Source organism: Phoca vitulina, unplaced genomic scaffold (genome assembly GCF_004348235.1).
Source record: "Phoca vitulina isolate PV1807 unplaced genomic scaffold, GSC_HSeal_1.0 scaffold34, whole genome shotgun sequence".
Lineage (NCBI taxonomy): Eukaryota > Metazoa > Chordata > Mammalia > Carnivora > Phocidae > Phoca > Phoca vitulina.
In genome coordinates, this window is record NW_022589737.1 from 17,639,320 (window position 1) to 17,705,867 (window position 66,548).

General features: G+C 41.4%; 2 protein-coding genes and 2 pseudogenes across 2 annotated transcripts; 1 reads left to right on the forward strand and 3 right to left on the reverse strand.

Annotated features, from left to right (window-relative positions):
* Positions 1 to 804: 804 nt before the first annotated feature.
* Positions 805 to 14,038, reverse strand: LOC116645912 (annotated as a pseudogene).
* A 6,859-nt stretch (positions 14,039 to 20,897) lies between these two features.
* Positions 20,898 to 26,056, reverse strand: FUT4 (fucosyltransferase 4). Its single transcript, XM_032426216.1, is given in 4 exon segments — positions 20,898 to 21,020; positions 21,906 to 23,543; positions 23,546 to 23,676; positions 26,017 to 26,056. Coding segments are annotated over 3 exon segments (1,677 nt in total). The 3' UTR covers positions 20,898 to 21,020; positions 21,906 to 22,037.
* A 14,903-nt stretch (positions 26,057 to 40,959) lies between these two features.
* CUNH11orf97 (chromosome unknown C11orf97 homolog) lies at positions 40,960 to 55,300 on the reverse strand. Its single transcript, XM_032426217.1, has 3 exons — positions 55,106 to 55,300; positions 50,465 to 50,569; positions 40,960 to 41,117 (listed from the first exon to the last, which is right to left on the reverse strand). Exons 1-3 carry the CDS (start codon positions 55,251 to 55,253, stop codon positions 40,960 to 40,962), a joined length of 411 nt encoding a protein of 136 aa, XP_032282108.1. The 5' UTR covers positions 55,254 to 55,300.
* A 6,129-nt stretch (positions 55,301 to 61,429) lies between these two features.
* On the forward strand, positions 61,430 to 62,752 carry LOC116645810 (annotated as a pseudogene).
* The last annotated feature ends 3,796 nt before the right edge of the window (positions 62,753 to 66,548 follow it).

Genomic DNA, 66,548 nt, shown 5'->3' on the forward strand with positions numbered 1-66,548 from the left:
TATATATACACATACATACACACGCCTTGTTTTATTTCAGGGAATACCACAGAACAGGCTTGAAGCCGGCTTACCTCCATGCTCCACCCCCAGAACCTGTACCCTGTTCCCACATTAGAATCCCACACTCACAGAGTCTAGGTAGGAAGCGGAGCCCACTTGCCTCCATAAGAGAGGAAAACTCACCTTCGCAAACGTTCTTGCATTGAACAGAGCATGAAGTTCCAGTAGTCAGGTGACCACATGCCAGCTTCTGACTCAGGACGTGCGGACAGATAGGCTGGGACAGTGTTGAATGCATTTGGCCCAGGTGGTGTGAGTTGCAAAGTGTCATCCAGTGGCCAGGAGCAGCAGAGACAGCAATCCCTGCCACAAGGTCCAGTGGCCAGCATCCCTGGAGTCAGTGTTGTGGGCAGTGGCATTTGTGCTCAGCAGCAGGGGCTTATTATAAATTCTATATTTGCTGAGCATGGAGGTAAGCAATGGAAAAAAGAATGGTAAATTTTCCTTTTTGGAGCAATGATCTGAGATCTAGAACTTTATCTGGTACATTGCAGGCACTTGGGTTTGGTTGGATGAATGAGTGACTAATAAATGACATCTTTCAACTTACTCCCTTGATAGTCTGTTACGGGGCCCCCCTTTTGTCTACTCCGGTTTATACTCACAAATAAATGGAGTGGCAAATAAGCTGAATGATGAAATGATTACTCAAAATCATTCCCCAGAAAACTTGTCAGGCTTTGCTCATCCAAGAAGGGTTGGGAGGACAGATGCGGGAGGGACCATCACATGATACCAGGGGTGGAATGGGGGTGCGCTGGACCCCAAGCTGGCTCCTCAAAAACCAGGGGAGGAACAGATCCACTTCTTCTCTGGGAGTGGAGTTCCCGGTCACCAGGCTCATTTCTTACCCTTGATGAGGCTGTCACTGCCCCGGGTGAAACTTTCATCCTGTAGGTTCAGGACGAGTTTGTCAGCAGTGAGATAGATACGGTTCTGTGACGTGGAGATTGTCTTGGAGATGTTCTGGGCTGCCCAGATCTTGCACAGTTTGATATAGCCAGGGTTCTTGCTCAGGGTTTTTCCAAGCATTGCCTCAGCCTCACCCTCAGCCTGCATAATCTTCTGCCGCTGTTCCTGCTTTGCTTTTTCCACCAAAAATTGGGCTCACTGGGCCTCCTGCTGAGCCACTTGTTTGGCTTCCACAGCAGCTGTGTATTCTCGGCTAAAGCTGAGCTCTGTGATGGTCACATCATCCAGGATGAGGCTGAAGTCCTTGGGCCTCTCTGTCAGCTCCCGCCGGATCAACAAGGATACCTGGGCCCACTGGGTGATCAGCTGTGACGCATTGAACTTGGCCACCACACTCTTCAGCACCTTGTTGACAATGGACGGCAGCACTCGCTCCTCCTAGTCTAGCCCTAGGCGCTGATCCATGCTGGGAAGTTCCATGGCATTGGGTCGAGACCGCACTCGCAGGGAGCTGTTCACCATCTGAAGGTCTTTGGAGCCTGTGGGGGAGGAAATTTCTCAGGGTCTGGCCCGAATGTCATAGATGATGGGGTACTGGAACCAGGGGATCCTGAAGTGAAGGCCTTCGGCCAGTATGGTGTCCTGCTACACGCCACCTATCCGATTAAAGAAAATGGCTCTGTGCCCGCCTTCCACGGTGAACACGGATTCGCGGACGCCGTAGGCCACGGCGCCGGCCCCCAGCAGCAGCTTCAGCGCCGTGCCCATGCCCTGGGGCCCGGAGGGCAGCAGTCCCGCTAAGTCCTTCAAGTTCTGGGCCATGTCCGATCCTGAGGCCGGCGGCACCAGAGGTCAGAAGCGGGTGCCGGCCCACCTCAACCCCACTCCAGTTCAGAGATCGCACCCTTCACACGAGGGTCCGGGGCCCTTGCCTTTGTCTGTTGCTGGGATTAAAAGAACAAGATCTATAAGATTTCAGAGGATCTGTATATATATATACCCTGATATTTTATATTAACTTCTATATTTCTCTTTATGTGCACATATTTCTGGGGAGAGTATCCATAACATTTATCAGATTTTATGTGGTCCCAGCAAAAGTCTAAAAAACCATCCTAGTTTAGACATTGTGCTACTCAATCTCTGGTCCATGAAGAGCTATCAGTCTTCAGCAGATCCACTGACATGATACAAATGCTCATCTTTTTTTGGCAATTACAGTCTGGGACAAGATAAGGTAGAGGTTTAGTTGCTTATACTCACTTTCAATTCCCAACTGTATCTTGATAACAAATAGTTCACAAACCAGCACTGGCTTACAGAAGACACAAAGTAGCACTGGTTTAGGTAGACTTGTATTCCAAGACCTGTCCTGGTGCCAGATAAAGAACAGGAGTGAAAAAATAGTTAATGGGATTCCATGTCCAGTAACAGGGTAGACTAGATTTTAAGTTGCCTTTTTCACTAAAAATAATTGATAAAATATTAAAAAAAATCTAAAACAACTATCAAGAGACTAGTCATTTAGTCCAAAAATATAAATGTGGGCAATAATCCAGAGAGAAAAGTTAGGGCATTTGCCCTAACTTAGGGCATTTGCCAAATCTGGAAAAATCTTAGCTTTGGTTTTCTAAGGCTCATGAACTGTAATAGACAGGAAATGATGCCCAGAGCTTATCCATGTGGGGAGCATATGAGATATGCCCTCCCTGAAAATCTGAGAAAGCAAGGTTCATATTCTCAGAGTAAGAATGAAACAAAAAAATAAAGTCTGATCTACCCTCTAATAAGGAAATTTTTATTTCAGACAGCAAAAAAAGGAGCAAACAACTGTTTTGGGGTATTTGCAATCATGAGATAACCTGTCTCTGATTTATAGTATAAATTTGCTTTACCATTTGGGCTAAAATAACCTCAAGCCATGAATTCATTTTATAGGGGCCCTGGATTTGTGATGACCCAAAAATTGGAAGAAAGAAACAAAAATCTCTAGAGAAATCCATATTGAACCTAGGTGTCAAAGAATTTACACAAATAATTTCATGAGAAAAAAGAGCAACTTACAGCAAGAAATGAGTAAGTACAAATGGAAAAAAAAACTATGAGAATCAGCAGAAAGAATATATAGTAAAAAGAAGTTCATAAAAATTCAATATTGAAATTGTGAGACACAGAACATAACACAATTAAAATTTTATATAAATACATAATATAAATATATATATGACAAAAAGAAAAAACTTAAAAATGCCTGGAGCAAAAATGACAAAAGAGCTACTTAGAAAATAACTCAGAAACCTAGTGAAATATCATTAAATAATTTAAAAATTAGAGTAGAAAACACCCACTTACTAAAAAAGGAGTCAGTAAAAGAGGAAGGAAGTACACGAGAAACATAGAACACAGTAAAATGGCATCATAAATCCAACTGCATCAGTATTCACATTAAATGTAAATGGATTAAACAAGTGAATCAAAGTACAGATTGTTAGACTGAAAACCAAACAGGAACCAACTATGCTTTCTATAGCAGACACACTTGAGATTTAATTACAAATTGATTAAAATTAAGGGGATGGGAAAAGATATCCCAGACAAACAGCAACTGTAAGAAAGCTGGAGTGGACAAAAGTGGACATATTTAAAAAATATGCGTAGAGATAACAGGGACATTCTATACTGATAAGAGGGTTAATCCATCAGAAAAATAAAACAATTATAAACATATATGCACCTAATAACCAAGTACCAAATACATGAAAACAAAACTGATGGAAATTAAGAGAGAAGTAGACAATATATATAACAGTAGATTATATATATATATATATATCAATATATATATCAATATATATATTGATATATATATATAATCTACTGTTATATATATTGTTATATATATATATAATCTACTGTTATATATACTGTTATATATCAATAATCAAAATTGATATATATCAATATATATAACAGTAGATAATATATATGTAACAATAGATATAACAATAATAGCTGAAGACTTCAATATATCACTTTCAATAATGGATAAGACAACTAAGCAGAAGGTCAACAATAACAAAAAAGAAGACTTGAACAATACTATGAACCAACAGGATAAACTAACAGACATTTACAGAACACTTCACCCAACAGCAGCAGAATATACATTCTTCTCAAATGCATACGGGACATTCTTCAGGATAAACCATTGCTCTATAAATTTAAAAAGATAGAAATAATACAAAATATGTTCTCTTATCACAGTGGCATGGAATTAGAAATTTATCCGCAACTGAAAGAGATGAGAAACTCACAAATATGTGGAAACTAAACAATGCACTTCTATATAACCAGGATCAAAGAGGGTATCAAAAGGAAATTAGAAAATACTTTGAGATTAATGAAAATGAAAACACAACATACCAAAATTTATGGGATGCTACTAAAGCAGTGCTGAGAAGGAAATTTATAACTGTAAATGTATACATTAAAAAAAAAGAAACAACTCAAAACAATTACCTAAACTTCCACCTTACATCAAAGGAAAAAGAGAAGCAAACTAAACCAAAAATAAGCAGAAAGAAGGAAAAAGTAAAGATTAGAGGGGAAATTAATGAAATAAAGGGAATATACAAGCAATACATGAAATTAACTAAATCAAATTTGGTCCTTTCAAAGAGCAATAAAACTAACAAATCTTCACCTAGACTCCCAAAAAAATAAAGAGAGAAAGAGAGAAAGAGAAAGAAAGAAAGAAAGAAAGAAAAAGAGAGAATAAGAGAGAGAGAGAAGGAAAGAAAGGAAAAGAGAAGACAAATTACTAGGATCAGCAATAAAAGAGGGGACATTATGACTGACCATACAGAAATAAAGAGACTGAACAATTATATGCCAAGAAATTAGATCACTTAGATAAAATAGACAAATTCATAGAAAAACGAAGTAATAAAGCTGACTCAAGGAAAAATAGGCAGTATGAATATATCTGTAACAAGTTAAAAGATTGAATCAATCAGTAATCAAAAACTATCCTCTCCCCCCATCCCCTCCCCCAAAAAGCCTAGGACCAAATGGCTTCACTGGTGAATTCTACCAAATATGTAAAGAAGAATTAATAATGATTATTCACAAACACTTCCAAAAAGAAGAGGAGGGAACACTACCCCATTCATTCTGAGGCCAGTATTAATCAGACACCCAAACTGGCAAAGATATCACAAGGATAGAAAAGCCAATATCTCAGTATAGAAACAGAAATCCTCTACAAAATATAGCAAATTAAATCTAACAACATATAAAAATAAATATACACATGACCAAGTGGAATTTATTCCAGGAATGTAAAGCTGGTTTAACATCCAAAAAAATCAATTAATGTAATACACCATATTAATAAAAAAGAAAAACCCATGCTTACCTCAATAGATGGAGAAAATAGCATTTGATAAAATCTGAAACCCTTTTATGACAAAAACCACTCAACAAACTATTAATAGAAGGAAATCTCAATCTGATTAAGGGCATTTATGAAAATCTTACAGCAAACATCATACATAATGGCAAAACACTGGTTATTTTCCTCCTAAGAGCAGCAATAAGACACAGTTACTTCACATAAAGCCTGGTTCAACATTCTAGTTTTCATAATCTTATTGACCCTGACATGTTGACATGCTCTCAAAACTAATCGCAGCCTGAGTGAGGGCCTCACCAGTGGGTTTTAGTACAGTTTGTGGGACTCCTGAATCAAAAAGTCCTGGGAACTTCTCTTCTCCACCCCTGACCATTTTACTCACTCTTGTGCAAAAGGCTTTGGCTCCCTAGCTAGGAGCTGAACAAGGGACCCACGCCCTTTGGTGACTCTTTAACTTGATTAATTGGCCTGTTGCCTCGGGGTATTGCTGGTCAGGTTTCTCCTGACAATCCCTGCCTTCTAACTTTCTGAGTTTCTCCAAACAGGGGTAAATAGAGTAGACTTGTTTGGGGCCCTTTAATGTTGGTAGAGCAGTAGGGAGTCCCTTTGTCCCACCTAACATTAGGTAGTGCTGTATTAAATTGTTTTAACCCCATCAATATCCATTTTATTCATCCCCCCCCCCTTTTTTTTTAGTAATCCCCAATGTGGGGCTTGAACTCATGACCCCGAGATCAAGAGTCACATGCTCCTCCAACTGAGCCAGTCAGGTGCCCTTATTTATCCCATTTTTAAATAAACATCTAAAAGATTTCCACCCTACGGGAATGAGATACGTCTCCTGACCTACCCCTTTCTGTTTCCTCTTTGTTTCACTCCTATCAATACTTGCTTTATTCACTTACTATTTTTTTTTTAAGATTTTATTTATTTATGTGACAGAGAGAGATACAGCAAGAGGGAACACAAGCAGGGAGAGTGGGAGAAGAAGAAGCAGGCTTCCCGCGGAGCAGGGAGGCCGATGTAGGGCTTGATCCCAGGGCCCTGGGATCATGACCTGAGCCGAAGGCAGACGCTTAACGACTGAGCCACCCAGGCACCCCATTCACTTTATTTCTTGGTAACTGTTTTAAAATGTCCACCACTAGGCAAGGAGAACGTTTCTGGGTCACAATGGAGCTTAGTCATTGAGGGGAATTCATCAGGAAGGTGGCCGAGCCTCTTAACAATGCACCCCAAATCCAACAGTGCTGCTCTGTTCCAATCTGTTTCATATAGTAGTGTTCCACACGAAGTTTTATTTAAAAACTAGATTCTCCTCCTTAAAAAACAGGTGTGAAAGCCATTCAGATTGTCTTTTGCCTTACTTTTGAGCAAGAAACTACTTAAGGAATCCTGTACAGAAGCTTAAAGATTTAGAATGGCAATATTCCATCCCCCTGCACTCAAGACAGTGCACAGTGAAAACAAGTGGCCTTGGAGTCCAATAGAATCAACCCTAGCTCTGCAGTGATGAGATGTGTGGCCTTAAGCAAGTAATTGACCCCTTCATTATCTGTAAAATGGGGATCATAAAAGTCAACTCAGAGGGAGTGTTGTGATTGTAAAATGATTAGTATCCAGTATCCAGCTTAGATGGCCACATAGCAGGTTCAGTAAAGTTCACCTTCTCTTTGCTTCTTTTCCCCCTTAGGGCAACCCCTCTGTACTCTCCCTGCGAAAGGAATTTCTTTCCTACTCTATGGTGCAAAACCTATTTTCTCTTTGGGCCCCAGCAAAGAGAAAAGATGCTGGATATCATCTTGAACAATGAGCCCTCATGTGTTATAGAAAATTATTTTATTTATTTTGTTACTTGTATACTTTCCGTTCCCTCCATATGGTTCCACCAGGAGAACTTGAACTTTGTATGCTTGATACTTTATCCCCAGCAACTAATCTGGTCCCAGTACCTGGCAAAATTATTTGCTAGATGATTGAAGATGCTTGAAGACCAGGAGAAAACTCCCCATAACTTTTTCTTCTCTGGTTAATACTGTCCCATTGCTTCACCTTTTTTCGTTTTTTAAATAAAGAACTTGCATTCCAACTCTTTAATCATGTTTCCCAAATGACTCAGCAATTTTGGCAATTGTGAAAGCAGATTTACTAAAGTAAGACAAAAATCATTCACTCTCATGCATTATGACACATGGAAACTTGCATCTTGCTTACTTAGTTCAACTTGCTCACTGCTTAGAGTCTAGTCAGGGACTAGTATACTTAATAAATAAAGCAAAGTATTACATCGATAATTCCAAAAGAATGCAAATGGAATTTCAAGCTGAATGGCAGCATTTCCAAAGCTGTCTAAATAACTGTGGTTTGTGGTTTATGGTATATGCTACATGCTTATGGAATTACTAGGCCATACAGGACCTTGGTAAACCTTTAAAGAAGGAATAGAGTATGACTAATTTCCAAGAGTGCTCTATAGTATTTTCAATTATTTTATTTATCATGAAATAATGAAAAAAGTTTAGAACTTTATTAGTCATTCTAGAGGACTGCTGGCAAATAAAATGCTTTCAAGTAGAATAAGGCATATGTAATGAGTAGGGACATTTGTTTCTTTTTCCAAGGGGAGTTTATTTGTTAAGACTGGTGGAAAGAATAAATGTAATATGGAAAAGTATAAAAAGAAAGAAGCAAATGGATTTGTTATTAAAATTTTTTAAATGTATCTGCATTACTAAGGTTTCTTTGTTCAGATATGTATGGAGCATGATAAATAGAAGCTCATTTAAAAGTGTAACTCAGAAAGTAGTGCAGGCAAAGTGTTTATGCCCTGAAAACTCAAATAGATACACGGCTAGTGGAAATAAAGAACTCTGTAGTCAGTCTCACTGATTTGCTTTACAGAATAAGAATTAAAGAGCAAAGCTGCCTGTACTATATGAATTAATGATCTTAATATCATATCAGTCCTTCTCAATAAATGAATAACAGGACTTGCCTGGTTATGTGTATGGAGTTGTCTACTCCAGCCTTCCTAAGTGTCCTGCCCCAAACAGTAGTATTGACTTAAGCCAAGAATGGCCCCAGGCAAAGTTGGCACATAGGCCATGTTTATCTCCTGGGTAAGAGTATCTTGAACCATTTTCTTTCCAGTACATCAAGAAAAAGGATAGTATTGTCAGACCTTTAAATAACAACAACAAAGAAAAAGAATGTGGTGGTAGTAACTAAGACAACAATAAAATCATTTCTTGGGGCACCTGGGTGGCTCAAGTCGGTTAAGCATCTGACTCTTGAGTTCAACTCAGGTCATGATCTCAGGGTCATGAGATTGAGCCCCACGTCAGACTCTGTGCTGGGCATGGAGCCTGCTTAAAATTCCCTCTCCCTCTCTCTCTCTCTCTTCCCCTCCACCACCCCACTTGCATGCTCTCTCCCTCTCAAAATAATAATAATAATAATTTCTTATTTTCTAAGACATAAAAACCTGGGAGATTATGGTTAAGTGGCACGGTTCAAAGGATAAACTTAAATAACCCATCTCTTACCATATGATCCAGCTCTTTAGTATTTACCCAAAGGAGTTGAACACTTATATCCATGCAAAAGCTGCATATGGATGTTTATCAAAGCCTTACTCATATTCATAACTGCCAAAACTCAGAAGCAATCAAGATGTCCTTTGATAGGTGAATGGATAGAGAAACCATGGTATATCCAGACAATGGGATATTATTCAGTGCTAAAAAGAAATGGGCTCTCAAGCCATGAAAAGACATGGAACAATCTTAAATGCATATTACTAAGTGAAAGAAGCCAATCTGAAAAGGCTAATACTGTATGATTCTGACCATATGATATTGTAGAAAGCAAAACTATGGAGACAGTAAAAAGATCAGTGGTTGCCAGAGGTTTAAGGGGTGAGGGGATGAATAGGTGAAGCACAGAGGATTTTTAAGGCAGTGAAACTACTCTGTATGAAACTATAATGGTGGATACATGTCATTACACATTTGTCCAAACTCATAAAATGTACAACACCGAAAGTGAACCCTAATGTAAACTACAGACTTTGAGTGATGATGATGTATCAGTGTAGGTTCATCAGTTGTGACAAATGTATCACTCTGGTGGGGGACATTGACAATGAGGGAGGCCATGCATGTGGTGGGGAGGGGACATCTGGGGAATCTCTGTACTTTCCTCTCAGTATCATGCCGAAGGCAGATGCTTAATGACTGAGCCACCCAGGTGCCCCTCCTCTCAGTTTTGCTGTGAAACTAAAACTGCTCTAAAATATAAAGTCTATTAAACACATACACACGCACACATAAAGATAAAGAACTTGTATACAGAATATACAAAGATTTAATGGAATGCTATTCAGCAATAAAAAAGAACTACTTAAAATAAGACAAAATCAGAGAGGGAGACAAAGTGTAAGAGACTCTTAACTATAGGAAACAAACTGAGGGTTGCTGGAGGGGAAGGGGGTGGGGGGATGGGGTAACTGGGTGATGAGCATTAAGGAGGGCACGTGATGGAATGAGCACTGGGTATTATTATATACAACTGATGAAGCCCTAAACTCTACCTCTGCAACTATTAATACACTATATGTAAATTAATTGAATTTAAATAAAATAAAATGTTTTTTAAAAAGAAACTACTGATACACGCAATAATATTGAAGTGTGTCAAATGCATTATGTTAAGCCAAAGAAGCCAGATTGAAAGGCTACCTAGTGCTCAGTTTTATTTATGACGTTTTAGAACAAAGCAAAATATAGCAATAGAAAACGGATCAGTGGTTGCCAAAACCAGGTGGTGGTGGGAGAAACTGTGCCCAAAGAGGCAGGTGGAAAATTTGGGGAATGACGTAACTTGACCACAAGCCTTACTTCCTGGATCGTGGAGGGGCATCGGCAGTGCTGCACCATCAGAAACACTGGAGTGAGTTACTTGAACTAACTACATTTCATTAGGGCATGCAAATGAGCACAGGGAAGTGAACACCTGAGACGGCTATCTGCTCAGCAATCTGTAAAATGAGGAAGCAGCAGCTGCAAAGGAAGGCCATGGCTCCTCTTTGGCATTTATTCTGGACAAACCAACTAGAAGCCTTTGATGGTTCCCCTCCCTTTTCGGAAATGATCCAAAATTCTTAGCTTCATTTACAAGGCTTTTCATGATCAGATTTGCTCTCTAGAATGATCTCTTGCCCCCCTCCCATCCGTCCTGCCCCAGCACACTCTTGTCTCCTTGTCCAGAATGACACAGAGTTCCTGTAACTTACCATATCCTCTCATACTCACGGGCTTTGCCTATGCTAGTTCCTCCTAAAGACATACCTCTTCTCTTCACTTCCAAAGTGTACTGGTAACTCCTCTTCGCACTTGAGGACCCACTCAAACATCTCTAAATCAAAGGACACCTTCCCTGATCTCTGCTCACTCTCGATACCCAAGCTGAAGCGGACACTCCTCTTCTGTGCTCCCATCATGCTTCACACATTCCTGTGCCCTGATTCTAATCAGGCCACTGGAACATTGTTGCTTCATTTGTGTCTGCTTCTAGACTGTCATCTCCTTGAGAACAGGAACCACGTTTTTAACCTCTGTGTCTAGAGTCTAGCATGATACCTATTCTGTGAAAATATATATTGATTACATGAATGGCTGAATGGATTCTTGGATGGATGCGGATGGATGAATGATGGCTGGATACATAAATAAAAGCTATAAAATAAGTATATAAACATATGTTTCTCTATTTCTTGTTCATTAATAAATCTGATTGACTGATTTTGGATTTCTAGTTATCCAACCACCACTCACTGTTTTCAGGTATGAAATGCATACCGATTAAGTTAGATTACAACAACTGTAGAAAATAGTACGCACCAGATTGGAGGGGACTCACATATTTTAGCATTGCTTGGCTGTGGATCATCTATATGGCAGCACCATTCAGGAAATACTAGTCTCATGGCTTAGACAGTATCAAGATGACCGGCAAATCAGACAGTTATCACATACTGTTCCAACTTGATCATGGTTCTATAGGCCCACATTTAATCTCAAAAATAACATCAAGTAACTGAAATATAACTGTAATTCTTCCTCCTCTGCACTGAGGAAAAGGAGAAGCGGCGGGAATGGGCAGAAAAGGACATATGTTCTACTTAGATAATTACCGGGGACAGAGAGCTAGGATTAGATGAATGAAGCAAAATGAATAAATTAAATAATTATGCATGAGGGAAAAATGTAAAAATTAAAAAGTACTTTTAAAATGTACTTTTGGCATAACAATGCTTTCTCCCAGATATTCTTAAACTTAATAAGTTAGTACAATATACAATTCAAGTAATATAGGGGCACCTGGGTGGCTGAGTTGGTTAAGCGACTGCCTTCAGCTCAGGTCATGATCCTGGAGTCCCGGGATCGAGTCCCGCATCAGGCTCCCTGCTCAGTGGGGAGTCTGCTTCTCCCTCTGACCCTCCCCCCTCTCATGCTCTCTCTCTCTATCTCATTCTCTCTCTCAAATAAATAAATAAAATCTTTAAAAAACCCAATTCAAGTAATATAAGTGATAATGATAAATACGCATATAATATGGTATGAAAAGAAAAGCAACCAATTGTCAGGCTGTTATTATTAAAATACTATTGAAGGTCAGTGCAATAATTTTGAGTTCTGCTAATTGGAACTATTGCCCAAATTTGGTCATAGTTTCTAGTTATTTGTGTCTGCCTACAATTTAAATAATATAAACCTATTAATAATAGGAACATAATTCTAGAAAAAAGATGCCTTAGATATGAACACAATTCCAGAGTTATGACTCTATAACAAATAGCTGATATCTAAGAGATAGATAACATTCTACTAGTCCAGTTTTAGAGAAGCCATGTAAGAAATCCATAAATCCGTACCACATCAAAATCCATCCCGAGATCAAAATTCTGTAGATCATTACCAAATCCCTTTGCAAAGCTTTTTTTTTTTTTTTTAGTATTATTCAAATTTTTCAGATTCAATCCAAGAGAGCATCTCCTGAATACAGTAAACCCTCAATCCCTAAACTTCTGGTTCTCTAAAAGCAAAGAAATCATCAAAGCCCCCAGTGGGCAGCTCAGCAACATCTCTCTGGCCCCCCTCAACACACACACCCCCCTTTTTTCCATTCACTCACAGCCAAAAGGGTTTTATCCAACTTGAATTGGGGAATCCACCATGGATGGCATAAACTTTCAATCACCAATCCATGAGCAGGGAGGCTGTCTTCCAAAGTTACGGTACCATTTTAAAATCCAAAATTAGGAAATGGGGATAAATATGCATCCATGACAAAATATTGTAAATTGGAGGATCTGGGAAAGTCTAGAGCCATGGTTACAGGAAGTCAGCACCTGAAATCAATGCCATCTTTGGCTACACATTGCTCAAGAGCCAGCACTATTTCTTCACGTGGCCAGTATTTGCTGTCCTTCCATCCCTGAGAATGCAGAGAACCAGAAAGCTAGCGTCATGATGAGGAACCTGGCACCAGAGCGACCAGCCGAGAAGAGCAGTTGTGTTTTCCAGCCTCTCCCACCGTAGCCCTGCTCAGAAGACCTGGAATCTTCTCTAGCTCTTACCAGGTTCATCCCTCAAGGGACTGGACCCCATTTCCTGCCCTCCTAGCATGGGACCGTGATCCTGCTTTAAACCACATGGACCGACGATCTGAAGTAGCAAGATTGGGGCTACCCGTCTGGCCCCTTGTCCTGTCCACCTGGAGACTCTTGTACTTAGGCCAGAAGATCACAACTGCTGTTCGCTTGTACCAGCCCTCACCAGGAGGTCTCCAGGCTCTTGTAGATACCATCGTAAGGGTTGCCAGCAGCCAACTAAAGGCATTGCCTCTAGTGAGTGAATTGGCTGACCTTGTCTAACCAAATGTCTTTCCAAATGTCCAGACATGGAAGTCCCAGCAAGCTTTCTGGTAAGCCAGTGCTAAATATATGTCCCCATATTCCAAACTGAGAGTAGTTAAGAAGATTGCCCGTATCAGTAGCTGAGGACTAGTGAAACTCATGTAAACTAGGACAGAGGGGTATACATCACAGTCACTGCAAGACTTAGACTTAGTGAAAAGCAGGATACTATAATGAAAGAAAGATTTGGAACCAAATGGAACCAGAATCCTGGCTCAGGTATTTTCTGCATAATTGTACATGATTAACCAGTTTGATTCTCAGTTTTCTTATCTCTAAAATAGGGCTAATGACTGCATTTGCTAGCTATTGTTGAACGACGAATACCTCCAAACCCTAAAACAATAAACATTATGTCACAGATTTTGTGGGTCAGGAATGCAGGCTTGGCGCACCTGGGGACCTTTGGTTTATGGTCTCTCTGATGTTGCCGTGAAGACGTTAGCTGGGCCTGGGGACTCATCTGAAGGCTCAGCTTGGGGAGAATTGCTTCCAAGCTCACTCATCTGGTTGGCAGGACTCGGTTCCTCTTGAGCTGATGGACTGAGGGCAACTCAGGACTGAGGCCTTCCTCAGTCTCTTGCCACAAGGCAGCTCACATCATGTCAGTTGGCTTCTCTCAGAGCTGGCAAGCTAAAAAGCAAGAAAGGGCTCCCAAGACAGAAAACCAGACTTTTAATAACCTAATTTCAAAGTTTCAGCCTTGCTCTTCTGCCACATTCCATTCATTAGAAATGAGTCCCTAAAAGGGTGCCTGGGTGGCTTAGTCCATTGGGCATCTAACTCTTGATTTCAGCTCCAGATCATTATGTCAGGGTCGTGGGTTCGCCCCCCACCCCCACCATGGGGAGTCTGCTTGTCCCTCTCCCTCTGACCCTCCCTCTGCTCCTCCTCTCTCAAATAAATGGATAGATCAAACCTTTTTTTTTTAAGATTTTATTTATTTATTTGAGAGAATGAGATAGAGAGAGAGCATGAGAGGGGGGAGGGTCAGAGGGAGAAGCAGACTCCCCACTGAGCAGGGAGCCCGATGGCAGGACCCGATCCCGGGACTCCAGGATCATGACCTGAGCCGAAGGCAGTCGCCCAACCAACTGAGCCACCCAGGCGCCCGGATAGATCAAATCTCAAAAAAAAAAAATTTGAGTCTGTAAATCCAGACCACACTCAAAGGGAGATAATTACACAAGGGTGTGGATACCAGGGGGCAGGGACCAATGGGTGTCATCTTAGAGGCTGCCTACCACTAGGCCTTCAATGTAAAGGGGAAAAATATATGGAAAGCACCCTGTGTTTAGTAGGAGTCTAATAAATAATAAATATTAGTGAACTTCTGGCAAACAATTCTTGTTTAAAAGCCACAAATTTGTACCTCTCAAAGAAGGAGCCATGATAAATTATTAGATAAGAATCATTTTTATCTAAAGACTTGATCACTGAGATAATTGTGCTTAATTGTATCTCACACTAAGTTTCAGGTAGTGGAACAGAGATTTCTGAAATGTTTACCTAAGCTTAGGAGAACGAGAAAAATCATAGGGTAAGAGCAGGTGGTCCTAGTTGCTAGGAGAGCAAAATCCCTATAGAGATTAGTCATTTTGAAGGCAATACTTCATAATGACATTTATTTTTAACTGTAGTATTAGTGAAAATAATCAGGAGGTAAGTGTTGAGACCAGAGGCTGTAGCACTTGTATTTTGGTGGAAGAATATCAGAAAGACTTAGCTTGTGATCTCACAAGAAATGTTCGTTAATGGGTCGCCTAGGTGGCTCAGTCCAACTCTTGATTTTGGCTCAGGTCACGATCTCAGGGTTGTGAGATGGAGCCTTGAGTCAGGCTCTGCACCCAGCGTGGAGCATGCTTGAGATTCTCTCTCTCCCTCTCCCTCGGCCCCTCCACTTGCTTGAGGGCTCTCAAAATAAAGTTGTTTTTTTTTAAAGAAATGTTCATTAGCCCATTTCTCTCCCTTCTTAAAAATAACTCAGATTAAAATGTTCAGCACTCATGATCTAACAGGGCAATGTTTTTTAGTATATTTAGATAAAATTCAGTAATTTTTAAAAACATGAATTCGAGGGGCACCTGGGTGGCTCAGTCGGTTGGGCATTTGACTCTTGATTTTGGCTCAGGTCATGATCTCAGGGTCCTGGGATCAAGCCTCAAGTAGGGAAGGAGAGTCTGCTTAAGGATTCTCTCGCTCTCTCTTTCTGCCCCACCCCCTACTCCCACCACATACACTCTCTCTAAAATAAATAAATAAATCTTAAAAAAAATGAATTCAAAGATCTCAAAAATCCAATCCTTTACAACTTACTTGAAATAGTTTTATCATAGGGTTCCCCATGAGACTAGTAAGTCCATCCAATGTACTGAGTCTCTTATTTTCCTCTGACTCGTCTTCAAAGGAGTCATTTGGTGATTATGGTTACATAAAAAAATAATAAATTTCTCTACAAGTAGATACTGAGTACACTTGAATATGCCAACTGGGAATTAAAAACAAAAGCAAAAACAAAACAAAAAAACAAAACCAACCAAACAAAAACCTTCAACGAATGTGAGTTTTCCAAGATAAAAAAGAAGCATTCACAAGAGTTCAAGAATCTCTTGTAATGAATCAGGGGACAGTTTTCTGTATCTGCTGAAATGTTAGTGTACTCCTTGTTAAGGTCCTGACTTTCCCTGTCAGTGAGTTCAGACTTCTTGATTTCACTTCCCATGTGCCAACAGATGCTATATTTCAAGCTGGAACAAAGCTTTCCCTTCAGAGCAGTGCACCGAATGGAGGGTTTACTCTATTCCCTCATTCTCTGCGCATCTGTTCCTCCTTGGTCCTCTTTCCATGTCAGTTAGCCCTTATCTTCCCCCTCCTTCTTTTCTGTCTGCTCTTCTCACTTTCTCTTCAAACACTTCTTACTCGTTTACCTCAATGTCTTTGTTTTTTCCTTTTTTCTCTTCACTCCCCACATATGCTCACTAGCTGTCCTACTTTCTGGTGCACACTCTTTTCACTCATTTATTATTCACTATTGAGTACTCACTATTGAATCCTCTTTTCTTTTTTTTTTTTTTTTAAAGATTTTATTTATTTATTTGACAGAGAGACACAACAAGAGAGGGAACACAAGCAGGGGGAGTGGGAGAGGGAGAAGCAGGCTTCCCGTTGAGCAGGGCGCCGGATGCGGGGCTCGATCCCAGGACCCTGGGATCATGACCTGAGCCGAAGGCAGACGCTTAACGACTGAGCCACCCAGGCGCCCCTGAATCCTCTTTTCTTGTAACTGGTCCTACTCTCAGCTAGCCAACATCAGTGTTCACAGTCTGTACTGAAATGAGCATGTCAGTGTGTGTGTGTGTGTGTGTGTGTGTGTGTGTGTGTGTGTGTTGGAGAAAGGAAAGCGGAGAAAATATTCAGTGTTTTTCCCTCTTCAATAATTTGAGCATCAGCTGTTAAGAAGGATGCCTCTGCCCACCATCCTGTTCCCAGTCTTTATTCCACCCCTTTTAAAATGGCATTATTGGTGCGCCTGGGTGGCTCAGTCGTTGAGCATCTGCCTTCGGCTCAGGTCATGATCCCAGGGTCCTGGGATCGAGCCCCGCATCGGGTTCCCTGCTCGGCGGGAAGCCTGCTTCTTCCTGTCCCACTCCCCCTGCTTGTGTTCCCTCTCTCGCTGTATCTCTCTCTGTCAAATAAATAAAATCTTTAAAAAAAATTTTTTTTTAATGGCATTATTTAGTTTACTGAACAGGAGATAAAGACAGTACATAGAGTGTGTTGGGGCACTTAGTAAAATAAATTGGAATGAGAGAAAGGAAAACACTACTTATGCCCCTGGAGACAAGTCACCAGGTTAAAGTGAAGAAGCCAGGGAAGATAAAAGGACGAGCTGAATTAGACCAGGCACAACTCAGAACAGACAAAACTGTCACATTTTAGTCACTAATCCAGGAGGACTGATGAACTTACAGAAACCCAACCAACAAACACCCCACATGTCACGGTTGCACACGTTAGTGCCTGGAGGATGTACATTTTAAACAAGGAGTCGTTTTCCATCTCAACACTTTAATCATTTTATCAAAATAATCTGAACATGCATACATACTTGATTTGTTATAAGAATGTGTAGCATAAAAGTCCCTGAGACACATCCAAAAAGGACTTGAAATGTATTCAGTGCAATTATTCACCATACTGATTACCAAGAACTGGGCTCCCTTCCCTCATATCTAAGGCATGTGACACTTTAATATCTGTGTGTGTGTGTCCATAAATATATATATGCATGTTTTAATGCTAAATCAGTCTCCCTCTCTGCTGCCTAGTTTTCTGCCAGTTTCCTGCTGCTGGGTAGCAAGTCATTTCCAGACTGTAAGGAAGGCATACGGGGAGGTGACTCAGTTACTCAGCCCTGGGGTGCCAGTCGGCAGAACGATGGCAAGGGAAACGAGAAGGTCCCAAAAAAAACACTTCGTCCAACTCCCTCATTTTGCAGTTCAAGTGACAGAGGCTCAAAGGGGTTGTGACTTGTGACAAGCCCAACTGGTTCTGCCACGACGACCGTAACCTCAGGCAGGCCTGGACCCCTTCCTCTGTAAAACGGACGGGGATAATCACAGCTAACATCTTCCAGGTGCTTCCTCTGTGCCAGACACTGCACTGAGGACTGGAAGTGGGATCGAATTCTCCCAACACCTCCAGAAACTACAGGTGATTACCTTCAGTTAGAGACGGGAATATCAAAACACAGAAGGCTTAGATGACGTACCCAAGGTAAGACAACTAGGAAACGTTGCAAAGCTGATCTAGGAACCCAGGAATATCTGCCTCCAAAATTCTTCGATTCCAATTCTTAGACCCCTTCTAAGAAATACCCATCAGGTAGGTTCTCAGATTCCTTAAAAGTCTAAAAGTCTAGCACAGCGTTGACAAACGACGGCCAAATCCAGGCACCCCATCTGTTTATGTCTTGTCAAAGGCTGCTTTGCACTCCACCAGCAGAGGTTAGCGGCCGCAGAGACTGGATGGCCTGCCGAGCCTGAAATATTTACTCTGGCCCTTTACAGAGTGTGCTCGTCCTGTTCTAGAACTTTGAAAATTTGGAGTCTACTGTAACTGTGTAGCACTTCACCGTGTACAAAGCACTTTGGGCCACATAATCACATTTAATCCTCATTTTGCCGGGGCATTCATGCATTATAAAGGAGGAAGCTAAAACTCGGAGAGTTTCAGTAACTTGCCTAATCAGGATCACAGGGGCAGAAAGTGGCAGAACCACATACCCAGGTTCTGACCCCAAACTGCAAACTCTCTCCATGAGGCCACCCTGCCTCCTCTACCTTACTGCCAGGGAAGGGCTTAGAAGCTGGAAAGGAGTGTGAATAGTGAAAGCAAGTCAGCCTGTCTTCCCAATCCCAATGGCATTCCGGGTGTGCTCGGGTCATTAGTCATCAAGTGCCAAAAATATGAAATTTGTAATAAATTTGAAAGAAAAGTTTATGCCTTAAAAGGAGGGCATGACAATCATAGAAAAGACATTTTTAAGTATATATGATTCTTTTATGAATGGATATGAATTTTAACCTACTCAATTTAGAATATGAAAAACATAAAATGAGCAATTGCTATATTTCTCTTACTCTCTGACGAGATCAGCCGAAAAAAAATATTCTGCTGGTTCTATACCCAAAATTTGCACATGAATAAAAATGCAAATATACCTTCTTTATGCTAAATATTTAGTAAGTGTGGTTAGTTATAAAGACTTACCACTAAGAAGAGCACCAGTAAAATAGTTACTTCTGTAACTATATAACTCACTTTTTTTTTTCAAAGAAAGCCAGACACTTCCTCCTAGTGTGCAAATTCAAGTTCAATCTAAATAACAATGGTGATTCTCGAAATAATACAGTTTAGCTTTAGGGATATATTTGAAACACACAATATGAGGCCCCTTTTTGTTTCAGATATATCCTGAAATATATGTTGAGATTTAATTTTAGACATACAAATGGATATGGAGCAGCCTGAAATCCTCACAAAAAAAGGAAGAAAAAATTTCTCTTTTGCCAACTGACTGCTATATGTTAGGCACCTTTATTTCACTTCCCCTAATGCTCACAATGAACTGTGAAGTATTGTCCGCCTTCATTTTTCAGATAAGGAATCTGAGGCTCAAGGTTATTACTAATTTGCAGAGGTCACACTAGCTGGAATCAAATCTAAGCCAGATTACCTCCAAAATCCACTCTCCCACTGCCTCATGTAGATTCCCAACGACACCAAGATCATTGGCCAATACCTCATAAATACTCATTTTAAGAATAGAATTTTTCTGGGCACCTGGGTGGCTCAGTCAGTTAAGTGTCTGACTTCAGCTCAGGTCATGATCTGAGTCTGCTTCTCACTCTGCCCCTCCCCCCTGCTAGAGCACACTCTCTCTCTCTCTCAAATAGAAAAATAAAATCTTTTTTAAAAAAGAATAGAATTTTAATTTTTTCTTTATTGGCTGGCTGATACTTTGTAATTCCACCCACACTATAGTATTTAAATAAGGAAATTTTATCCATGGGCTTTAATTTCTCCTTTTAAGGAAAAGAAAGAATTGAAGAAAGAATTGGGTTTTAGTGAGCTTTTCAAGTGAGTCTGCAACAAATGCACAGAGAGAAAACTTACTTTATGATTCAGCTAATTGTCCTAATCAAGTGCATAGTTACTGTTTACAGCAGAATTTTATATAAAACTAATTAATCTCAGACAGACCGTACCCACGATAATCAGTCACTGAGGGTCCTTATTATAATAAATCGAGGATTTCTTTATATTGTATCTATATTAGATGATGGATATTAGCTGAACCTATTGCAATAATCATTTCACATTCTATGTAAACCAACCATCATGCTCTATGCCTTAAACGTAATACAGTGACATGTGCTAATTATTTCTCAATAAAACTGGAAAAAAATAATCAAATCGAGGAGAAAAAGAAACCATTGTTTGAGGCTGTAAATCAACTGGCTTTCTAATAACCGACCTATGGCCTGTATTACATTAAAGAAAGTCACTTTAAACAAATAGGTTCTGCCAACTGATTTATCAAAGTTAATTATTTACTTGGTGGCAGTGGCAGATTCGAGGAGCCTTAAAGGAAAGGACCTTCCTTGCCTTACATACTTGTGTGCTTTCCTGGCACCTGCAGCCCAGTGTTTGGCACAGAGTAGGCATGCGGTGACACCTACTAAGTAAGCTATTCATTCAACAACTTTTCAAGGCAATGCATATATTTTCAAAGTTGGCCCCATGACCCAGTCTCAAGGTCACTAGGCATGTAAGGATGTACTGTACTACCATGCAGACCAGGAGGGGAACCTGCTGGCTCCAAGGAAAGTTGCAGATTTAGATTTTAACAAAAGCCAAAGCTCACTGCAGGCACTAATTTAGTTTCATTTCCCAGCAACTAAACATTGTACTAAAAACTGAGCCGGGCAGGGGCGGGGGCGGGGGGGGGGGGCAAAAAAAAAAAAAAAACTGCCATTAACAGACACCACGAAACTTTTTTCCTCTTCCATGATTCCATAATGCGGTACAATCTCGTTCCTTGTTCTGCAGACAGGTAATGCCAGCACCCCTGGAGGACAGACATTCCTGCTGAAATTTCAGGGCCAGTAAAAAAAGACAACAAATTAATTTTGTGGAGAGCGACACCGTGGCTTCCTTCTCCTCTGTTTGTAAACACAGGCTGGTTTTCTGGAAAGAGGGAAGAGGTTGCTTCCACTTTATTTTCACATCTGTAATTTTAATGCGCTTTTTAAAAATTTTAGGTTATAGAAAAACATAGACACAGAGGAAATAAGTTAGGAGATGATTATTCACATTGCAAAGGGATTCTCCATAGGACTGCATTAAATGCTGAATTCTCCTAAAGCAGTGAATTTGGGACTTGATTTAAAAGCAGCTTTCCAAAACTACACTTGTAAAAGTGAGGTATACCTATAGAGTCCCCTGAACTCTCCTTCAAGGACAATCTACCAGCTTCTTTGCACTCATAGGGCCGGGGAACAAAAAGGACTTGTTAAGGAACAGTAAACGGATTCTTGGACCACCCTCCTCATCTTCCTTAGGAGATGAGGCTTTTCAGAATTCACCCCAGACAGAGAAAGACCCACTTGTGGCCCTAGTCCTGTCACTGTTCTGCAACAAGTCTCCTAAAACCAGGGGCTTGCTGCGCATCGGCCCAGTGAAACGGGCGCCAAAGAGCAGTGTGTGTGGATTCGGATTCAGCGCAGACCACAAATATGGCCTGTGGCCAATGAGGAAGGTCAGAGCGACTGACTCAAAGGCTTCTGGTAGGTAGGCTGTTTCTTCCCCTCTGCACAGGTTACAAGGTGAGGAAGGGCCCCCTTCTTCCCAGGTGAACACTGATGTCCATCTACAGCAGACAGAGCCCAACTGCTATTTGTACAAAAAACCCATGAGAACCGGGAATCCTTCCTACCCCGTCTTTGTGCTAAATAATATCGATTGGTAAATCACCATTTCCCCATAAAGTACAAATGAGTGTTTGGAAAATTCCGCCCCATGATTGAGGAGTCAAGGGGATGCACAACTGAGGCTCCAAAAGCTGACGATTTGACCTCCCTGGGTTACACCCAGGCGAGAGTGGCTTCACCGCTCAAACCAGCGAGCCAAGTTGCGTACGCTCTTGGGCCGGTCCCCGGCGGTCTGCACAGCCTGGCAGACCCGGCACCAGGGCTCGTCCCAGAAGGAGATGATGTGCACCGCGAAGCTCCTGCGCCAGTTGAAGTAGCGACGGTAGACTGCCGGGTTTCGGTCGAGGAAGAGCAGGTAGGCGGCCAGGGAGGAGGCACTAGGGAAGTCATCCACGTGGATGAAGGCACGGCGGGGCAAGAAGCGCTCATAATTGGCACGGTTGGGGCCCAGCACCACCGGCACGGTCCCGGCCAGCAACGCGTTGCGCCAAAGCTTCTCAGTGATGTAATCCAGGTGCTGCGAGTTCTCGAAGGCCAGGTAGAACTTGTAGCGGGCCACTGTGTGCAGGATGCCAATGTCGGGCACCGGCCGCCCCAGCCTGGTCCTGCCGAACACGTCCACCGCCACGTGCTGGCTCAGCTGGCGGTAATAGCGCACCCGGGCCTGGCGCTCGTCCCAGTTGCTCACCACCCAGGCCACCAGCCCCCGTTTCCGGGCGAGCGGCGGGGCCAGGCCCAGCGGCGGGTCGCTGGGATGGGTCCTGGGGTAGAGGTAGCCGTAAGGCACGAACACGTCCGAGTCTGCCCGGTAGGAGAGGGTCCAGTTGAAGAGGTTACCTGCCAGGCTTCGCAAGCCCGGCGAGTGGGAGGGCGACTCGAAGTTCATCCACACCCAGCGCTGGCCCGGGGGCCTGAGGCCCGAGGTGGCCACGGCTTCGGCCGCCGCCGCCGCCTTGTCGTCCAACACCTGCAACTCCAGCCCCTCGGCCCCGCGCACCTGGACGCCCCAGGGCGGGGGCCAGTCGGGGGGGCCCTTCACGAGGTCCCGGTGGTGGAAGAGCACCGCCTGGGCCTCCGCATAGGCCGCCCGGTCGGTGAGCAGGCGGCAGCCGCTGATGTTGAAGCGCAGCCAGCAGTCCGGCGGCCGCCTCGCGCCGCTCTCGCGCCTCGTGAAGGGTTCCCACCACAGCAGCACGCCCACCGGCCGCCGCGGGCCGAAGGACTGCCGCGGGCCGAAGGACTGCCACGGCAGCGGCGGCAGCTGCCTCCAGCAGGAGTAGGCGGCCAGAGCGGTGCACAGCAGGCCGGCAGCCGCCAGCGCCGGGCCGCTCCGCGGAAGCCCCGGGCATCCGCGCCGCCCGAAGTGCCGGCCGCCCGCCGGGTCCCACGGCGCCCCCATGGCACGCGCAGGCACTGCAGCCGCCTCTCGCCGCGCGTCCGCAGGCGTGGAGCAGCGGAGTCCGCTCTCATGCTGCCGCTGCGGCTCCAGCCGTCGTTGCCGCTCCCCGCTGGCCCTGGGGCGGGAGAGGGCGGTCCCGGAACCCCGAGGCTCGCGGGTCTGCCTCTTCTCCCCGCGAGTCCCCGCAGGGCGCGCCGCCCGGGCGAGGTGAGCCGGCCGGGCAGCCCAGCCCGGCGCCGCCCCGTCCCTACCCTCCACCGTGCCCCCAGCCCGACCGGCGCGGCCGCCCCGGGCGTTTCCTGCCGCGCCTCCGCCCACCCCCACCTGGTCCAGGGCTCCCGGACTCGGCGGCCGCGCGGCCCGGGCCCCCTCACCCGCTCCTCGGGATCCCGCCGCAGGGGGGTCCCGGGCCTTTCTGCGCGCGCTCATTGCCCTGGCCTTGAGCCCGGGCCTGCCCGCGGCTCCCTCCCAGCTGCGCCCCGGCGTTCAGTCGCGGTGGCCTGCACCCTCGCCTGGCCCAGGGAGGACCCGGTTCACCGCAGCGCGCGTGCACAGGGCGCTAGAGCAGGCGCGGGCTCCTAGGGAGGGCGGGCCGGGGGTGCCGAGTCCCCGGGAGGGGGACGGAAGATCGGGTGCTCTTCCTTCCTCACCCGCCCTGCTGTGGCCAGCGACGCCTGCCGGAGGGAGGGAGCCCGAGAGGCCGCGGGAACGTGTGGGCTGCGGCGCGGCCACCGCGTCGGTGATCGTGACCTCGTGACCCGCCGAGACTGGCCAGCGGCGCGACGCACAGAGAGGTTGTGCATTTTGTGAAGCCAAGTTTCCAGGGTGGTTATTAGTTAAACTGTACTGTCACAAGAACGTTTTCTCTGCCTACCTCCCCAGCAGAGGATCGGAGGCATAAAACATTTTCTGAGCAACTGAAACATTCCTTTCCATCCCTCCGCCTCTAAATACTTCTGACTGCGGCCGGTAGATTCTTTGTACGGAGCTAGGAGGACTCACAAACCAAAGATAAATATAGGGCCCTTGTGGCCTTTGTGCTCAAGGAACTTCCTGCCTATTCAGTGAGATGAATGAATGAACAGCACTATTCATTTGACTAAGCACGGAAGAAACAACTGATTTTCTGTACTCAAGATGATGCAAAACACTCTCGACTATACAATGATGGCTGAGATAAGTACTACAGCACCCAAGTTTAGGATGTAAAAATAAGTATCTCACTGCCGCTTCCCGTGTGAAGGCATCTACTTCTACAGTCGCTTGAGCAATTTTTTCCCCTACACCTTGAATTTGAATTTCTGGGTTTAGGCCTTCACTTACGTTATTAAACTCTTACTCAGTGAAATACAAATAGGCCATAGGTGGGCTACTGACCTAAGAAGAGGAGGCAGCTTTGAGAGAATTTTTAGTAGAACACAACTGTGCACCGTGGTCCCCCAGCCCAGTGCCATATTAAGTTACAGAATGTTAGAGGAGAAATAGATTTGCTGGGAATGGGGCCAACCTGTCAGGTGTTTTTGATGTTACGCATACAGAAAATAAACCTGGATTTCCCATTAGAATTTCCTGGGAAGAACTTTCTCATTAAAAATCAAGTACAGATTGTAGGGGCGCCTGGGTGACACCTGGTTTGAGCTCAGGTCCTTGATCTCAGGGTAGTGATCTCAGGGGCTTGAGATCCAGCCCAGAATAGGGCTCCGTGGGGAGTATGCTTAAGACTGTCTCTCCCTCTCCCTCTGCCTCTCTACCCCCCTCTCAAATAAATAATAAACCTTTTTAAAAAACCAAGTACAGATTGTAAAAGCTTCTATAAAGATGGTTTCATGTGGCATGCCTCCCGTTTTGGAGCTGGACAGCATTAGGCACCCTGACTGTGCCCATCAACCTAGTGGCACTTTCTCCTACACACTAAAACCTTTCATGTTTGTCTTTTCTTGTTTTTCTTTTCATTTCACACAATCATTTTCAAGCTACTTAAGCCAACTGTCATTGAAATTAGGAATTTCACTTCCGCCTTTTTATTTTTAATTTTAAAAGAACAAGGGCAAATGGGTGGCTCAGTCAGTTAAGCATCTGCCTTCAACTCAGGTCATGATCCCAGCATCCTGGGGAGAGCTTCTCCCCCTCCCACTCTCCCTGCTTGTGCTATCTCTCTTTTTCTGTCAAATGAATAAATAAAATCTTTTTTTAAAAAAAATTAAAAATGAATTAAAAAATTTTTAAAAAGCTATGAATGCACAAATAACTTTTTTCAACCAAATGAAGGAAAGGACATATTAGCTTTTTTTTTTTTTTTTAAGATTTTATTTATTTATTTGACAGAGAGAGACACAGCGAGAGAGGGAACACAAGCTGGGGGAGTGGGAGAGGGAGGAGCAGGCTTCCCGCAGAGCAGGGAGCCCAATGCAGGGCTCGATCCCAGAACCCTGGGATCATGACCTGAGCCGAAGGCAGATGCTTAACGACTGAGCCACCCAGGCGCCTGCTTTTCTTTTTATGCAATGCAAAAACCTGTACATTCATGCACATTCCTCCCCCACTTCAGTTAAATGAGACATCACAGGAGGAGCGTAACGTTGAGTCCAGCACCTGGTAGATAAGGCTTTGGTAAATGTTAACCTGTTTGCTTGCTTCCTTCCCCCACTCCCAGTTTTCCCGTAAATCCTTCCTTCAGATATTCCAATTACGCCAACTCTTTATTGGTGGAATGACTCTGATCTCACGAATATCAATTTCCATTGTCTCTACTTACCTTGGTAGGATGAAGGATACAACTCTCTATTTAGTCTCATCTTGATGTCGGGGGAAGGGATACCTAGAAGAGGGTATAGTTGGATCAATAGAAACCAATCATGACTTCTCTACAAACAAGTGATTGATTTATTCCCTGGGCCATGGTTTGTTCTTATTTTAAAGGAATGGAGTATTCTCATTTCTTTTTTGAACAAGTTGGGAAACTGGGATAAAAAACACTATTTCTACCTTCAAGAATCTGAAACAGAGGGAAGGAATCCTAGAAGGCTTTGATAAGGTGGATCCTGGAATAATTAGGGACCATTGAAATCAGGAAGAGGGCCAAGATGTTAGTCTAAGCAGAAGGGGCAGCACACCAATGGCCAGACAGTGAGGATGAGGACAGTAGGTTAGAAGTCACTAGGGTTTAGTTTGGCTAAGGAGATGGGGTTTTATCCTGAAGGCTGTAGAGAGTCTTCAAAAGGTTTGAACAAAACAAGGGAGCAATATAATAGGATTAGTATTTTTATTTTTATTTATTTATTTATTTTTAAGATTTTATTTATTTTTTTGAGAGAATGAGATAGAGAGAGAGAGCATGAGAGGGGGGAGGGTCAGAGGGAGAAGCAGACTCCCTGCTGAGCAGGGAGCCCGATGCGGGACTCGATTCCAGGACTCCAGGATCATGACCTGAGCCGAAGGCAGTCGCTTAACCAACTGAGCCACCCAGGCGCCCAGGATTAGTATTTTTAAAAGCTCGTTGTGAGGGGAGGTGAGTATACGGAAGTTGGCATAAGATAGGCTTTGGTGTGCTAGCCCTGTTTATTGACATAGGCACAGGTTAATGGGTGTGTTTTGTTGAGTAAATTCATTAAGCTGCAGACTTATATATGTACTTCTGTATCTGTATATTATACTTTACTAAAATGTTTCTAAGGGAAAAAATGATTCTTTCATCAGTAAAGGATGAATTGGGTATTAGGGACCAGGATAAGAGCAGAAGTATCTAATCCAGTTGGAAAGATATTGCTATAAATCACATATGAAACAAAATGCCTGAACTAAAATAGTAGATGTGAGAATGAGATTAAATTAAAATGAAAGGAGAATAGATTCAGAGATAGTTAGGAGGCCAGGCCCTTTCTCCAGGAAGCCTTCCCATGTGCACAAATCCAGGGTAGGTTACATATATGTGCTCCCATATATACATTTTTAGAATCCCATGGGGGCAGGGATCATGTTTCGTTCATAACTCCATCCCTAGCACAGAACCAGGCATGTAGTAGTATTCATCATCTCAATGAATACTTGTTGAATGAAGGAGGGCTCTTAATGTATTGCTGAAATAATCTGTTGGCATCTGTGTTCCCGACTAGAAAGTGTGTAAGTATCAGGAAAAATTGGCTACGTGAATGATTTGCTGTGACATTAAGAAGCCCCTTAAGCTTTCAGGGGTAAATGCGACACATGAATTAGAACCCTGATGACAAGCATCAGAAACTCCATCAAATTAGGCTGCCTCTCATTGGCCCAACCTGGACCAAGTGCTCATTCTTGAAACAATCAGTGTGGTCAGGAGATGTGGACTCTCTTGAGATCTTCTTCTGGAGCTACAGGATAGGTTTAGCTAAACCTCATGGGCTAACAATAGGGGGAGGGTAGTTCCCCAAAGTAAAAAATAAAGTGCTGTTATCTGAAGAGGGAATGGTTGGTGGGCAGTCCAAAACAACATGCCTATTAGCCACACAAAAGGAATTGTTATTCTAAATGAACTCTAAATCACCTTGGAATTTTAAGAATTCAAAAAAAATTTAAGAATTCTAGGATTCTTCTTAATTTGGTTAACAATAAACAAAGTATTTCTTGTATATTTAAAGTCCTCTCAGTTTCCACAGAATATTACACAGGAGGAAGTGGCTTTCAGTTGCAAGCATGAAGACAAGGTCAAGTATAAAGAAGGGCTTTTGGCCCCTGAGGATTGCTAAACCACGGTAGAAGAGAGGTCTGCAATTCAAGGCGCATTTTCCCAAGGTGAGTGAGTCATCACCTCCCAGTGTGTCCAAGGATGATCTATTCAGTTCCAAAATTTGATAGCAGATAGAATTCTCTGAGGCCAAGGACAAGGACAACTCTGGTTGCTAAAAGGCTAACTCATTCTTTGCTCTTCCTCAGGGAAATAGTTCATTGTAAGCTGTCCTGGTGCTCCTCACCAGAGACATTTTGATGAAGGATAGTTGAAAGAAAGGCAGGCAGGGACAATGGGTCCCTGCCCTAAGAGGAAACCACCCTTAAAAGGAATTTACACCACCCTGGAAGGAGGCCTCCACCCTTTCCCACTCCATAGATAGATGACAAAAACCTGATGGGGTGACAGACGCATGGAGGGTTGATCAGATTAAAACAGCCCACCAACAAGCCCATAAAAAACCACTAGACATAGAAACTCCAGTGGCGGGGCGCCTGGGTGGCTCAGTAGGTTAAACGTCTGCCTTCAGTTTGGGTCATGATCCCAGGGTCCTGGGATCGAGCCCCGCATCGGGCTCCCTGCTCAGTGGGGAGCCTGCTTCTCCCTCTCCCTCTGCTGCTCCCCCTGCTTGTGCACTCACTCACTCTCTCTCTCTCTCAATGTCAAACAAATAAAATAAAACCTTTTTAAAAAATCAATTAATTAAAAAAAAAACCAACGCCAGTGGCAACCCTATGGAATCCCCTCTCTCTTTGGGAGCTTTCTACTATCACTCAGTGAACCTTGCTGCCCACCACTCTGTCTGGTCTACCTCTTCATTCTTCGAAGTGATGTGACCAAGAACCACGGGCACCAAAGGAAAAGAAATCCTGTAACAATTTGCTATTTTCTGGGAAACCCCAGAACACATTTTGACTGCCTTAGGCCTTTCCACCAGCACTCAGCTGTCAGCTAGGCTCCATAAGGCTGCCTTCAAATGGGTTGCTATTTGTGGTTGGATCTGAGATTTCTGTTGCTGAACCTAAGTATACTTTCCATTTTTTTCCTTGAAGAGACAAAAGGGCAATTCAGAGCCCCTCCCTGGATTATGTACTTACTGGGGAATGGGGAGCGGTCCGCAAGCGGGTGTGGTTAGAAAGGCTAACCCGGATGCAAATAGGTGTACCTTTGTCAGGTACAATTTTTCAACTGTGAATAATTGGGCAGTTGAGTGTGGAAACAATTGTTAGTTAAAAATTGTAAGAATTGTGTAAATTCAGCAACAATCCACAATTTATGGTTCATTTGCCCTGTTCAATCATTGGTAGAAAAATAAACCTAACACCAACTTATAAGGTCTTTCCTCTTTATCCAAGTGCAAAACTTTACTGGCCCTGAAAGACATTGTTAGGAATAGTCAATCTGAGAACTTACTGTATTTACTTAAGGTTTTTACTCTTTATGCACTCAAGGTCTTCTTGAACAATTACCTGACTGAAAGGTAGTACAAGGATTTGGGATGTTTAGAAAAAATGTACATAGTGAAATTTTAATTAAAGTAAGAAATATTTATATGATTCTTTAAATATTTGGAGGATTTACCTCTGCATTTTTCTTGTTAAACTACTTTGTAGTCACATGTGAAAGTTACAGAGTGCAAAATTTACACAAAAGAAAATTATTTTGACATGGAAATAAATATGTTAATTTCACAAAGTGCAGTGCCAGGCACATATGAGGTGTTTAAAAAGTATTTATTTATTAAATAAATGAATAGGTGAATGAATGAATGAACACCACTCTTAATTTTACATTTCATGAGACACTTATGAAACAATTCCATTTCTACACTCATGAAGCTTATGCAAAAGACTTTGGACTCTAGGCACTCCTGACTGGCTCAGTGGGTGGATCGTGTGACTCTTGATCTCAGGGTTGTGAATTCGAGCCCCAGGTTGGGTGTAGAGAGAACTTAAGAATAAAAATCTTAAAAAAAAAAAAAAAGATAATTACTAAGACAAATAATACAGCACAAGTGTAGGGTAAACATTGTAAGTATCATACTGGCCTCCCCCAATCCTCCTCACATTCACCAGCACTGTCCTTCTACCCCCAACCCAAATCTACTTGGGTCCTTAGTCAAGTGACTTCTGAACCGGGCTTACTGTGGGACCTGCCCCACATTAGTACTAATGTGTGGCTACACTCAAGGCAACCAGACCCTAACTCGGGACCAGACCTTAACTCAGGGAGGCACCCCAACCCTCTGCAGATGGAGGAAGGGATCCTGACTACCTGCCCCCCTCCCCACCTTGTCCTGACCCTACTTCTCACACAGCCCCAGGGCACACTTCATGAAAGAAAATGGAGTGAAGATGCATTTTTTTCCTAGAAGTCAGGTAATTATGCCTTGACCGGTCAATTCCCCTCAAGCAGTCCATCAAAAAAAAACAGTGGTCAGACTGGGTTCCATCCCACTCATTCCTGTGATTCTACCTCTAAAAAAGGGTTTGAGGCTCTTATAATATTAAGAAATACTTATTGGGTGAAAGTGAACAAAATCAGTGACCTACAAATAATTTTGGAGAAGTGTGGAAAAGGGAAGGTAAAGTGGATGTTGCTTAGATGGCACGGGAAGAAAAATTCCTGAAGAAGACAGCCAAATTTTTGATTCCGGGTCAAGCTTACTGTGGCCAAATACACCACAGCCCAGAAGTCTCACATGATGCAGAAGGGTGAAATCTCATCAGTGATGCTGGTTATAATGGGAATGTTTTCAACTGCTCTGAAAGAACCTTTGGTCTGTCCTTAGCAACGTTTAGTGCAATTCCACGAACGTTTTGTCTTGGGAGAAAGAGAAAGACAGATGAAGAAACACTACCCCGACTATCTAACCTCACTGCATCACTGGGCTCTGCATAAAAAGGAAAATTCTTTCTTCAGTGAGCTCACTGTGCAAAGACTTTGTTTCCTGGATCACCCAAGACAGCAAGGAAATAGCAGCGACTCTTAAAGTCAGAGAAGAGAGATTAGATGTGAGTGAAAGTGGCAAATGCTGTCTGACCCCTGTTCACAGAGCCCACCACTCCTAACTTCCTTCCCTGAACAGCTGTTTTACCTCTCAGCTCCCTGGAAGCTCTGCTGGCCCATTTCCCCATCCACAGTTTGAAAAAGAGTGATGGGGATTGTTGTCAGAAGATTTTGATATGACGGCCCCAGGATTTGCTGTGTTCCTTTGAAAGAGGAGATGCTTCAGTTTTTCTTTGATATACTTTGGCATGATACCTTTTGTCATTATCAGCTTGTAGAGCTGTTGGTTTTTGTTTTTTTGTTTTTTTGTTTTTTTTCCCTGAAGGGTTTTCCAAACAATACAGGATTGAGAATTGTCCTATATTGACACTTGCAGGACTCCATTAGGGTCAGACTTTGTTCTGACCTACAAAAGGGGCAGCTGGGTGGCTCAGTCAGTTAAGCATCTGCCTTCGGCTCAGGTCATGATCCCAGGGTCCTGGGATTGAGTCCCGCATCGGGCTCCCTGCTCTGCGGGAAGTCTGCTTCTTCCTCTCCCTCTCCCCCTCCCCCCTGCTCATGCTCACTCTCTCTCTCTCTCAAATAAATAAAAATCTTTAAAAGAATTAAACCTACAAAAGCTATAACTTCATGCAATAACATTTATTGAATGCCAGTTAGGTGCCAGGCTCATGAGGCTTATGTGAAGAAACAAACATTTCTGTCCTTGGAGGACATGCTAGTTATCACACTCAATACACCCTGTTGAGTTACAGCTTTAGAGCAATTCCAGACCTAAAGAGTTCCAAGGCTGATATCAGAACCTGAGATGTGTTAGGTCTTCAGTAACCCTGCCCACTGGCCTCTAGATATTTCCTCAATTGCCTTGTCACTTACTCTGTCCTTTGCCACCTCTTCATCAATCAAGTGGCATTGTCAGGGTAGGAGGTTCTTTTAGGCCACCTGTCTTTGCAACTCTCTCCTCTACACTTATGATTAATTAGGCAAGGTTTGTCAGGTTGTCAAAGGAAGTTTCTCAAGTGAAAGGGAAGCAAGTTTCCCCTGGGGGAGGGGGTGGACATGAGTCTCTCCACATAGTAGTTCCCACTCTCTCTCTCTCTCTCTCTCAGTTACAGAGATGTGGAATTACAAACCGGAGGGAAGCTGTTTAGCCCACACACACGTGCTCCAAGCAAGCACTATAATGAGGCCAGGTAAAACTAAGAGCAGTTGTATTAGTAAGTGTTCTTTGCCTTGTAGTTACAGTGACTCACCGGAGGCAGCTTTAGACCAGAAAAAAGGCAGGGTGGGGGGCACAATTTATTATAATATGAGAACTGAGCCTCATAGAGACCCACTTTTTTGAAAATTTTATTTATTTATTTTTTATTTTTAAGTAGGCTCTACCCCACGCCCAGCATGGAGCCTGATGTGGGCCTTGAACTCACAACCCTGAGATCAAGACCTGAGCTGAAATCAAGAGTCGGTCGTCCAACCGATGGAGCCAGCCAGGTGCCCCGAGATGCACTTTGTTTTAAAAAGAGTTTTATTAAAGATAGGTTAAAAAAAAAAAAAACTAACATGATTAAGTTAAACAATTATTTGGCAGAAAGTTCCTGAAATGATAATGAAGGACTTAACCCTTCTCTGAGGCCAAAGGCCCCCTCCACCGAGGGCCAGTCTCCAGCAACATCCTCCACCACAAGCATTTTCCAGGCTCTCATCTGTCACTCAGTAGCAGCTAAGGCCTTGGCATCTCTACCGAAGGCCAGCCCACGAGAGAGTGCTCACTTGGACGTCATTTACTATCACATGAGAAGTGGGTCTCATAGAGCCCAAGAGGAGGATTGCAGTCAGCCCTCTGGGCAAGCAGCGCTGCTAGACTGCTGCATCTGCTTCAACTTCTTCTCACATCCCCACTCCCACCCGCCTAGATCAGCTGTCTGTATTTCTCTGGGGCTCTGGGCAGAACATAGTACTCCCTGGTTCCAGAGTTCTCCGACAGCGGAGTCTGATGGGCAGATTTTGAATCTCAATTTTAAATCTTTGACAGCAAGAATCCAACTGGGCCATCTTAGGCTTTGTCCACCCTGGTGAGATTAGCTATAGCCTAGAACAGAGTCCCGAGTGGTGGTGGTCAGTGGATTGGGGGTGGGGGGTGGGCAGGGAGTCAGGGATGGGGTGGTGGACAGTTCTTGGGGGAATGAACATCTTTATGAGCTGAACAGTGCTGGAGAGGTGTCCAACGCCTATGTTCGTTTTGTTTTTCAAAAAATAAAGATGACCAAGGAAGGAACTTCCTCAACCTTCTTATTATCTCCATAAATAAATCTTTCTTTCTATCTAAAGCAAATACTTGAAAACAACTTATTATGAAAAACTTTAAACATAAAAAAAGAAAAAATAGGGTGAACCCCAAATTCCTTTGAGGATTCAACAATTGTTAAGATTGCCCACATATGCTTCTTTTAACCCCCTTTTATTTCTGATATGTTTTAAAGTAAATCCTCTATGTTATGTCATTTCACTCCCATATAAATCAGTGTTCATCTTTTTTATTTTTTTAAGATTTTATTTATTATTTGACACAGAGACAGTGAGAGCAGGAACACAAGCAGGGGGAGTGGGAGAGGGAAAAGCAAGCTTTCCTGCTGAGCAGGGAGCCCAATGCAGGGAGCCTGATGCAGGGCTCAGATCCCAGGACCCTGGGATCATGACCTGAGCCGAAGGCAGATGCTTAATGACTGAGCCACCCCAGGTGCCCCAATTCAGCGTTCATCTTAAAAATACATGGTATGGGGCGCCTGGGTGGCTCAATCGTTAAGCGTCTGCCTTGGGCTCAGGTCATGATCCCAGGGTACTGGGATCAAGCCCCGCATCGGGCTCCCTGCTTGGCGGGAAGCCTGCTTCTCCCTCTCCCGCTCCCCCTGCTTGTGTTCCCTCTCTTGCTATGTCTCTGTCAAATAAATAAATAAAATCTTTAAAAAATATATATATATATATATAGGCATTTTCTTACATAACCACAATGCTATTATCAGACTGCAAATTTGACAAAATTGTCCCAAGACTTTCTAAAACACAGTCCAATTTTTTAACTAAATTTTTAAAATTAAACAACATTTAAACTTGCATAATTAATTGACTTGCACAAAAACTGGGTCAGCTGTTCTGCACTATGTTGCACATTCTGGACTTGTCTCATGCCTCCCTGTGGTATCATTTAACCCGTTCCCGATCTGTACTTCCTATGAAGAGAAGTTACCTATGTTTTGAGGACACTCAACTCTTTTGACAGGATACTCCTAGAAAGCTGTATGCTTCATGTTATGTCACATCAGGTGGCACACGAGGTCTCATTTGTACTTGTGTGGCGTTAACAAACAACAACAAGCCCAACGTGGAGTCCCTTGTGTCTGAGCCCCACATCAGCAAACCAAGACTTCACATCTAACCTCATTGCAGTGTCTGCCTCTCCCAGGAATGTGACCTGCAACCACTCAATCCGGAATTACCTGGTGGGCACTAGCAAGGTCATCTGCCTGATAGACCCTGACCCTCCCCACAACAGGTGGCTATAAAATACTTGTAATGTGATAGTATTGTTATTTTAAAAAAAACCCAAACCTCCTTACGGTATGATTTTTATCTCTATAAAGATTTTAGTTGGAAAACAAATAATGTGTTAATAAGAGAAAACAGGGGATAGATTTCTTTAAAAGTCAGACTAAAAAGTTGTCTTTCAAAAAACTGTTGTCCCATCTCATGCAACTGATAGTTTTTCCAGTCATTTTGGCTTTTTATTTTCTCCTTCTAATCTTATCATCTGTGTGGTTCACAGATACTTTTGCCATGACTATTTAACCAAATCAGGAAGGGGTGCGAGCCCTATGACATCAAGTTACCCTACAGCAACTTCTTCAGCCTGAACTTAGAAAATTCAAGGACTTTTTGGGCCAGAAGCATATAAAATGAAAACTAAATGGGAGCAAGGTGCAAACATCTCTAGGGAAAAAAAAAAAAATTTATTTCTGACCTTAGAAGGAATGCTTCTAGTATATTTCTTTTTTTAAAAAATATTTTATTCATTTATTTGTCAGAGAGAGAGCACAAGCAGGGGGAGTGGAAGGCAGAGGCAGAGGGAGAAGCAGGCTCCCTGCTGAGCAAGGAGCCTGATATGGGACTCGATCCCAGGACCCTGGGATCACGACCTGAGCTGAAGGCAGCAGCTTAACTGACTGAGCCACCCAGGCATCCCACTTCTAGTATATTTCATCAAGTATTAAAATGGGGATGCCTGGCTGGCTCAGTCGGTAGAGCATGCAACTCTTGATCTCGAGGTTGTGAGTTTGAGCCCCACATTGGGTGTAGAGGTTACTTAAAGATAAAATCTTTAAAAAAAAGTATTAAAATGGCTATTGATTTAAGATGGCTATAAATTTCTATTACTTTAAAAAAGTGTCCTTGTAATTCTGGTTTTCAAAGAGTTTTTATTTTAAAAAATGCTTATTGAATTAAAAAAACAGCTGTATCATATAATAATTTTTTATTATTTTTTATTTTTTTTAAGATTTTATTTGAGAGAGAGAGTGCAAGTTGGGGGAGGGGAAGAGGGTAAGGGAGAAGCAGACTCCCTGATGATCCCAGGACCCCGAGACCATGACCTGAGCCAAAGGCAGATGCTTAACAAACTGAGCCACCCAGGCACCCCTCATATAATAATTTTTAAAAAATCTTCCCCTATATTTGGCATTGAGATGTTTTCAATTATTCACCATACATAATGCTGGCATGAAAAACCCTGTACAGGAATCTACTTGGGAAGATGTACACTGGGGCAATGAAGAACAGAATTTAACCACAAAAGGAACCAGGCCCCAAAGTAGAATAAGGACAGAAATCCTAGCAAGGAAACAGAGCCATGTGATCAGTCCTTGGTGGTGTTAGCAGCTGATCAGGAAGTGGGAGGCTCAAGCAGAGCACCAGGCAGCAAGGTTGAGAATAAACAAGGGGGAGTTGTTTATTGGGCAGGAGTAGAGTGGAAATGAGGAAGGAAATACCTGTGTATGAGTTTGAAAGCCACACTGGTAGTTCAAGAGCAAACAGGACATCATTTCAACAGATGAATAAAAGTTGTACTCCCCACCCACTATACTTTTTGTGTGGCATCCTAATAAACATGCAAAAAAGATGATGGCAAGAATTTCTAAGAAGGTTGAGATTTTAGATGTGTAAGAATAGTGAAGGCTTTACCCAACTCCAGGTGGTTTGGGGTGTTATATTTCTTGACTAATTTAAAATGTAATCTATTCAATTTTAGCCACAGCACCATTTTTGAAGTAGCCAGTGATGAGAGAGTTCCACAAACATGGTGGTGGCTGGAATTGGCTTATGTGTAGGATCTCGTCTAGTGTGTATTTACTAACTGGAAATTTTTTTATTAAATCTGGAAAAGTTTGGATCTTGACTTAAGAGATTATTGACTGTTTCACAGTGTAAATATTTTTAAGTAGGGAAGGGACATACCCAGTCAACAAATCTTTGTTGACTTGACTTGATTTATTACATTAAAACTGAGAAATGAACTTGAGAAATGAGAACTGAAAGAAGTTTTAAGATGAACTTAGCCTAGAAAGGAAGGAAAATGAAAGGTATATAACCAGGATACTGGGAAAAAGAATTTTTTAAGGGGACAGGAATAACTATTATGAAAGTTATATATAAAATGAAAAACTGAAAAAACACAAATGTCCAAACAATAGAGTGATAAACACAAAAATTTAGTACATATGATTTTTAAGTGTAATTATGTAAAGTTATATTTTAGAAAACACTAATTTGAAAAGATCTATGCACCCCTTGTTTATTGCAGTATTATTTACAATAACCAAGAAGCAACCTAAGTGTCCATTGACAGATGAATGGATAAAGAAGTTGTGGTATATATATACAATGAAATATTACTCAGTCATAAAAAAGAATGAGATCTTGTCATTGTGACAATAGAGATGGACCTAGAGGATATTATGCTAAGTAAAATAAATTAGTGAAAGACAAATTCTGTATGGTTTCACTTATATGTGGAATCTAAAAAAAAAATAAAGCAAAAATAAACCTATAAATACAGAGAACAAACTAGTGGTTGCCAGAGGGAGGATGCGTAAAATGGGTGAAGGGGAATGGGAGGTACAGGCTTCTGGTTATGGAATAAATAAGTCACAGGGTGAAAGGTAGAGCACGGAAATATAGCCAATGGTCAGGCACCTGGGTGGCTCAGTTGGTTAAGCATCTGCCTTCAGCTCAGGTCATGATCCCAGAGTCCTGGGATCGAGTCCCACATCGGGCTCTCTGCTCAGCAGGGAGTCTGCTTCTCCCTCTCACTCAAATAAATAAATAAAATCTTTAAAAAAAAAGAAAGAAAATATAGCCAATGGTATTGTAACACTGTTGCATGGTGACAGATGGGAGCTACATTTGTGGTGAGCATAGCATAATGTATAGAGTTGTCCAATCACTATGTTGTATGCCTGAAACTAATGTACCATTGTGTATCAACCCTACTTCAACTAAAAAAAAGTTCTATTTTAATGAATGGGAAATTGTATGATGTTAATGTATGTTAAATAATCATACATTATCTTCAAATAAATAAATTAGTAAGTGAATTTGTAAATAAATTGTTGTTTTTTAATTAAGTAGGCCCTGTGCCCAACATGGGACTCAAACTCACAACCCTGAGATCAAGAGTTGCATGCTCTACCAACTGAACCAGCCAGGCACCTCTATTTGTTTTTGTTTTTGTTTTTTTCAACGGATGAATGTAATTATACTATAGTGAAGGGTTAAGGTTTACAATGCTTACCTTGAAGTAAAGACTCAATAAACATGCCTTTGTTTTTACCATGTTTCACATATTTAATAAAATAAGCTAATTAGAAACCCAATGTATTTCAAATGTGCCAACTAAAAATAAGTATAATATTTCTCTTCATTGTTTCCAGGTGCTTAGCAAACTTTACCAATAGTCCTTCACTGCCTTGGATTAATTTACAGATAGGAATTAATACCAATAATAAGAATATGCATTTTTTTATACATCTTAAACTGTGAAACAAGCTTGGGTTCTCTGTTTTTCAGACATCAGGAGGAGGAAGTTTCTTCTCAGTGGAAAAATGTATTCATCTTATCCTAGAGTAAAGAAAATAGTGAACAAATCAGTAAGTTTTTACTTTGGGGAAATGCTCTTTAATCCCAACCCCATTTCAATCTAAATTTGATGTAATATTCCCAATAGTATTTCATTTGGTAGAGCAGAATATAAAAGCCACACCCATGTGATCCAGGTAACTAAAGAACCCACTGCTCAGTCTTCCAGACCTGCATTGCTCAGAGTACAGTGTCCAGACCAGTCGTGTTGGCATCACCTGGGAGCTGGTTAGAAATGCAGAATCCCAGGGACACCTGGGTGGCTCCGTTGGTTAAGCATCCAACTCTTGATTTCAGCTCAGGTCCTGATCTCATGGGTTGTGAGATCAAGCCCTGTGTCGGGCTCCATGCTCAGTGGGAAGTCTGCTTGAGATTCTCTCTCCCCCTTACCCTCTGACCTTTCCCCCACTTGTGTGCATGTGCATGTGCATGCGCTCTCTCAAATGAATAAATAAAGCTTAAAAAAAAAAAGGAACGGAAGAAAGAAACGCAGAATCCTGGACCCCACCCCAGACCTACTGTATCAGAATCTAAATCTTAGTAAGATACCCATATCATTTGTAGACACATTAAAGCTCCAGAAGTACTGGGCTAGACAACTTTAGTTATTATATGCCACAGAACAAGAAGGAAATGATAGAAGAAAAGGAATAAAACTTGTTAGTATGATGAAGATAGTGGATGCTTCGCAGTTTCTAACAGCAACGTGTTTTAGAACTAAAATTAGATGATCGTGATTCTAATTTTCAATTTTAAATAATGTGTATTAAATGTTGGAAGAGTCACAACTACAATGACCATGTTGTTCATGAGAAAGAGGAAAAAAAGCTCAAGTGAACAGGAAAAAGGTGAGTGAGGACCGGCTGAGTTATCTAACGAAGTATACTTTACGAGAGAAGTTCCTGGAAATATCGTAATCCATGGAAAACCTGTCTTTGAAAGCATCAGTTCTAAGGTGTATATACAATATATGCAACTTTTCATGATTGACACACTAAAATCAATAGGTTCCATCTCTGTTCCCTCTACTGTTTACATTCTGTTTAATTTGGCAGACTCAAATAGGGAAAACCATATACTTTTGTGGAGGGAGAGATTTATGTGGGTTAGCAGCAAGATGATTCTGAACATACAGTAAGTATCCAACATACACTTCTTGGTTTGTCATTCATTGGTCATTCTCATGACAAAAAGGGATCAAGTACCTACTGTGCCAGGCACCATGCTAAGTGCATGGTGTTAGTGAAAGAGACATAGTTCATGCTTTCCTGGAGTTTCTTATAGTGTATGAATTACTGCTGATCAATTTTTTAAAATTATCTGTGGACATTGTTCATCTATGATATTTCTGTGCCCCGCATCTACCTTTTTTGATAATGATAAAAGTCTAATTCTTCATTATCAGTCTGATTCATGTAGATTGATCACATTGTGATTTGTATAACAGATGGTAGGAGTTGATATGGCAAAATGCAGCTGATAACTTACAGAAATGAAGCTGAGATATATAACTATAGCAGTTATATATTATAATATGATCACTATTGGGGCACCTGGGTGGTTCAGTTGGTTAAGCATCCCACTCTTGATTTCAGCTCAGGTTATGATCTCAGGGTCGTGAGATCGAGCCCTGTGTTGGCCCTGGGCTGGGTGTAGAACCTGCTTAAGATTCTCTCTCTCCCTCTCCTTACCCCCCCCACCCCCGCTCGCACACATATGTTCTCTTTCTCTCTCTCCAAAAAAAAAAAGTTTATAACATGATCACTGTAAGTGCTTGACATGGGCTGTATATAGAGGCCTGGAGGCTGCTAGGAAGGTAGTGTGGATGAGTAAAAATGAGTGGTAGCAATGAACAAGTCTCTCCTAAATTGTATGGATGAAAATAATGCAATTATGGTCAAAGTCAGACACGCATTTTTTAAAATCATACATCCCCGCCTGATGAATTGGGTCATCTATTGGACTTTTATATCTTCACATGAAGGTAATTTGTTCTTCAAACCAGTCTTACAATACGGCATTTAGAAAACATTCATTTTTAAAATAAATAGGTTTGGGAGTTTTCTTGGAATGATGAATTTATCCACTATAATTAGAACCTGACAAATTGGGTGGAAAGTTGAAATAAACAGCCCCCGATGGGCAAGAGGCCCAGACTTGAGTTGAATCAACCCTCACTTCAGGACATTGCTATCTTTGTGGATTTTGAGTGTAGTTGTCTCCCAGGATGGTTCCAACCCCACATTCCCTCAGCCCTGGCATTTGTGTGGGTTTAACTACCACCCCCACTGGTTCCGCCCTTGTTGTCCAGGGACTAGAAGTTACTGGAAGTTAAGAGCATTGTCTCAGAAGTCAGAGGGACACAGGTTTGTAGTTCTGGCCTCACCGCCTCCTAGACACAGTCCGGAGGGTAACTCGAGTATGAACTTCTATTGTATCCGGGGGGAATTTGCTCAACTGAACTGTTAACTGTTTGAGTTCTGTAATGAGGTAATGTAGCTAAGCTAAAAGTAACTCGGGAGAAGCAAATCAAAAGAAGATTGCATCTTGGGGCGCCTGGGTGGATCACTCGGTTAAGCCTCTGCCTTCGGCTCAGGTCATGATCCCAGGGTCCTGGGATCGAGCCCCATGTCCAGCTCTCCACTCAGTGGGGAGTCTGCTTTGCCCTCTCCCTCTGTGCTCTCTCCCTTTCTCAAATAAATAAAATCTTAAAAAAAAAAAAAAAAAAAAGGAGATTGCATTGAGAACTTGAAATAAAGCATACACCACTGGGCTGTGAGCTAATCGGTGCACTCGGGGCTTTCAGTAGAAGTCAAGAGTTATCAGGATCTTACTTCTCAGCCCTCCATGCCTCGAATAGTACTTGGCTTGTGGCAGCAAACTGTTTCCGCTCAGCAGTCCCGGCTTCAAGCCTCCCACGGGGAGATTCCTTTTAATGCTCCAAATCCCTTCCAGGGCCACTGTCAATATTTTCAGAAGCAAGATGACAATTATTAGCTGAGTTCCTTTTCAGCGCAACATCTTTTAGAAGTATTTACTGGCTGATTATTTTTTCAGTCATTTGGGTGGAAGTTGATTTTGTTTGATTAATCAAACCACCCAAGATCTTTAGCATTTGTTTAATCTTTTATTTCGGTTCATTCATTCAATTATTACATAGGCAGTTAAGCCTCTACAGTGCTATTAGATCATTTAGCTGGCCCCTGAAGACATAGATGAAAAGTCAGTATAGAAACATATATTACAAAACACAAAAGGATCAGAAATAAATTAGTTAATATAGACACTTCATGCGGCCAGCCCTATCTGATTCTAATTCCTCGAAATACAAATATTTCCAAAGAAAATATAACCAAAAGTTACCATATTAATTCATCATATACATTCAGCAATCACCTAAAAGACTGAACTAGTTGCTATTTAATTGCCCCTTGAATGAAAACAACAAGCTCACTGGAAAACACCAGAGACAAATACTCGGAATGCGATGTCTATGCATTGATATGAAGCAAATCGTAGTCTTAAGTCCTGATACCATCCAGTAAGTATTGTTTTAGTGATTTTATTTGCACTGGATTATTCTCCATATCCTAAAAGCACTATTTAGCTCTTGAGAGTCAGTCAACAAGCTTTTGGGGAAAATCTGTCATGTAGAAAACTGTGACCCAAGTCAAATAAGGTTATTCAGGTTAAATACATTGTTTTTACCATTTCTGAAGCTGCAAATTATGCCCAAATATTCTCCACAGATCTGAGGCCGCCTACTGGTATCCACACTAACATCTGATTCCTCCCCAAAGGATTCTGTACTGTGTAGTGGTTAGGGGCACGGTGTTTAGGGTCAGAAGGGATCTGGGTTTGTCTTCGCTTCACCACCTGCCAGTTTTATGGCTTTGAGCAAGTTATTGAACCCACCATGTCTCCGTTTCCTCAGCTTTGAAATGGGGATAATATCTAGCTTGAAGAATTATTATAGGATCTGGATGAAATGGATTTAAAGTGCTTTGCATTCAATAAACGGTAACTATTATTTTTATAGGGACAATGATTTTCCTGTCCAAGCATGGACTCAGATTCTGTTTCTGGAAGCAGAATCAATGAGCTGACTCACCCAGCGGAATGTCGATATTTGCCTCTTCCTCCCCACTCCTGAATGGAGTTAGCTGAAGGTATCTGGCAAAGCTCCTTTCTTCCCCCTCCTTCAGAGACCTTCAAGGAAGACTCCACAATCTCCTTCTGTCAAGACCTTACAAAGTTTAAGCTGTTCCTTATATCTAACCCAAATCTTTCCCCACCCTTCCAGCCAGTTTCCTCTTCTTCTATCCTGTCTAGAGACAGTAAAGAGCTGCTCTCCAGCCCCTGGATAATAGACTCTCAGATTTAGGAGTCCACCGATATTTATTAAATGCCTCCTGTGTACAACACCCAGTAAGAAACCAAGGAAATGGATTTAGATTTGTTCCACATTGAGAGAAGTTCTGGCAAACGGAAAACATTTTGACATCAGGAGGCAGAACTATGTAGAAAAACCACATTAAATTAGATAGAAAAATTATACTAATCTAATCAAGTTGTGCTCTTTCAGATGCAATCTGGAATCCAGGAATATCTGGAAGTTCACAACTTAATAGGGAAAATACCTCAAATGTAAATGCAGATGCTCAGAAATGCATGAGAAAAATAAAAGCAAAATATCGTTATGTATAAGTATTTACTGTACTCAGGAATAGAGGTTGCTGGAAAAAAACAGTGCTACTTTGATTTGATATGTTTGGGTGAAGAAGTTACAGAAGGTGATATGTTCAACTGGAGAAAAAGAGGTCTGGAAAGAAGCACAAATGTCCTTTGAAGCACCTTCTTTAGAGAGAAATCCAGCGCCCTCTGCTCTGGGCATGCGCATTCCAGGAGGCAGGAAGACAGAGGGGAGGAGAGCCAGGGAGGCCACAGTGTGGGCACACGACCTGCAAAGGGCGGCAGGACAAGAATAAAGCTAAGAGAAAGGAACTAAATCCCTTCTGGAAGCTCGGAATCTTCTGGAGAGTCTTCTCTCTTCCCTTCTCTGCCCCCAACCCCTTCTACTCAGGGACCTTTCTAGGTGTGTTTTTATCCTGAAATGTAAAGTTACTAAACCATGATTTTATGCTAGACTTTTTTTTCCAAGATTTTATTTATTTGACAGAGAGAAACAAAGCGAGAGAGGGAACACAAGTGGGGGGAGTGGGAGAGGGAGAAGCAGGCTTCCCGCTGAGCAGGGCGCCCGATGCAGGGCTCGATCCCAGGACCCTGGGATCATGACCTGAGCCGAAGGCACACTCTTAACGACTGAGCCACCCAGATGCCCCTTATGCTAGAAATTTTAGCCAGAGGGACCTGGCCTGGTCTTTCAGGGAAGGTAAGCTAACCCTTCAAAAATATTTTTGTTGCCTTCAGCTGTCTCTGATTCTGAGTAAGGAACATTAGAGCTTGAAAGGCCAGTTTAGAGCTTTATCATCTGTGTTTCCTTTGTGTAAACACGGTCAGAGATTTGAGCACAGGAAGAAAAATTTAAGTCATTTAAATTTACCTTTGGTGACTTCTACGTTCTGTAATTATCTTGACATGCCTTTGGTGTCTAGTAAATTCCCTTTATATTGTAGGTACACCAAATATTTTTGTTGAATGAATTAATGAATAACAAACATATCCACACTTGTTGAGTGATGTTTTACATTTTCTAAATTGGTACTAAATGTAATAAATAAACCAGATTCAAAATTAAGTTTTTATGCATTCAGGGACATATAGACACAAAGTCATGGATTTGGCAGGACACGTGAAATTCATTGAAAAAGGCGATGTTGTGTAAGAGAAGACTAGTAAATTTTATTAATCAAAATTTTTATGATTACTAGAACCTCTGCAGGTTTCAGCCAGAAAAATATAAAAGCCCTTGCAATTTGAAAACATTAAATTAAAACATAATTTCCACAGAGTCCTCTATAAAAGTTCTTAGAAATGTAGAAATAATTTTAAGATAAATGGTAAAAGGAAAGCAACAGTCTGATAATGCATGTCTCACAAGCTTACCTCTTTTTTTAAAAAAGTTGTAAGGAGGGGAAAATCTTTAGGGAATCACTAAGAATATGTGAATGATGACGTTAGCTAAATTCTTCCTTATCCAGAAAGTTCCATAAGTGGCCCCAAATCCCATTCTCATCTGACGGAAGATTTGGTCAGAAAATGGCATTTGTTTGTCGGGATGTTGAGAACCTTTTTGAGCAGCTCCCAGACCCTGTCCTTATCTTGATAGGAATGTGTAAAGCCTCTGAAGGCTGTTCTACCTCCAGTTTGAAGCTAAACTGAGGCAGAACCTGGAAAAGATTGTGACAACCTTTCTTTTACTAAAGAGAATACTATTTGCTCCCAATACAATTTCAAATCTTCTTTCCTCCCAGAAAACATAAGCTTATGTTTCAAAAGAGACTGGATAGCCCAACAGCTAAGAGCAAGGAGGTCAGCTTCTGACAAGCCTATTGTGCTGTGTGACAAAGGGCAAGTCACCATACTCCCTGAGCCTCAGCATCCAGATCTGCAAAATGGGAATTATAAGAGTGCAGGGTCATTGCAAGGACTGAAAGAGATAATTTGTAAGAACTGTAAAAAATTAATAATAGTAGTATTAATTATTAATAATACCTATTATTATTACCACCATCATTGTGTATATATATAGAGAGACACCCTCCACCTACCCCTACCCCTCACCCCAGCCTCCAGTGCTTCTCACTGAGCCCATCTATCTCTCTATCAGGAGCCAAGAGGAATCCAAATCCTAGAGGAGAGGGCTTAGTGGCCCAGCAGCCCATTTTTCCTGTGGCCACGGATGCCATTCCCTAGACCCAAGTATCGGGTAACAACAGCTCAGAACACCTTGGCCATGTCAATATCTTCACAGCTCTTATTAACTGTTGTCACAACACAACCACAAGAATAGGTAGGATAGCTCATTTAGCTGAAGGTCCCAGAAGACCAACAGATCTTTTGCCTGAGTCCCCATTTAACCCCCAAACAAAAATATCCCAGAAAAATGTTATGTTTGCTCTGTTAAACGTCCATAAAAGCTAGTTAATGAATCTCAGACTTTTGACTTATTTCATTCAACCCAAGAAAAAGACAACTTTGATCTTACACCACTTTCATTCAGCCAAAGGAAAAGGGGAAAAGCACAGAAAGAACTGAAGTCCACTGCTTCTGGGCACTTCCACGATTGTCCTCATTAGCTCAGTCAGAAAGAAAACATGCTTGATTTCAGTTGCTTAACTTCAGACAAATCCCCCCTCCTAATAGATGATATAAGCTCTTCGGTAAGTTCACCCATACTTTGCTATGGGGCCCAGTGTTTTGGTGCTTTATCAATGGTTGAGGAAAAACCCAGTCTGGACAGTTACTGAAATCTCACTTTCATCATCAGATTGTTGTGAGAGAATGTGGACTTGAGAGTTTAAAAATTCAAACAAATCCAGTTAATGCATACATTGCTGTACAAATACGCTTGGACACATGCCTATACCTTGGGGTCCCTAGAATTTAGATAGACTTGGGTATATCGAAGAAATAGTATATATTGTTTATCTATAGTCACAAAATCAATATATATATAGAAAAGCCAGGCAGGTAATATAAATAAGTAAAGCAGGCCAGGGCTAAGAAATAATTGGCTCTCCTACTTCTTTTATCTTTTTCCACTTTTGTTGGAGACATGGATACCAGAGAAACACATTCTTTCCTCTTTCCACCATGAGAGGAAGAAGTCTGCAGTGGAAGTGTGAACATGAATAGTTCGGGATATGCCCCACCTGGCTGGGGACCTTCATGTGGATGGGTAACAGCGTGGGCAGACCAGCTAGGGCAGCGTAAGCCGACTCCAGTCCCTGTGCCACGTGTGAATGTCAACTTGGCTGTCACATCGTTCTTTCTCCTCCTCCCCTCCCTCTTCACGCAGGATAATCTAGAAATCTAGATTCGTATGTAAAAAGTCCTAATTTATTAAATGTTGACGACTGATTCATATATTTAAAAAATATAATTCAGAACAAATAAATTTGTCTATATGTTTGCAAGATGAGCCTGGCATAGGGGTCAACCATTTGGGATCCTGAGCCAAACTAAGATACCCCTGAGAGCCTAATTAAATGCAAGACATGGTAATCTGGAGTGGGTATGAAGGATGGCTCTGTGGTTTTGAACTTGGCCATTATGCCATGTCATGCATTTGGATGGGTGATATATAGGAAGGAGTAAGTCGAGGAGAGGTATCAGTTTCATTTTGGACATGTTGATCTTGAGTACTTATAGGACATCCAGTAAGAGAAATTGAGCCTGGACACACAGACTTCAGACACAGACACATGAGGTAGTGGTAGAAACAATGCGAATAGCTGAGATGATCCAGGGAGAGCCAACGGAACAAGATTAGAAGACTGTGGGTAACACCCTGGTAGGCATCAATATTTGGAGAGGAAGGTGAGTGAAAAGAAGTTCTCAATGGAGGATGAGAAGGAATATCCAAAGAAGAGAACAAGGGTATTTAGTGTCAAGGAATTTGAGGAAAAAACAAAGTTTAAGGAGAGAACCATCAATTATGTCAAGTAGTGCAGAAATCTCAAGCCAGCCAAGGGCAGAACAGGACCCACGGGACTTGGTCATAGTATGTCACTGGAAACACTATAGTGCACAGAATGCCAATGGGATTTGGGATCAGACCTGAGTTTGGAATCTGGTTTTGCCACTTACTTAACACATAACCTTGGACAGTAGAAACCTCTCAAAATCTCAGTTTACTCATCCATAAAATGGGAATCATAATACCTATATCACATGGCTTTCATGAGGATTCATAGTAAGCAAAATAAAGCCCCTGTCCTCATGTAGCTTATGTTCATGTGAGACAGATGGTCAATAACGAAGTATACCGACAAATATATAATTTCGAAGTAGTGATTAAAAAAAGGCAGAAAGAAGAAAGTGGTATAAAAGATTAGAGTAATTGGGAGAGTAGGTAGTTTCTACTTTAATCTGGTAGAGAGGTTACTTCTGAGAAGATGACATTTGAGCTGAAACTTGAAGGAAGAGGGAGAAAGACAGAGGAAGTAGAAAGGTTCTGAGGTGAAAATGGGTTTGGCATGTTCCAGAACATTAAGGAACATTAAGGAAACCCGTATGGCTCAAGTGGGGTGGGAAAGGATAGGAACTGAGTTCAGAAAGGTGAGCAGACCATACAAGGGGACTGAAATCTAGACTAAGAATCACAAAGAGCCATTGGAGGGCTTTGAACATGGAGGTGGTATACAATGACTTGTGTTGTAAGAGACCCCTTTGGGTTCTGTGCAGAAAATGGACTGTGGGGACAGCAGTAGAAGGTGCTAGAGGATGCTACTGCTGAGCTTGTAAGAGATGATGGGGGCTTGGACAAGGTTGCAGTTGGGGAGATTTAGGATGTATTTCCAATGCAGATTTGACAGGATTAGCTGAGGGACTGGACATGAAGTTTGAAGATTTGACTTTTAGGTGTTTGGCATAGTGAATAGTGATGTCATTTCCTGAGATGGGGAAGAGCTGTTGAAGAGCGGTATAGAATAAGAGTTCTGTTCTGGACATGTACATGTGAGAGGCCTAGTAGACATCCAGGTGGGAAGTTAAGTAGGCTTTTGAGATTTGAGGGGGAAAGCAGAGGCTAGGGATATAAATTTTGGAGTCATCAGCACACAGGGCTAGATGTGACCACTCAGGGAGTGAATATAGATGGAGAGAAGAGCCTGTGACCGAGCTCCCCAAAGTTTAGAGGTGAGAAGGGAGAGCCAGCAAAGACGACAGGGAGTCGTACCAGCAAAACCAGGAGATTTGAGCATGCTGACCTGGAGGCTAAATTGACAAAGTGTTTTCAAAGGGAAGGAGTAAACAATTATGTCAGATGCTAGAGAGAAGTTGAGTTTGACGAGTTTCTGGATTGTATTAGACTTTCAAAATCATTGGATTTGACCTTCAACAGGAAGTTCATCCACCATCAGGAAAAGAACAGTTTGCCTGGGCTCATGAAAACCAAAGCCTATTTGCAATGGGTGGAGGAGTAAACAATAAGTGGAGAAGTGGAGACAATGGGTCTAGGGTACTTAACATCCAGGAAGAGCTGCCGTCGGAGACATACAAGTCCCTAAAAGTTTTATGCAGAATTCTGCGTGTCTGTGACAAGCTGTGTTCTCCAGAAAGAGAAGCCCCAGCTCCCATCATATATTTAAAGGAGTATGTCACCAAAAATCCTGCAATAGAAAATTCAGTGGCTGGCCCAGAGCTGCCAACGCCCTGAGAGTAAGCAGGAGGCATGGCACCCCCTCTAGGTGCTAGCTCCTGCTGTGGCCAAGGACACGGGGCGTTCAGCCTTTTACATTTTAAGAACAGAAAAAGAAAAAAAAATTAGTAGCTTTTTTCCCATAAGTAAAGCCCCTTTAAAACTTAACCTTACAGAATCTACTCTCAGCTTTAAAGGATTTTCAGGGCTAAAAGAGCACCTCTGTGCGACCTCTGGTGGATGTTATGAAAACGCAGGCCAAGCATTTCCATTTTATAGGAAGGACATTTGAAAAGATTGCTTAGAAAAATCAATTTTTATAATCACTTAGATTGTCTAACAACCAAGCGTATCCAATAAGAATAATACATCATCTAATTGGTATATAAATTATAAATTTTTATTTATTTATTTATTAATATTTTATTTATTTATTTAACAGAGAGAGAGACAGCAAGAGAGGGAACACAAGCAGGGGGAGTGGGAGAGGGAGAAGCAGGCTTCCCTGCAGAGCAGGGAGCCCGATGCGGGGCTCGATCCCAGGACCCTGGGATCATGAACTGAGCCGAAGGCAGACGCTTAACGACTGAGCCACCCAGGCGCCCCTAAATTATAAATTTTTAAGTGTATAAATGAAAGTAAGCCCAGAATAGAATAGTATAAGACTTAAATTTTTTTCTAACCACTAGGGGAATAGTACGTATAGGCTGGGGTTCGGAGACACAATTCAGTAGGTCATCCTGCATCTGTTCACAGAGTTCAAAATAAACTCTATATTTTCCTTCCAGACACAGTCTGAATAAAATTGGCCATTTTGCTGGTCTCTCCTTTTGTAAGAAAGGGCAATACAGAAGGCCTAACATGCGTTTGCATGGCTGGTTTTGCAATGGAAAGTGGGCAAATACGTCAGAGTCGGGAAATAAAATGCACTTCTAGGCCTGCAGCATCTGCTCTCAGGAATCCTTAGAGAATTTGAGCCCTAGCTGCTGGGTATTCAACAGTGCTCCTCCTCTGCAGAAAATGTCAAGTTCTCTGAGTACAGAAGTCACGTGTTACAGTTCTTTTCTTTCTTCAGGAATGCTGGTGCCTAAGAGGTTTGCAATAAAAAACTGATGATTTGAAAAGCGTGAAATGTGCGCCTTGTAATCATTGAGAAGGAATCATGAAAATGAGGGGCTCTAGTAGTTTCAAAATAACATCTGTGGCAGCGGGGGGTGCCTGGGTGGCTCAGTTGGTTAAGCGTCTGACTCTTGACTTCAGCTTGGGTCTTGGTCTCAGCGTTGTGAGTTCAAGCCCCATGTTGGGCTCCATGCTGGGCATGGAAAAAAAATCTGTGAGGGATTCTGGGCTTCTAGACCATATCTTTTCTCAAATGAACTATCAATGCCCAGACATTTAACCCATAAACTTCATGTAAATACAATAAAATCCTTGGATGATTTGACCTATTTAAATGACTTCGATTCTTCTGGGTCAGTGATCTTCAGTTTGGGTCCCTGGACCATCAGCCTCAACACCAACTGGGAACTTGGTAGAAATGCAAATTGCCAACCCCCCACCCAAGAACTACTGAGCCAGTAACTCTAGGGATGGTTCCCAGCAATCTGCTTTTAACAGGTTCCCAGGTAATTCTGATGAAATCCAAATTTTGGGAACCACTGTTACTGGTCACACCTATATTGATAAAGATTGAAGATATTACTGTGCTTTTCTTGGAAAAAATTCTACTTCTTATTGAATAGAAATAACTCCACCAAAAACGTGGGATAGCAATGTAGATACTGATACCTATAGCTACTTTTTGTAACTATAAGCTTATTTGGACACAGGCAAAATAATTATAAAATTAGCTCAAGAATTTCCCAAGTATCCATTTTTCTTTTGATAGTCATGGTTTTGTAATAAATAAAATAATCATTCTACCATTAAATAGGTAATTTCATATTCATTTCAGAAATATACTTCATTTGTCATGGAGATTACCTGCAGGTGGATTTTTAATGCGGCACTCATCTCTTTTAATATAAAGTTCTTCTCCTAGTACTTCCTTAATTCTCTTATGTGGCTCAAAATACAAGAATTTCTTCCCTATAAAGACATTAATAAAATTGGTTATTTATCATAAATTATGCCAAACTTTCTAGCCATTTTACCTACATGAATAACAATTTCTTAAAAAGACACATCCCTCCATACAAACAGCAGATGATTCACCCTATTTTGGAAAGATCCCTTTTTGGTTCTTTTGGGACTTTACACTTTCACATAATTCCTGAACTTCTGTGGTAAGTTTCAGATACCTGTTTTAGGTGTTAGGAAGAAATAGACGGAGTTTCCTTCATTTGCTTCAAGAAAACTCATTTATTCGATAAATCCTTATTAAGGACCTACTCTGTGCCAGGCGCTGGGCTAGGGACAGAGGACAAGCAATGAATAAGATAGATGTGCCCATGGAGCCTACAATCCAGCTACATAACACAGAACAACCTCAGCCTTATTTAGTCATCATTTTGAGAGGTAAACGTGAATTGTAGTAGTGAATCACTTATGGACATACGATTTTTCCTGGTCTCTAAGCCTGGCCCTATAGGACATCACTGGTATTGTGGAGGACTGGCTTATTTGTTCTAAGTACCTTGCAATATTTCTTGTGCTCACCCCCCGGAGCTCTGTGCTACCTGACACTGTCACCCCCGTTTCTCCTGTCAGTCCCTCTCTCTTGCTTTCTGCGCTTCATCATGGCCCTTCTGTCCATTCCCACATCAAAGCCTATGTACATTCTATTTTGTACCTGAACTGCCTTTCTCCTAGTATTTTTGCCTGGGTAACTTCTACTCAAATTTCAATCCTAGGCTTAAGGTCGGTTCTCTGGGGAAGCTTTCCCTGACTCTACAATCCTCAAATGTTCCTGGATACTTTTTTAGCATAGGACTCTCCTCTTTTCCTTCATTTCATTTATTGCAATTTGTATATGGCCTCATTTGCTTTATATGCCATTATTTATGTAACTATTAGTTGAATATATGTCTTCCTTATCAGACCATAAATACCATTGGGCAGGGATGTTTTCTGTTTAGTTCATCAGAGTCTTAGAGCAGAATCTGGTGTAATAATAGACCAAATGTGTGTCCAAGTAGAACTCAGCATTGTTAAATTAGATGGAGCTCAAAGACTATTCTTGTGCATGAATGCCAATGCCGCCTTGTGAATGTCAGGGAACCAGTGGTTAGTTCTAGTCTTAATACTCAAAAGCTCAATGCAAGGAACCATGGAAAACCTAACCAACCCAATACTTTAGCTATTTAAGATGTGACTTTAAACTCACAATGGCAGGTGCCTCATCTTTCCCAGACTAACCAATAAAGAACGCAAGTGAAGAGATTTGACTTGTGTACTGACCAGCCCAAATGGGGTAAGAGACCACTGCTGTGGTCCTGGGTCACTCCTGGTCAGGAAGACTCAAACACACCTTCAGACACAAACAAGGTAGAATTAGATACTTTCTGCGTCTCATTTTTGTTTCCCAAAAGTTAGTAGTCATATGAACACGAGGTGGGGGTTAGCTTTACTCAAGCTTAACTTTGGTTTAAACTTTTTTGGCTAAATCATGATTCTAAGGCAGAAAAGGGTTTAAGAAACATGGTTAAGAAGGACGAAAATCCTGTAACAGTTCAGTAGAACAGAAGAGATCACCTCCTCTAAGTTCAAGTCTCTTGACGAATTTCAGCCCTGCTGTTGTAAGAATTTACAGAGGAAATCACTAAAGGTTTTGAGGAACTGTGAAAAATTAGAGTAGCAAAGAGCTTAGTATAGGCAAATATTCCCCGTTCCAAGAAGGAAAGAAGGAAGGAAGGAAGGAAGGAAAGAAGGAAGGAAGGAAGGGAGGGAGGAAGGGGGGAGAGAAGTAGGAAGGAGAGAAGGAAAGAAGGAAAAAAAAATTCTACAAACTCTAACATAGCAGCTTGATGTTGATCTTCACCAACATTTGAGTGGGTTAGCCAACAGGTGGCTTTGAGTACAGATAATGAGGAACAGTGATCACTAAGTGTTAAGGACTACTAAGAACAATATTATTCCAGACTGAACTGCTCTCTTTTGTTAAGAGCTAATAACAATTGCTATAATTTATTGAATGCTACCATACATATATTATTAGCATCCTACATATATTATTTCTCTTTTTCAAAATCACTCTATGGGCAGGTATAATTATTCCTATTTTATAGTTGAGAAAGTTACTCTCAGAAATCACAAAACTAGTCATAAAAATTAAAAGCCATGCCTACCTGACTCCCCCAAACCCAAGTTACTAAACTAGCTAGATTAGGAAGATGTCGTAGCCACAATGCATCTGCATTTCAGCAAGGCATTTGATAAAGTGTATTTGTAGGAGGCAGAACGCCCATGCCGAAGATGCTGAATGACAGGTCAGGGACTTCCAGATACTCTCCTTGGAACTGTTGGAAGTACCACCTAGTTTGCTAATTTGGATATGGAGAGGAACTGCCTACTCACCGATTGTGAGAATGGCACAAACTTGCTGAATGGCAAACTTAGGACTCAAAGGGCTGCTTCTGTACCTGGAATGGAGTGCTACAATTCATAGAATGGTACTGATAGGGATAAATATAATGACTTGTATTTAGGATGAAACAAATTAACTGCATAAATAAAAGATAGAAAAAGCCTGGATCAAATGTTTTCGATTGGACAACAGGGGAAAAAGAAACTAAGGATGTCATAGATTGCATTTGTTATATCTATTAATAATATAATGTGCCTGCCAAAACAGCTAATTGATTCTGGGTCCATTTAATAGAAGTAGAACGTTCAGATCAAGGGAGGTTATAGTTCCAGCATGTTACCCTAACCTGATCATACCTAGAATACTGGATTCAGTGGTTTAATAAACTGGAGAATGTTGGAAGAGGTTAGCCAGGATGGGGAGAGTGCTACAAAGTATTTTAAAGATGAGCCTGAAGTCTATGAAAGATTTGGTGGCTGTTCAAATAGCCACCTTCATACAATTCAAGGATGTTTTACTGGGAAAGGCCCATATTTCATCTGTGTATATTTCAGATCAGATCTATGATTAGGGAGTAGAAGCTACAGAGAGACAGAAGACTTCCCCAGAAAACATTTGACAATCGAATGGGTACTTCATGTGGGTGTGAATAGCCTGGCTCTACTCAGGCTGAGGCCCTAAGGAGGTTCTCTGGGAGGCTGAGGCAAGAGTGCTCTATGCCCTGACCCTGACTTTCTGAGGTCCTCAAAGTTTGGACACATGCCTTAATTCATCACTCACTTTTCCGCAACTTGCCCAGTGCCTGGCATGCAGTAAGGATTCAGTATTTGTTGAATGGATGAGTGAATGATTAATTCCACCTTTTACTCCTACAGAACTCCAGAGGACTAAAGAACCTTTCATTTCCAGCATCTTTAATGGGAAAATGCCCAGACAGAATTTGAAGTTGGAGTAAGAACTTACTTAAATATACCAAATACTTAAATATACTGGATTTAGTTACCCCGAGTAAGGCCTCTGCATGCTGTTGATAATCAAAGGAATGGGGGAATGGCCCTTTCTCTAGGAGACACTGGTTCTGCAGCTCCTTGATGAGGAGTCCTGGGAGCAGGCTGTGTGGCCCCCTGAGGCAGGGGGGCTGAGCCGCTTCAGCCACACCCTCCCTCCTGGGGTCTGCCGAGCTACACAACCTGAGGCTGGTCTCTAGAGAGGCAATCAAGGAGGCGATGCAGAAGGGCCAGAAACTGCGGGCATTCCTCATTGGCCTATTATTTCCCCCATCATCATTCCTTAGCACTTCCTGAAAACCTGTAGAGTACAAGAGACTGTGAAGTATAAATTCATGGAACAATATGGATGAGCGCAGAGGCCTGGAGCAGACTCCAGCTTCAGCCATGTTGGTTGTGACTCTGGACCAGAACTGCCTTTACTCACTTGAATATTGTTTGTGTGTTTGGCAGGGCAAGGAAGGAAACCCTTGTGTTAAAATGTGGCCCGTCATTCTGAGATTCTAAAAGTATCAGGTAGTAATAACTGATGAACTGAGAGTCCAAGACAGGTGAGGTTTAGCGTTTTAAGTACTTCTCCCGCATTGACTGAGTCACTGTGAGCAAGTCACTTCATTTCCTCTAGTCTAAACCTCAGTTTCCTGGTCTGTAAAATGAAGGAATTGGCAAAAATGAGCCACATGTTTCTCTGTGTGTGTGTATATAATTTATATATTTATGCATATTATAAATGTTTATGCATTTTATATTTTATTATATATAAATTCAAATTTTTATATTAGATTTTTATAATTACACGCACACATACACACACTTTTTTTTTTTCAATGCCTTCCAGGTCAATGCCACTACCTATCAGGTTGGAGGCTACCTGGGCTCAGGCAGCCTTTGGTGAAGGCGGCTTTGGGGAAATGGACCGGGTGCTTTCTGCCCCAGCGCCATCACCACCTCTGCCTTTGCCAAAACTGCAGCTCTGTCCCCTCCCTCCAACACCTTCAGCGAGTCTCACTCCGGTTCCCCCGCTTCCCCTTCCACGCGTTCGACACGCCGCACGTGTCTGCGCACACGGTGCGCGACCGGAGGGGAACTCACACTGTTTGCAAGACTCCTGGGGGCCGCCGCCGCCGGGCTCCCCGCGCTCCCCGCACCCCAGCCCGGCCGGCGGCCGAGGCTGCTCCCGGTCTCGGCCCGCCTCCGGCACCGCCACCGCGCTCACCACCACCGCTTCTTCCCGCCTCATGCCGCGGGGGTCTTCGCAGCCGGGGGCCCGCTGGCCTTCTCAGCTCCGCCGCGGGCTGCCTGGGAACGCCCGGCGTCGCCGGTTGCCATAGTAACTGCGGATGCTCGCTTACCCAGGCGCTCGCAGCTTGCGGCTCCCAGGCCCCAGGGGTCCCGCGTGCCCGGGATGGAGCTGAAGGTAGGGAGCTGCGATCACCCCCCTCCCCCTTCAATTCCCCCCCGCCCCCGGCCCAAACAGCCCAATCTCAAGGTCGTTTCTCACTCCAACGGCGCAGGAGTAGCTTTGCTATTCCCAGGTAGGGAAACCGAGATTCAGAAAAGCTACGGAAATTGTCCAAGGTCACATGGCCCAAGAATAGATCACCACCTGGTACAGGTAGAGGTGGGAGCGGGTACTAGACAGGTGAGTGCAAGGTAAGGTCGCTAGTTCCACACAGCGTTGTGCTCCTCGTGTCCCACTCCCTTCTACACACAACGTGATCTAATAAGTGAATGCTGAGGATCCCAAACTTTTGGATCAAGGTTTTGTATTTATTTATTTGTCAGAGAGAGAGTGTGTGTGTGTGTAAGCAGGGGGAGCAGCAGGCAGAGGGAGAAGCAGGCAGAGGGAGAAGCCCGATAAGGGACTCGATTCCAGAACTCTGGGATCATGACCTGATCCGAAGGCAGACGCTTAACGACTGAGCCACCAGGCATCCCTGATCAAGCTGTTTTTAAACAACTCTTGTTTTCAAGCACTTTTGTATTCATGATCTATTTCAATCTATATCTAATAACTAATTTTACAGATGAGAAAATCAAATTCAGAAAAGTTTGATTTGAGTAGCAAGTGCGGAAATCTAGAGATTTGGAGCAGGAGGTTGCTCTTGTTTGTTTTTGCAGTCATTAACAAGTAAATTGTGGCGTGTTGTTAATTTTACAAAGGCTAAATGCATTATTTTACAGAGGGTTATGGTTCTACAAACTTGTAACCAAATACAGGCAACCCCATCTGCCTCCATTTCACCGCGGAAGCAACCTCTTTCACATCTCTGGCCTGATAATTGAGTATTTACGACCGTATAGCAAAATGTTTATTTTGATGTGTTATGTTTTCAATCTTAGGTATCATATGTTGATTTCCTACTTTGAAAGATAAGGATTTAGTTCTCCTTCATTATCAGCCATCTAGCTGCTCAGAATGGGGAATTTGAGGGTCTAACTGCTTTATTTTTATTGTGGTAAAATACACATAAAATTTAACCATTTTTAAGCATACAGTTCAATAGCATTAAGTATACTCACAGTGTCATACAGCCATTACCACTCTCGTTTTCTAGAACTTTTTCATTATCCCAAATAGAAACTCTGTACCCATTAAATAATAATTCCCAATTTCCCCCTCTCCTAACCCCTGATAACCTCTATTCTAGTTCCTGTCTCTATGAATTTGGCTACTTTAGGTACCTCATATAAGTGGAATCATACAGTATTTTACCTTTCGTGTCTGGCTTATTACACTTAGCATAATTTTTTTTTAAGATTATTTATTTAAGAGAGAGAGAGTGGGGGGGAGGGGCAGAGGGAGAGAATCTTTCAAGCTGACTCCCCTTTGAGCATGGAGCTAGACATGGAGCTCCATCCCACAACCCAGGAGATCATGACCTGAGCTGAAACCAAGAGCGGATGCCTAACGGACTGAGCCACCCAGGCGCCTCACTTAGAATAATGTTTTTAAAGTTCATCTATGTCATAGCATATATAAGAACTGCATTCTTTTAAAGCTGAATAGTATTCCATTGTGTGGACATACCACATTTCCTTATTCATCTGTTGATGGATGTTTGAGTTGTTTCCACCTTTGCCGGTTTCCAATAATGCAACAATGAGCACTGACATACAAGTTACCTATTTGAGTTCCTGCTTTCAATTCTTTTGAGTACATACCTAAAAATGGAATTGCTGGATCATGTGGCAATTCCATGTTTAACTTTTAAAGGAACCATCAAACTTTTTCAAGTGTTCACACCATTTCACATTCCCAACAGCAATGTACAAGGGTTCCAGTTTCTCTATGTCCCTACCAACACTTGTTACTTTCCTTTTTTAAAAATAATAATAATAATAATAATAATAATAATAATAATAGCCAACTATCCTAGTTAGTATGAAGTAGTATCTCTTTGTGGTTTTGATTTGCATTTCTCCAATGACTGTGATGTTGAACATCTTTTCATATGCTTATAGGGTATCTGTATATCTTCTTTGAAGAGATGTCTATTCAAGTATATTGCTTGTTGGATCATTTGTTGTTGAATTGTAGGAGTTCTTTATATATTTTGAGTATTAATGTCTTATCAGATGTATGACTTGTAAATATTTCTCCTATTCCATGGGCTGCCTTTTCATTTTATTGATAATGTCCTTTGATTTCAATAAGTTTTAATTTTGATGTAGTCTCATTTATCTGTTTTTCCATTTAATGCTTTTGCTTTTGGTGTCACATCCAAGAAACCACTGCCAAATCCAGTATCATGAAGATTTTTTCCCCCTATATGCTTTCTTCTAAAAGGTTTATAGTTTTAGCTCTTACATTTAAGTCTTTGACCATTTTGAGTTAATTTTTGTATCCCATTACAGTGTGATGTATGAATCTAACTTTATTTTTTTGCATGTGGATATCCAGTTTTCCCAGCACCATTTGTTGAAGAGACTGTTATTTCCTCCACTGAATTGTGTTGACACCCCTGTCAAAAGTCAATGGCCCATAAATGGGAGGGTTTATTTCTGGATTCTCCATTCTCTTCCATTGATCTATGTGTCTATCCTTATGCCAGTACCACATGTCTTGATTGACAGTTTTCTAGTAAGTTTTGAAATCAGAAAGTGTGAGGCCTCCAACTCTCTTCTTTTTTAAGACTGTTTTGGCTCTTCTGGGTTCCTTGCATTTCCATATGAATTTTCGGATCAGCTTATTGATTTTTGTAAAGAAGTTACCTGGAATTTTGAAAGAGATTGCACTGAATCCGTAGATCAGTGTGGAGAATGTTATCATCTTAACAATAAGTGTTTTGATCCATGAACATAAGATGTCTTTCCATTTATTTAGTGCTTCTTTAATTTCTTTCAATAATGTTTTGTAGTTCTCAGAGCAAAAGTTTTGCACTTTTGTTAAGTTTATTCCAAAGTATTTTATTCTTTTTGATAGTTTTGTACATAAAATTGTTTTTTAACTTAATTTTCAGTTTGCTCATTGGTCCTTTTAGAAATATAATTGATTTCTTGTATATTGATCTTATATTCTGGAGTGTTGTTGAACTCATTAGTCTTAATAGTTTTTTCAGTGAATTCCTTATGATTTTCTATATACAAGAGCATGTCATCTGCAAATAGTGATACTTTTACTTCTTTTCCAATCTGGATGCCTTTTATTTTATTTTCTGGCTAGAACCTCTAGTATAATGTTTAATAGAAGTGGTGAGAACGGACATCCTTGTCTTGACTTGATCTTAGATGGAAAGCATTCAGTCTTTCACCACTAAGTATGATGTTAGTTTTGGGTTTTTATAGATGTCATTTATCAGGTTGAAAAGTTCTCTTCTATTCCTAATCTGTTGAGTGCTTTTATCATGAAGGTTAGCAATATTTCTTTGTTTTGCTATTTTAGTGGTCACTTTAGTGATTACAGTATATGTCTTTAACTTTTCATGTGCTACCTTCAAGAGATAATATACCTCTTTATGTATAGTTTAAGAAACTTCCATTTCTCCCCTCAGCCATTATATAATTGTCGACATATATTTTACTTTTAGATGTTGTAAACTCTGTAAAAATTGTTATCATTGTTGTTTAAATAGTCAGTTATCTTTATTTTAAAAGATTTTATTTAATAATTTGAGAGAGAGTGCGAGTGGGGAGAGGAGCAGAGGGAGAGGGAGAGAGAGAATATTAAGCAGACTCTGCACTGAGTGCAGAGCCCATCACAGGGCTCAATCTCAGGCACCTGAGATCATGACCTGAGAAAATCAAGAGTCAGACACTTAACCAAATAGTCAATTATCTTTTTAAAATATTTATTTTATAAATTTGTATTATAACATTTACTTGTAAAACCAATCAATGAGACCATTTAGGGTATTTGGACAATCACAAACATTTGTAATTTACCACCTTAACCATTTTTAAGTATCTTTACATTGTTGTTTAACAGATCTCTAGAACTTTTTCATTATGCAAAACAGAAACTTTACACCCATTGAACACCAACTTCCTATTTCTCCTTTCCCCCAGCCTCTGGCAAGAACCATTCTACTTTCTGTTTCTATGAATTTGAATACTTTAGATATCTCATATGAGTAGAGTCATATAGTATTGGTCTTTTTGTGACTGGCTTATTTCATTTAGCATAATTTCAAGGTTCATCTCTATTGTAGCATGTGACAGGATTACCCTCTTTATAAAGGCTTAATAATATTCTTTTTTTTTTTTTTTAAGATTTATTTATTTGTTTGAGGAGGGGAGGGGCAGAGGAAGAGGGACAGAAATCTTGAAGTAGAATTCCTGCTGAGTGCAGAGTCCGACGCAGGGCTCCATCCCAGGACCCTGGGATCACAACCTGACCCGAAATCAAGAGTTGCACACTTAGCCTCCCGAGCCACCCAGGTGCCCCAGGCTTAATAATATTCTATTTTATGTATATGCTACATTTTATTTCTTTATATATATGTACTACATTCATCTGTCAATGGACATTCATCACCTCTTTGCTGTTGTAAATATTGATGTAATGAACATGGATGAGCAAATATCTCTATATGTTCTGGATATGAATTCCTTATCAGATATATGATTTGTAAATATTTTGTCCCATTCTATAGGTTTCCCTTCTACTTGAAACTCCTTCAGATTTCTATTATCTATCTTCTGTATATTGATTTTTCTTTCCTTATCCCTATACTGATTGTTCCATTTCTATTCAAAAATACATAAAATCCTTCCCTTGACCATACAAAATATCCCAAGCTTATATTATTCTACTTCTTTTCCTTTGTGGCCTATTTTCTTGACAAGATAATTCACATTTGGTCTCCAGTTGCTTACCCAATTCACTTTTTTTATTTCCTATATTCTGTTTCCACTCTCACCACTATTGAATTTAGTCTCTTAAAGGTCACCAAGTACCTCTCCAAGTCAAGCCATGCTTTCTCATGTCTCTTGACCTCTCTGATAGCATTTGACAATGTTTTATGCCCCATTTTTATTGAAAGTCTCCTCTAGGTTTCCAAAACTGTCCATTTTCCTGGCTTTCTGGCTACTTCTCTCTCGTGGTCATGTCCCCATTGCTGTCACCATTCTTTTCAGAATTCCAAATTCATCAATGCAGACATTCATTCAAGTTCTCTCTTTGCTCTTTTCTCTCTTTTTGCTATTTTGTTCAATTCCAACACTTTAATTATCACCTTAAGATGCAGGGCCTTTTAAATATCTCCAGATTCGATCTTTATCCTGACTCCAATTCTGTATTTCTAACTGCTGGTTGAACATCACAGTCATAAAACTTTGGAGCAGTGAGAAGCCTAGAGAACATTTAGTTCCACAGGACCCAAGGGATTTCCTGGAGACAGAGCAGGTGCTCCTTTATCCCAGGCAGCTCCACTTCTTTCTGCATTGTTCTTTCACTTCATATATGTTTATTGAATGATTCCTTAATGTCTTATAGACATTAAAAAGATAGTAAGAAGATATTATGAATAATTTGATGCTAGTAAATTTGACAACTTGGATGAGGCAGACAAATTACTTAAAAAACACAACTTGCCAAAATGGGCACAGAAGAAATATAACCTTTATATAGAAGTAATTATAGAAACAGAACTATTAAAGATCTTGAGCTCAAATTGAAACCTGTCCCACAAAGAAAACCTGAAGTCTCACTACTGAATTCTTCCAAATATTTAAGAAAGATATAACACCAATCCTATCCAGCTCTTCCAGGAGTTAGAAAAAAAAGTTAACACTTCTGAACTCACCTTTATACCAAAATCTGAAAGAACATTACCCAAAAAAGTAAAAATATAGGTCAATCTACCTCATGGAGATTGATTTAAATATTAAATATTAGCAAAACCACCCAATATGTTAAAAAAAAGTTAGCACATCATAATAAAGTGACTGTACTAGGAATGCAAGGTTGGTTTAATGTTTGAGAATCAATTGAAGAGCCAGAGAACAAAACAGAGTATAGTATTTGCCCCAGTAATCGACCTAAAGCGAAGCGGCTCATCAGGTGACCAGCAGATCATAGACACCCCCACCCACCCACATGTCGCAGCTGGCCTGAGGATCCTGTTCCCAGTGGATTTTCTGTAGGAGAAGTTTTGATTCCTTTAGCTGATGAATATGATCCCGTGTTTCCTAATGATTATGAGAAAGTAGTGAAGCACCAAAGAGAGGAACAACAGAGACAGCGGGAGCTGGAAAGACAAAAAGAAATAGGAGAGAGAAAAGAGGCATAAGGACAGACCTGAAGCAATTGGTTTTTCTAGGCAACCAGATCCAGATTCTTTTTTTTTTTTTTAATTTTTTAAAAAAGATTTTATTTATTTATTTGAGAGAGAGAGAATGAGAGACAGAAAGCATCAGAGGGAGGAGGGTCAGAGGGAGAAGCAGACTTCCCACTGAGCAGGGAGCCCAATGCCGGACTCGATCCCGAGACTCCAGGATCATGACCTGAGCCGAAGGCCGTCGCTTAACCAACTGAGCCACCCAGGCATCCCCAGTCCAGATTCTGATGAAGATGAAGATTACAAGCAAGAGAAGCGGAAAAGAAGTATGGGTGGAGCTGCCATTGCGCCACCCACTTATCTTGTAGAGAAAGACCAAGAGTTACCCTGAGATTTCCCTTAGGAAGAGGTTCAAGACCTCGCTCCCAGTCTTCCAAAGCTGCTATTCCTCCCCCAGTATATGAGGAACAAGACAGACCCAGATGTCCGAATGGACCTGGCAACTCCTTCCTTGACAACATGGCTGGCACCTAAAATCATGCAGAAGTATGGCTTCCGGGAAGGCCACGGTCTTGGGAAACACGAGTGCGGGCTCTGCGCAGCACTGTCAGTGGAGAAGACAAGCAAGCAAGGAGGCAAGATCATTATGGGTGATGCCACAGAGAAAGATGCATCCAAGAAGTCAGATTCAAATCCGTTAACTGAAATACTTAAGTGTCCTACCAAAGTGGTCCTCCTAAGGACAGGGTTGGTGCAGGAGAGGCAGATGAAGACTTGGAAGCGGAAACCATGGATGAGTGTGAAAAATATGGCGAAATTGGAAAATGTGTGATGTTTTGAAATTCCTAGTGCCCCTGATGATGAAACAGTAGGAGTATTTTTAGAATTTGAGAGGGTTGAATCAGCAATTAAAGCTATTGTTGATCTGAATGGGAGGTATTTTGGTGGGCCGGTGGTAGAAGCCTGTTTCCACAATTTGGATAAGTTCAGGGTCTTGGATTTGGCGGAACGAGTCTGATTTTAAGAACCAGAGCACAAGTCATCTCCGACGATCCTTAAATGAGGGGCAGGCTGAGCAGAGCCGGAAGGGGCGTCAGCGACCCGTGGCCGTGCGGCAGAGACCCTTGAAAGGACTTCCGAGATGTATGTTGATTGATCCCTTTTTTATTTTGTGGTTTTTTTCAATATAGTATAAAAATCCTTTAAAAAAAAAAATCTGTGTGCCTCTCTGGTTGTTTCTCTTTTTTTATTACCCCTTCTGAGTTGATTACATTTTTTGCTATGATTTCATGATGATTCTCAAGTGCTTCAGTGATACAGCATTTCTTGCACTAAAAAATCTAGAAAGTTTTGAGATATGGGGTTGTATTGTTATCCTTTGCTTTTCTTTCTGATTCATTTTAATAAAATGTGCAAGTTACTAAAGTGTGGCTTCATAAATTCTATAATAAAGCATCATCTTGGCAGTCTGCCAAAGGTAGAAATGTTTGCTTTCTCAAAAAAAAAAAAAGAAAGAAAGAAAAAGGAAGAAATTAAACTGTTATTTTCTGTCAACATGATTTACATGCAGAAAATTCAAATGAATGTACAGATAAACTATTAGAATAATTCTATTAAGGTCACTGGACACAGTCAATAAGGAAAAGTAAATTTATTTATTTATTTATTTTTAAAGATTTTATTTATTTATTTGCCAGAGAGAGAGAGGGAGAGAGAGCACAAGCAGGGGGAGTGGCAGGCAGAGGGAGAGGGAGAAGCAGACTCCCCGCTGAGCAGGGAGCCCAACGCGGGACTCAATCCCAGGACCCTGGGATCATGACCTGAGCCAAAGGCAGACACTTAACCGACTGAGCCACCCAGGCATCCCAAGGAAAAATAAATTTAAAAAATAAATTTATACACAGCAACAAATAAATACTATGCTAAGCAAAATAAGTCAGTCAGAGAAAAACAAATATATGGAATTTGGTGGAATTTAAGAAATAAAACAGATGAACGTAGGGGAAGGGAAGGAAAAATAAAATAAATAAATAAATAAAATAAGACAAAAACAGAGAGAGAGGCAAACCATAAGAGACTCTTAAATATGGAGAGGCTTGCTGGAGGGGAGGTGGGTTGGGGTATGGGCTAAATGGGTGATGGGCATTAAGGAGAACACTTGTTAGGATGAGCACTGGGTGTTATATATAAGGGATGAGCCACTAAATTCTACTCCTGAAACCAATACTACACTATGTGTTAACTAACTTGAATTTAAAAATAAGTAAATAAATAAATTATATTCAAGAATTGGGGGGGGGATGGCTGAAATATATGGTGGGGATTAAAGAGTACACTCATGATGAGCACTGCTTAATGTATAGAGTTCTTGAATCACTATATTGTTACACCTGAAATTAATATAATACTGTATGTTAACTATACTGGAATTAAAATTAAAAAAAAAACTTGATAAAAAGAAATTAAAAGGATTTATAATACAATATTATAATCATGTTAATTTTCCTCAAACTGATCTGTAATGTAACTCCAATCTAAATCTCAATTGTTTTAAAATAGAGACTTACAAAGACATTCTCATATTGAAATGTACATGCAAAGGGCCAAGAATGGCAAAAACAACCTTGAAGAATAAAAACAAAGTTGAAACAGGGCGCCTGGGTGGCTCAGTTGGTTGGGCGAATGCCTTCGGCTCAGGTCATGATCCTGGAGTCCCGGGATCAAGTCCCGCATTGGGCTCCTTGCTTGGCGGGGAGTCTGCTTCTCCCTCTGACCCTGCCCCCTCTCATGTGCTCTCTCTCTCATTCTCTCTCTCTCAAATAAATAAATAAATCTTAAAAAAAAAAAAACAAAAAAAAAACAAAGTCGAAACATTTGCACTACCAGATAGCAAAGCTTACTATCAAGCTACAGTATTAAAACTGTGGTACTGAAGGACAGATAGATCAATAGAACAAAATAGAGTCTAGAAACAGCTCCAATCATATATGGTCACCAGGTATATGACAAAATATATATAGCTATCTAAACAACAACAACAAACAAGGTGACAGTAAAAAGGATTGGGAGGATATGGAGCAATTGGAACTCTAATTCCTTGCTCCTCAGAGTGAAAATTGGCACAACCCCTTTGGAAAATAGTTTTGGCAATTTTTATTAAAGCTGAATATAAATATACTCTATTGCCTGGCAGTCCTAACGCTAGGATACAAGTATACAAAAACGTATACTGTGTACACCCAAACCATATCCTAGAATGTTTATGCCAGCACCATTCGTAAAAACTCCAAACTGGAAACATTTCAAAGGCCCTTCAAAAGACAACAAAAAATACGTTATTGTAGTTCATATAAAGAATACTCCACAGCAATGAAAAGGGGAAAACCCCTGGTACATACAAAAATATGAATGAATCTCACAGATGGAAGGTTGAGTGCATGAAGCAAACACAAAAATATTACAATAAACAGTTCTTTTTATGTAGGCAAAATGAAATGATGGTGATAGAATTTAGGGTGATGGTTACCTTGGAAGGAGCTCAGAAAGATCACAAAGTAGACTTTTGGGGTGCTGGTTACGTGGGTATGTTCACTTTGTAGAATTCACCAAGATTTCTGAACTTTCCTCTGTTTTCTATACAGCTACAGAGTTATACAAAAATGAAGCAGATTTTAGTTAGAAAAAAATTAGTCTGGAAATATTTTTATTCTTAAAAAAGCAATGTGGTGCACTTTGATCACATAATAAAGAATTATGCAATTACTGGTTTCTTTTCTTTTTTGTTTCCAATATCAAAAATCTTGGGGATAATTGTCAATTGTAGTGACCATATTAATTTAGGTGGTTTATTTCCGTCTTCCTCCTAAATGGCTTTTGATTTTCTATTTCTTCTTCTTATATATGTGTGTTTTTAATTATGTACCACCTCAAATCTTCTCGGGAATCAATTTCTGATGAAAATAAGTATAATACATACCATTCTATCTAGAAATTGTGGTTACCATTTTTCTTTACTTTTTTTAATTCCAAAAAACTAAAAACGAACAACCAAACCAGGATGCTTATACTTTTTTCAATTAAATGTAAAAGACCAACATGTCCACTAGATGGAGGCAAACCCCAAGGCTAAATTTTTCTTGTAAAAAGTTAAATATTTAGTTAATGTAAAAACATACAGTCTTTAGCAAAGAAATAAAAACTTAATATATTACCAGAGTTAATATATTGCTTTGTATTACTTAATGGTATACTAGTAAAAACTAGATGGATTAAGTTTCACATTCAGTATTTAATTTTACAGATTTTAAACATATCTCCAGAAGTCCCCTCAGTCTGTCTTCTGCTTAGTAAACAGGGCAATTGAATAAAGCAATGGATGTTTAATGCTATTGTTTTTTCTTGAGAGAAGTAGATGCTGTAACCATTTTGGTTTCCTATTCTAGATTCTAACGGTCCTCATCTAAATTATTTAAAAAGCCAGCAAAGTCCTTCTTTTAGTAACTAAGCCATCTTTTCAAATTTGTTGAACGCTGTCAAATGGACTAATTTTAGGGGAATTGTTTTGTTTCCTACGCTATCATTTAATGGAGAAAACATTCCTTCCTGTTATAAAGGGCTTTTTGCTTGGGATTGTAAAATTCCAGTGAATTGGTGAAGTCTTCTCCTCCTCCTCCTCCTCCTCCTCCTTCTTCTTTCTTCTTCCCCTCCCCCTCTTCCTCCTTCCCCTCCTCCTCTTCCTTCTTCCCCTCCTTCTCCTCCTTCTCCTCCCCCTCCGCCTCCTCCCTCCTCCTCCTTCCCCTCCCCTCCTCCTCCTC

Excerpts from the sequence above, each read along its gene's own strand:
- CUNH11orf97 (XM_032426217.1), bottom strand. The coding sequence starts at position 55,253 with ATGAGGCGGGAAGAAGCGGTGGTGGTGAGCGCGGTGGCGGTGCCGGAG. Across the intron at positions 50,570-55,105 it reads CCAGGAGTCTTGCAAACAGT|GGAAGAAATTCTTGTATTTT; the intron begins GTGAGTTCCCCT and ends ATGTCTTTATAG. Across the intron at positions 41,118-50,464 it reads CATTAAAAATCCACCTGCAG|TGGCCCTGGAAGGGATTTGG; the intron begins GTAATCTCCATG and ends AAATATTGACAG.